The following is a 71,690-nucleotide window of genomic DNA, read 5'->3' on the forward strand; positions in this document are numbered from 1 at the left end:
TAGATTTTTAGGCGCAGGAGGAGCACCCTTAGGTGCGGCAGCCGCACCTTACTTACGATTGTTGTCTACAATTTTTGCTAGCTAATAATCAGTACACCCCCTCAGTGCATCCTCCCTGTCTAATTAGCACTATTTCCTAATGGTATCTGTGGACTGATTAGTAGCTTTGATGAGAACTTGGGTTATTAATTGAGACCTAAGGCACTTTGCAATGATGTTTCTATACATTCTTAATAGTATTATTTCCCATCTGTGAACTGTTGGTACTCGTTTCCTGCCATTTGCAACAGCTCATTAGCTCATTAATCCTAGTTGTTCTGGTCCCAGATACATATAGAGCTGTCCATTTTTGGGAGATATGATTTTTTTATGTCACTGTCAGGTTTTCACCGTGTGCTATATAGTTCTGCAATTTTTTGTATTTCTACCATGTTAATATCAAAACTAGCTCCTCTGATGCTCTTCTTTGATTGTATGCTTGCAGCCTTGCACTTGTTTGTTTAATCCTTGTATTTATATTATTCTTCTTACATTGTCATTTGTCAGTATTATGATGATCCTCAAGTTTTAATAAAAATTAAAAATACACTATTGTGGCTGGTGGCTACTAATCTTCTCTGTACTCCTCTTCTACTACTACTCTCCTCTACTCCACTCTACTCCTCTCCTCTCCTAAGCAGCTGTTGCTTTTTTTGCTACTTCTACTACTACTGTCTACTACTTCTGATTGTCCGATCTGCTTATCAGGTTCGGAAGATATTAAACATATGATGTTTTTACATTGTCATGTTGCTTTTTCTGGGAAGCAACACCCGCTTTTTTTTGCCAAATCTCACCTCTCCTCTATTTGTTGCCACCTTTCCTATCCTCTATGTTTTGGAAGCAGCACCTGCTTTTTTTGCCAAATCTCCCCTCTCCTCTCCTCTCCTTTGTTTTACCGATGATGAAATCGTCCAAGTCCATACATTATATGGAATATGAGCTGATGATCAAGAACTTGTGAGGAACTTGGCATCATTAGCAGCCGCCCCTACATTACCTTCTCCTCTCTTCTCTGTTATGATGCCTTGATGCTCCAAGTTCAAGATCAGATGATGATTGACATGTTTCTGAGGCCTCTACCACTGCTACTTCTCATTTTTTATATATTGTTGTTTTATAGGACTACTTTGGTTTATAGACCTTTTTGATTTCTTATACCTTCTCATGTACCTAAAGCACACTTTCTTGCATCTATTAGAACAAAGCGTGAAATAATGTCGCGGACACCAGACAGTGCAGCCCGATGCCCCAAGCATGATGAGCAGCCAACCCTTGAGGAGCAAGCACTATAGGACTAGCTTACTCAGGAACAGTTCAATAAGGAGGTAGAAAAGGATCTAGAAGTGATGCTTACTCAGGAGCAGTGTGATGAGGAGGAAGGCCCCGAAGGAGAGGCTATTGAAGGCGAAGAAGAAGAGGATGATGATGATGATGACTCAGAAGAGGGATATGTAAGTCCCGAGGATCCTTTCCCACATAAAGCCAGAAGGAGGCCAACGGAGGAAGATTTGGACAAGGACTTTGACCTGAACGAGGACGTAGGGAAAAAGCCTTAGCTTGTAAATTTTGCTAAAGCTTTGGTTGTGTTACCTCTGCTAACACTTTGACCTGTCGTATATACAGGTCCCTCCTAAAACTCGGAAAAGACAACATCGACATCCGTGTCATCTCGCTGGACAAGACATAGTAGAGGAAAGGAGAGCAGAGGCAATAGCCACAAAGACGGATCACGATGCCTCTGCTCCACAACCTGAAGACACAACCACGACTACTAGGCCTAAGAGGAAATGAGGGGATAGAAAAGGAAATCTATATTCAGATAAGGCATGCTATGTGATAACGGAGGTCAGGCCAGCAGGGGAGGTCCTTGAGCCAAAGGAATTAAGAGGACGATTCCGTAATGTGATCGGGGCCCTAGTAAGAGATAAATTGAACCCAGCAATCCCTAACTGGAAAGAGGTACCAGAAAACAAAAAGAATGAACTATGGGATAGGCACCTGAGGGTCAATTTTAGATTTTCGGAGGGTAAGCACGAATTGGTAAAAAAATGCTGTCAGGATGATGGGACAGGTATTCCGACGTTGGAGGTCGGAGCTCAACACGAAGTATATCCAAAAGGGGTTAACTCCCTTCAACGAGTTCGGTAAAATAAGTCCTAGTCAATGGGAGGAGCTCATGGCTCAGAAGACTTCACCGGAGGCATTGGAGCTCAGTGCCCGTAACACCGAGCTGGCGAAGAGGAACAAACACCACCATCATCTAGGCCCCGGTGGCTACTATGCCAAGGAAGAGCAGTATAGGAAGATGGACGAAGAGGCCGCAGCTGCTGGGAATATCGATGTGATGAATCTGAAGGTACGCTCAAGGAACTGGATATATGCGAGGAGTATAGAATCATCCGGTAGTAATCTTAAGTTTGATAAGCCGGAGACCCAAGAGGCGGTATCAAGGATACTGAAATATGCTAAAGACAAGGAGAAGGGCTCCTTCAATCCTTCCAGAGAGAGGGACGAGCTTGGCCTTGGCTTAGGAAACAAGGAGCACATAGGCCGCACCAGGGGGCTAGGGAAAAGGATAACCTGGAAGCAAGGATTCAAAGAGGACAGGCACATGTATAAGAAACATGGCCGAGACCGGGAGACTAGTCTTGAGCTCCAAGTGAAGGCTCTAGTTGCGAAGGCGCTGGAGGAGCAAGGATTGTCTACGAAACCACGGATATTAGTGACGCTGCCGGGAGAACTAGCATTAGTTGGCAGCCCTCCGAAAGTTCCTAGCAGCCAAGGTTCCACTGCAGCCACAACCCTCGTCGATCACATACGGGAACCAACTAGTTGCACCTTGGTGTTTCTAAGCGGCCGACAAAACACTGTGATGGAGGTGGCAACGGGTGTGGCACATCCTCCCGGTGGCTTACACCACAATAATAAGATACCGTCGGACTACACTAGGGTCGAGGTGCATACCGTGAAGCCCGAGTTCATGCAGTGGAGGATAGACTACGCAACTCCCGAGGGGCTGGTGTTACTCGAAGACGTTATTGGGCAGTTCATCCTCTGGCACAAACGGGATATTATATTGACTGCTTCTTCACCGCCTCCCCCTCTCCCAAATTTGGAGCGAGTTGTTGAGGTTGGGGAGATATTTTCACCATCTTGTGACCACCACGTACCGAGATGCCACATTCTTCCCCACCTCCTAGCGAGCATGTGCCTGATGAGATGCCACAACCTTCTCCAGCTCGTACCAAGCAAGTGCATGATGAGATGCCACATTCTTCTCAACAAGCACAGCCAATACATGAACAACGAGTGCCTCCTGAAGAAGGTGATGCACAAGAAGACGAGGATGTGCCTGAATGGGAACTTCGAAAGAAGATTCCAATCAACATATGGCCAGTTTATGTTCCGGTGAAAGACGTCTCGTCGGTGTCCAAGTGGTATTCACATGACCAGTTCAAGCCTAAGAACCAAGTTAAACAATTCCCATCACAGGGTTCTAAGGAGGCCGTAACTAGCAAACTCCACCAAATTGCAAAGCAGTATCCAAATGTTGATGACATCAAATGGTCAAAGGATTGCCCGAAAACATATGAAAGATGCAAGCCCTTCATACCAAACTGGGACATCCAGCGCCTACCACTTGGAATGAGAAGGTTCCATGATTGGTACTTGCGTGTTCTCCCAACGAGCATAGATCTCGTACAAGCATGCTTCCCCACCGGCACATTTGGAAGCCCAGCCGAGAAAATTGTCTTTGACTTCAATGACATGCACACATGCTTTCACCTAGGAGAAATGGAGATGAATCTAATTCGCACGTGGTGCTTGTAAGTCCTTATCCTCCCGATATGATAAGAATGTAATCTTTGAATTTTGTTGTAACTAACCAACGCCGTGATTTGTAGAATGCAAGTGCACATTGTCAAACAAATGCCAAGTCTGAAAGCCGGGTATGTAGACCCTCAAGCTATAGCCCAACCAAATTTTAATTACCCTAAACAGTGGACACTGGATGCCAAAGAGCTAGCTGCTGCAAAGACTCTTCGGGAGAAAGAGCGCATCCGTACGGCGAAACTAAAGGAAGAGTCCCTTAAGGTTGTGGCATACATTGCTCTGGCTTTCAAAAATCTACAACAACACTCTACTATATGGCTACCATACAACTTCGAGTAAGTTCAAGTATATACTTAAAGCTTTGTTCGATATATTTTATTCGATGCAAAAGAGCTTATCTAGTTCTATGATTAAATCCATGCAGCAACCACTGGATTTGTATAGCCGTCGATGTCGGGAGGAGCATGGCATGGGTCTTTGATTCAATAGATAAGGACCCGGCGACATACAAAGACTTCATATCGATTCTCAAGACGTATACATATCGACAATCGTCATTAGCTTATATGTTTGTATAGATACTTGTAACGTTCACTTATGGATACTAACAAGTTGTATTTACTAAAATAATTCGAACAACGCATTTAGGTTCTATGTCACTCATCATCACGGAAGGCATGATCCAGCGAGGAAGGAAAAGCTAGCTATAAAAACACTATGTACGGTAAGTGTAACTTACTTCTTCAGTACTCCGTTACATGGCTATCAAAAGCATTACCTAACATTTTCATATGCAAAACACACAGTGCCCCAAGCAGAAGCCTGAGAGTATACATTGTGGATACTATATATGTTCTATGATGAGTAACACCAGTGCCTATAGGAGACACCCCTCAAGGGTAAGTTTGAACATCTTCATCAGTAGTATAAAAACTTCGTACATGGTATGAAATACTAAACCAAAACTTGTTCTCTTGTAGTGGAGAGAAGAGAAAGGAATAAAAAAAGACCCATACAAGGATGACCAACTCTTAGAGCTCGTCGGTGACCTTTGCAACTTCATATTGGACCAGATTGTACACGTCAAAGGCGCCTACCATGACTGAGAGTCTGACTTAGGTAGAAATCCTCAGTACCAACACCTTTGTGAGACTGAAAGGCTAGCTCTAGGACGTTGATAACAATGTGTATGGAATTTATATATTAAATGATGGATTGTATATATCCTTACGAATTGGACTTGTAATTGTAGTTTATATAATACTATTGTGCTTGTAGTCGCGTTCGGAACTTTGGTCGCGGGGCATTCGGCAACGCGAACGCGGTTCGGAACGTTGGTCGCGGGGCGTTCGGCAACGCGAATGTGGTTCGGAACGTTGGTCGCGGGGCGTTCAGCAACGCGAACGTTGGATGGAATACGTGGAAATAAACAATTCTGGTCGAATTTGAATTGTAAATTTGATTTTTTTGCAGAAAAACGTACTGTAGGGGCGGTTCTAGATTGAACCGCCCCTACAAACAAGTATTATAGAGGCGGCTGGCACTACAGCCGCCCCTACAAATCGATTTGTAGGGGCGGTTGGTGATTGAGCCGCCCCTACAAATTGATTTGTAGGGGCGGTTCGTAATACCAGCCGCCCCTACAAATCAATTTGTTGGAGCGGCTCAATCACCAACCGCCCCTACAAATCGATTTGTAGGGGCGGCCTAGGAACCGCCCCTACAAATGCATGATTTGTAGAGACGGTTCGGTAGGGGCGGCTGGCCAAACCGCCCCTACAAAAGGGTTACCAGCCACCCCTAAAAATGCTTTTTGTAGTAGTGACCCCATCGGCTTCCTCACCCCCCGCTCCCACGCCTCTTCGCCAGCCTCAACCGTCCCACTGAGCTTCGCGCGTGCTGCCGCCGAGCTCCACGCCACCGGCATCTACACGGCGTCGCTGAGCTCTGTGGGCGCTGCCGCCGATGAGCCGCATGTTGCTAGCGAGCTTTGCGCCGTCGAGATTTGCGTCGCCGATGAGCTCCACACTAGCAACCTCTGTGGCATCAAGCTTCATGCCGGCATCGAGCTCTGCATCGACGAGCCACGATTCGCCCAAGCAGCAAAAAGATGTTGCGCTGAAAAGCGCATGTTGCAGGCGTATGCTTCAAGTGTTTCAGGTATTTTCATATGCATGTTGCAAGTGTTTTATGTGGATGTTGCAAAAGTAGATCGGGATGTTGCATATAATGCAATGGCTATATACATATGTTGCAAGCATTTGTTCCAAATGTTTCAGTTGCTTTTAGACGTATGTCGCACGTGTTTTATCTGGGTGTTGCGTATGTCTCACACTTATGTTGCAAGTTTTTCATTCGGATGTTGCATATATTTCACATATATGTTGTAAGTTTTTCATCTAGATGTTGCATATCTTTTGCAATGGCTACGCATGTATTTTCCTCGTGTTTCAGATGTAAGTTACAAGTGTCTCAACTGCTTCGGATATATATTGCGATTGTTTCATCTAGGTGTTGCAAAAGTAGATTAGGTGTTAAGAAAAAATAAAGAAAAGGAAAAGAAGAAACATAAAAGAAATAAAATTATAGAAAATAAAAGATTAAAAATCACATAAAAATAAAAAAACAAAAACAAATTGAAGCAGAAAAAATAAATAAGAAAAAAGGAAGGAAAAGAAAAGAAAAAATGAAAAAGATTCAACAGAGATGTGGAGAGAAGAGACACGTTTTTAACCTTCCCCAGCGATCTATTGTTATTGGGCCGGAATAAATAATAAAAGCTGACTAAAAAAATGGAACGGAGCCGTTCCGAGCGCTTTTCGGCGGACGATTTCCGTCCGGTTGTTTGGACCGAAAGAATTATGTCCTTTTCTCTCTCAACTTGTCAGTAGATGCAAATACAATCCACCTATATAAATTGAGTTAACATTTAGTTAAAATCACATAAGAGATTAAAAGTATATTGCACGTTACATTTAATATGGGTCGTAACATCTCTAAATACGATTGCTGCAACAAAAACGGGCTAACAAAAAGGCCACGTCGCCCGCAAACAGCTAGCCGTCGAACGATGAAGCAGGCAAGCAACATGAAACGTCCGATCTGGAGCGGTTCGGGTCTCTACCCGCTTCTACACCCACCCCACGCTCGCGAAGTTTCTCTGGCCGTTGGCCCGTCGTGCTCCCTCCGTCCCTCGAACGGAGAGCCGGCGGCAGCAAGGGCACGGCGAGTGGCGAGGCGACGCGAACGCAGCCAACCGCACGGGCGTCGAAGCGCGCTGCGCCTGGACTTCACCGCCCCAATCATGCCCTTCTATGGAGTTGTGCCGCGCGCCGCCGCGGCCGGCGCGAGCCGCATGCCTCTTCTGCCGATAGTGCCGGGGTCCATGTCCATCTCAGCTCCGTGGCCTCCGCGCCGTCGTGCCCCTCCACACCCACCGGCCGTACCTCTGCGCGGCGACCCTCCTCCGGCCTCCCAGCGCGCCTCCGCGTCATCCCTCTGCCTCCACCCCGCCGTCAGCCCATCTCTGCTACAAGCCCACAACTGTGGCTGCTCGTGATTTTCCGTTGAAGGGCTACTAGCCTACAAAAAATCCACACGGAGACAGGCCATACTCAGAGTCAGCCGTTGCATGGTCGCCTGTGAAGCATTTCGCCCCTGCTCTGATCATCAGGCAGTGTCGTTGCTGACCGCCAGGGAAGCAGCGCTGAAGCGGCGGCCATCCAAAGCCTCTCCGTGCTTCAAAGAGGTGAATAGTACAAGCTAGATAATTCAGTGTGTATGTACTTGTTCATACAAAAAATAAAATACATAGAAAAAAATAATGATGCATCCCTAAATTCTTAAACCGATTGTATAGATTTTCTATCTATTGGTATCTTGATTATGCTTAACACATTTGGTATTATGGCTTATTTCCTAGCAATTACTTACGGTTTTGAGATATATTAATTCCTCTTTACATAGCAGTCCTGCTCGCACACTAGCTAACATGTTTCAGATTACACTTACTAAATAGCTTACCCATAATTAGATCAATTCCTATGAATTCAGGGATTGCCAGCATGCTGCAAATGTATCTATAAATTTGTGTAAGAACTGAAATTAGAAATACATGATAGAATTGACAGGATCACTAGCCATAGATCTAGCACACAAACTGATATTTGATAAAGTGTAAACCCTAGAACATGAACCAATACGAAATTAATGTATGAGTGAGAGAGAGATAGGGGTTGAGGAGGTGCAAACCATCGGCCGCCTTCGTGGAAGACGAGCTGGCCATGGGGTTGCTTGACGGTGGTGCGGTGAAGACTGACGGTGAAGGCGCTGTCGCGGTGGCGGCGGTGCAGAGGCAGCGGTGTCCGGTGGCGGTCTTCTCGTCGCTGGCAGCACCCCCTCTTAGATCGGTTAGGGTTTAGGGACTGTAGGTGGGGCGTCTGGCAGCTCAGGTGAACCACGTGCCTTGTGCCCCGGCCCCCACCTCCCTTTTTATGGCGCTGTGCGACGGGGGCCCACCAACCATGGGACGGTTGGGCGCCCCCGATCAGGGCGCGGATCCAAGGGCCCAAGTCAATTAGAAGAAATCAATTTAACATTCTCTCCATTGATCTCACATTATGACTTAAACTTAACTTACTTACTTTATGTTGTTCCCATTTCATCACAAATCAGTGCATAGAGCGTTCCTCATTATCACGGTCAGTTGCCATTAGATTAAATAGCTGCAATGCACCTCTTTATTATGAAACAGATTCTCAACTAGGCCCTTATTATCCAGAATCATAGGCTTTTCCTTAAACCCATGCCGGCTAAGTGTTCTCTGAACACGCTAGGTGGTAAGCCTTTTGTAAGCGGATCCGCGAGCATCTTTTATGTTCTTATATGCTCAAGACTAATTATATGATCCAGAACTTTATGTTTCACAACATAATATTTTTTGTCAATGTGTTTGGCAGCTTTACTTGACTTATTGTTGTGAGCATAACATACTGCTGGATTATTATCGCAGTATAACTTGAGTGACTTATGTATGTCGTCTATCACTTTCAACCCAGACATGAATTTCTTCAGCCAATTCACCTGCCCTGTGGCCTCATAACATGCTACAAACTCAGCATACATTGTGGACGATGTAGTGACGATTTGCTTTGAGCTTTTTCATGATATAGCTCATCCTGCAAGAGTGAATATGTATCCTGACGTGGATTTTCTGTCATCTCCCGCATAATAAGAATCTGTATACCCCTCTATGTGCAGGGAATCGGATCTTCTGTACGTTAGCATGAGACCCTTCATACCTTGCAGGTAACGCAAAACTTTCTTTACCAATTTCTAGTGTTCTATTCCTGAATTACTATGATATCTGCCAAGTAACTCGGTAACAAATGCTAAGTCAGGGCGAGTACACACTTGAGCATACTATAAACTTTCGACAGCTGAACTATATGAAACCGCTTTCATTTGATTGATCTCATATTGGTTCCTGGGACATTGAAATTCCCCATATCTGTTGCCCTTGACTATGGGAGCAGGTGAAGACTTACAATTTTACATACTGTATTTCTTTAGAACTTTTTCTAAGTATGCCTTTTGTGATAATCCTAAAACTCTTTTTCCTCTATCTCGGTGAATCTCTATTCCTAGGACGAACAAAGCTTCACCGAGATCCTTCATATCAAACTTTGAGGACAAGAACTTCTTTGTCTCTAGTAGTAGATTAACATCACTGCTAGCGAGTAAGATGTCATCCATATACAAGACTAGGAAAATATATTTCCCATTCTTGAACTTTGCATAAACGTAATTGTCCTCTACATTTTCTTAAAACCCAAACTTTCTTATTGTACTATCAAACTTCAAATACCCCCATCTTGAAGCTTGTTTTAATCCGTAAATGGATTTCTTCAGGCGGCATCCCATACATTCTTTTCCTTCCACAACAAAATATTTCGGCTGTGCCCTGTAAACATTTTCCTCTAGATCCCCGTTTAGGAACGCCGTCTTTACATCCATCTGATGTAATTCTAAATCATAATGTGCTACAAGCACCATTATGATTCTAAAAGAATCCTTACATGAGACTGGAGAAAATGTCTCATTATAATCTATGCCTTCTCTTTGCGTGAAACCTTTTGCCACAAGTCGTGCTTTAAACCTTTCTATATTCCCTTTGGAGTCATGTTTAGTTTTATAGACCCATTTACATTCTACTGTCTTGGCTCCTTTAGGAATTGTTTCTAAGTTCCAAGCACTGTTGGTTTTCATTGATTTCATTTCATCTTTCATGGCTTCATGCCACTTGGATGAGTGAGCTCTTCTCATGGCTTCTTCAAATGAGATGGGATCACCCTCCATTTGAAATTCCTCAGATTCGTAAACTTTGTTGTCATCAGGAATGGTTGATCTCCTGACTCTTTGAGACTTTCTAGGGGCCTCGTTAGATGACGCTTGTTCTATATGAGGTTGTTGTTGCTCTCCCTCATGTGTGACAATGGATTCTAGGGGATCCTAAAGGACATGTTTCTCATGTTCATTCATTGTTGCCACAGGAGAACTAACAACAGGTGATGTTACTACAGTGTCTTGCACTGTTGGTACAACAACAATAAGTAGCGTGAAGAATGGCTGCTAAACCATAGGAGTGGGCACGTATACCCGCTTCTCTTCAAAACTAATTTCTCGCGCTACCATGCTCCCCCTGATCATATCATCCTCCAAGAAGACAACATGTCTTATTTCTACAAACTTCGTTTGTCTGTCAGGACAATAGAAGCGATAACCTTTTGACTTTTTTGGATAGCCAATGAAATGATAACTGACTGTCTTGGAGTCTAGCTTCCCTATATTTGGGTTAAAAACTTTTGCCTCAGCTGGACAACCCCACACATGGAAATAGTTAAGTGAGGGTCCCTTTCCTATCCACAACTCATACGGTGTTTTGGGCACCGACTTGCTTGGCACTCGATTAAGTATATGAATAACGGTTTTTAATGCCTCCATCCATAAACTTATCAGTAGGGTAGAGTAACTTATCATGCTTCTCACCATATCTATTAAGGTACGGTTGTGTCTTTTAGCTACTCTATTCTGCTGAGGCTCGCCCGGTGTAGAATATTGGGCTACTATGTCATTTTCCTGTAAGAACCTTGCAAAGGGTATAGAAACTTAGCCATATGGGGTGTGTCGACCGTAGTACTATCCCCCATGGTCGAACCTTACTACCTTAATCTTTAAGTTGTGCTGATTTTCTACTTCAGCCTTAAATATCTTAAATTTATCCAATGCTTCTGATCTTTCTTTAATTAGATAAATATAGCCAAAACGAGAATAGTCATATATGAATGTTATAAATGAATCATAATCATCCACACTCTTCAATCGAAAAGGATCATAGATGTCCGTGTGAACTATTTCTAAAATTCTTGCACTTCGTTTGGCATCTTTCTTTATTTTCTTAACGTACTTTCCTTTTATGCAATCAATGCATTGCTCTAAATCTAAAAATTCTAAAGGCGGAAGAATTGATTTCTTAATCAATCGCTCTATTCTCTCCCTCGAAATATGGCCTAAACGACAGTGCCATAATTTTGAAGATACATCATGCACTCTCCTCTGCTTATTTGTTGCATTCATAGACGAAGAGGCATTCTCATTCTCAGTCCTTACATCATTCACATTCTCAGAAAGTGATAATAAATAAAGCTTGTCTTGTTGGAAGGCAAAATCAACACATTTGTTATTGTAAACACAATCTGACATTTGCCGTTACCAAAATGACAATCATATCCATCGTCATCTAAATGTGAAACACTTATTAGGTTTCTTCACAAAGAGGGTACATATAGAACATCTGAAAGCTTAAGTACAAAACCATCAACTAATTCTAGAGAGAGATCTCCAATGGCTTCAACTTCAGCTTCACCTCCATTTGCTACTTTAATTCTTCTTTCTCCTCTTTGCAAGGTCCTCGTATGGAATCCCTGTAATGAATTTGCAACATAAATAGTTGCACCTGAATCAATCCACCAAGTAGATTTTGCATAACTTAAATACAATGATTCATCTATGAATGTAATGAAATCCTCACCTCTCTTCAGAAGGCTCTTTACGAAGTCTAGACAGTCCCTCTGGTAATGTCCATGCTTCTTGCACCATTTACACTGATTCTTTTCAACTTGAGCGTTGTTGTTCTTCTGATTGTGGTCATTCTGAGGGGCTTTCCCTTGAGGTTTGGCATTTTTATTGAAATTCTTCTTTTTGTTGTCTTTCACAAGGTTAGCAGAGTCACCCTGTGAGCTTTTCAGCCTCTCCTCTTCTTGAACACACATTGCAATGAGCTTCTCTATATCCTATTTACCGGGCTGCATGTTGTAGTTCACAACAAAAGTTTTATATTCTTTGGGCAAGGAAGCAAAAACCAAATGAATCAGGAACTCATCCTTGAGCCCTAAATCCATTGGCTTCAGCTTTGAAGCCATGTTGCTCATCTTCAGTATGTGCTCTCTGATACCACCACTAGTATACTTCTCATTGAACAATTTCTTGATCAAAGTACTGGCATAAGCCTTTGAAGAGCCAGTGAATTGACTCTCCAGCTTCTTAAGATACTCTGTGGCGGTATCACAATCTGGGATAGACCCTCTTATTGAATTTGAAATTGTGAACTTAGCCACCATCAAGCACTTGCAGTTTGAAATGTCCCATTTCTTGCGTTCGAGATCATACTTCATCCGCACTTCTGCATGATCTCGCTGCCGAGCAGTGAAATCAGCATCAGTCTCATTATCTTCCCTCTCCGGGTCTACTGGCTCAGTCGGACACGGGGAGGTAAACGCTAGGTCATTTTTAGACAGCACAAGTGCTAGTTCAAACTTCTCTCGCCATACCCTGTAGTTGCCCCCTTCAAGAGGCGGTATTTTTGAGATAAAAGCCATTGGATTGCGTCCTGAAAAATAGTGTCAGAGAAAGTGAGAAAATATGACATAAAGATTGCCTGCCTTAATTTAACGTTGGTCAAAATTAAACATACAATCTTCTTATACACTAATTCTACATCACCGTTGGGCAGAAATAGAATGAATGCATGAAAAACTTATGAATAATCATTATAATATTGTTATTATCAATGTTGGTCAGAAAATAACAATATTATAATTTACTGAATAAAATTCAACTGCTCTTCAAATTAAATTCTCCCATTGGTTCGAATTTAATTAGAAGATAATAAACTTTAACATTGCAGCAGAAACATGGAAAAATTCTTTATCTATTTTTCAGAAGCATTCATCTACTCTCTGAACAAATTATCCCATTGGTTCAAATTTTGACAGAGATTTAAACTAGTAAAAAATCATCAAAATTTGATTCTAAAAATTAAAAAACAAATGAAAAAGTTATTGTGCAACTTGGACCGAAACTGCTTGCGCACTGCGCACTATCACGGCCCAGTAGCGAATCCAGCCTGGCCTACTCTGCTCTCGCACGCACGCTATGCCTTCCCAGGCCACAACCTAGGCCTGGGCCAGCAAAGCCGCCCACTGCGCGCGCCTGCCTGGGCCAAATGCTGGCCCGGTAGCTCTCAGTAGTCGATGCAGATCGAACGACCATGCGTTGATTTCGGCAGATCAAAACCGCATGATGTGGCGCCCTCCCCGAACCCTAGGCTCATTCTGTCTCCCTCCCCTTCCTCTCTTAGTGCAGCGAGCAGCAGGCACCGAGCGAGAGCCGAGAGGTGATGGCGCCATTGCCATCCCCCTCGCCAGTGCGTGCGCACCCTAGCTGGTGAGCACACCACCGTCGAGTGGCCTAATCACGAGGCCCTTGGCCAGAGCTCGCGCAAGCCCGATGAGTAGCAGTGGCTCAGCCTTCTTGTCATGCGTTGATGAGACAGTAGCGCGGTGCAGCGACGAGGTAAGCCGTCTCCCAAGCCCTTCCCCTTTTCCCTTCTTCTCTTTGATTGATCTTGCTCTATTCTTCTCGGATCTTGTTCGATTGGGGTTAGGGTTAGGGTTAGGGTTTGAGTATTGTTCTTCTTCCCCGAGCTGTCTATGCGGGTTAGGGTTAGGGTTTGAGTTCCTTTTCAAAACTAAGACCCTTTCTTCCTCCTTTTCTTCACCCGATTTGGGTTTATGGTTCGCTGAACCCTCTGCTTAGACACGGATCAGATCTCTCACCTCCTTCTAATTACTGCTACTCGGTTTTCTACTCCGATAAGCTAGATCTACCCCTAGTTAGGCGACTGAATTGATAGTTTCACTAGCCATAGATCTAGCACACAAACTGACATTTGATGAAGTGTAAACCCTAGAACATGTACTAGTACGAGATTAATAGATATAGTGAGAGAGAGATAGGGGTTGAGGAGGTGCAAACCATTGGCCGCCTTCATGGAAGACGAGCTGGATATGGGGTTGCTTGATGGTGGCGTGGTGAAGACCGATGATGAAGGCACTATCGTGGTTGAAAGGATCAAGATGCCCAAGAGGGTGGGTGAATTGAGCAAATTCTAAATTTCTTTGCAATAATTAAGTCCTATGGTAAGCCCAATTAACCCCTTATGCCTAGAAAGTGTTTCTATTGATCTACCGCACAAAAGTTTAGCAACCTATGTTCCAATCCTACTCTACCATGGCAATTCTATGAATGTAAATGACAAGAATTGAATTGCTCAAAGTAAAGAGAGAAGGAGGAACGCGGAGATGTTTTGCTGAGGTATCGGAGAGTCACCACTCCCCATTAGTCCTCGTTGGAGCACCCATGCAAGGGTGTAGCTCCCCGTTGATCTGCGCAAGGATCAAGTGCTCTCTACAGGTTGATTCTTTGACACTCCGTTGCGGTGAATCACCCACAACCGCTCACAACTTGAGTTGGGTCATCCACAAGCTCTGCCGGATGATCACCAAACTCCCAATCACCACCAAGCCATCTAGGTGATGGCAATCACCAAGAGTAACAAGCACGAACTCTCACTTGACCACGACAAGCCTAATGAGAAGGGTGGATGCACACTTTGCTACTCTTGATCTCACTAATGAGGGCTCTCTTTGGGATTCCCAAATCTCAATCACCTCACTAGGACCTTGCTCTTCTTGGCACTCTCAAAGGTGTTTCTCAGCTGTTGAAATGAGCAAAAGTGCCCCCACACACGAATGGAGGAAGTATTTATAACCATGGCTGAAAACAAACCGTTATGTGCTTCTGTGGGGTGACCGGACGCTCCGGTCATGTTGACCAGACGCTCCGGTCAGTTCTCCCTGAACTCCAGTGTTTAAGATGTGACCGGACGTGTCCGGTCAAGATTTTCCCTCTCTGGAACCTTACTAGAGTCGACCGGACACTGGGACTCAGCGTCCGGTCACTTCACCTTTTAGCGTCCGATCGCACCAGACGATTTCACCTTGATCAAATGAACTGATCGGACTCTGCGCTAGCGTCCGGTCACCCCGGAGCCAGCGTCCGGTCAGTATTTGACCCTCCATTCACTCACAACTCTCGATCATATGTGAATGAAGTTTGCTCCAATGGATCTAAGGACTTCTTAAGAGCTACCTAGTGCTAGATTTAGCAAGTGTGCACCACACCTAACTCACTAGACTCACTTAGGTCAAACTACCTGTCCATACCCCCTTAATAGTACGGCCAAAGGAAAAACAAAGTCCTAAACTACTCTAAGTGTCTCTTCCACTCCAATCGACACTTAGAACTAGTCCATCCTTAACCTTGTCGTTCATCCTTTGAAAACCAAAATGATTTCCATCATAGGGGCATGACCATAATGATAGCCCAATTGATCTCCATTACCATGACCTAACTTAATTGCCTCTGCAAAACACACATTAGTCATGGTAATCACGTATTGTCATTAATCACCGAAACCCAATTAGGGGCCTAGATGCTTTCAATCTCCCCCTTTTTGGTGATTGATGACAATACCACCTCGAGTATGTGAAATAGTTGAGGTTTTTAAGATGCTTGGTTCATATAAGCTTTTAACAATAAGAACAAAAGAGTTAGACAAGCTTATATGACCCAAGCCAACATGATGTACTCAAAAGATATGAAATAAGCATGAGTACAAGTAATATAGCTCATTTGCATCAGAGTAAAATGTGGAAGCAAAGCAAATGAGCATAACACTAGTGATATGACATATAAAAGATTCAAAGTAGAGAGAACACATGTCACATATCACGATCACGTAGGTATCACTATCACATAAATATAGTTTGATGCATGAAAGTAAACACACATGAATACATAATAGTGTATCACACATAAAAACCAAACATAATAGAATACTAAGCTCCCCTTAGTCTAATATACTTGATCCCTCTCCCCCTTTAGCGTCAAACACCAAAACCTAAGGGTCGGTCGGTGGTGCTGCAGCGGATGAGTCGGGCGTTGAGGTACGAGGAGTGAGCTGGAACTGTGTGCCATCATCATCTGGCCCTAAGCTTTGAGCTGTCTGACCCTGTGTAGCTAGAAGCGATGCTAAAGCGGTCTGGGTCGAATCAGGGACTAGAGCGGCCATAGACTGTGTAGGTATCACTGAAGCAGGTGGCTTTGATGATGCAACCGAAGAAGGGAGCGTCTCTGTAGTCCTGGTAATAGGTGCAACTGTAGAAGGACATGGGACATGTAAATATGGTGGAGTGGGCTGCCCTGTCAACTCACTGAAAGTCGCACCAAGGCTCCTAGAGACTAAAGTATCTGGCACTAGAAGCGAAGAAGTCTGAGCCAGTGTGAAGCCCATCTGAAAAGGTGTGAACTATGGGGCTAGCACTAGCAAGACAAACCACTGGGACACCTACACTATAGGTGAAGCAAACTATGCTAGTGGTTGTCCCTGACTCTAAAGCCCACTAGGCTGTAATGCTGGAGTCATAGAAGTGGTGGCAGGCTGACCAAGCTAGGGTGAAGGCTGTGGCGGTGGAGCCCCAATAGCTGTCACAACATGCTACATAAACCCCAGTAGCTGCTGCTGCATGAGAAGCTGCTGCTGATGCATGGCCTGCTGCTGCTGCTAGATCGCCTGCTGTTGTCGCTGGAACTCATCCTGCCTAGTCTAAAACTGAGCAAAAGTGGCAGCTGTCTCCTGAGCCTGGTGAGCTTGATCCTACCTCATCCGCTCAAGTATGGCAAGTAGAGCAGGGTCTGTCTATGGTGCAGGTGGAGCTGAACTGGAACTACCGACCTCATGGTCATGTCGATGTGGAGGCATCTAAGGAATAAGCTGGTAGTCATCATCTGAGCTATCACTGGGGTCACTCACGACAATCCCCTCTTGCTAAGCATCGAGCTCCTCCTCCTCTATAGCTGCTATGCTCCTGATGGTCTCATCCTACTGAGCTGCTGTCTCTAGCACCTCTGGACGTCAGCTCGGCTGGCCAGGTGTCCTCACTGCACTATAAAGGATCATCTAAGTCATGTTGTATGCAGGAAACTCTATAGTAGCACCACTATACTCTACCAGCATCTCTGGTGGCCTCACAGTAACTGGCCTGTGGATCAGGAATGTAACCCAGTGAGCATATGATAGCTGCTTGTGACCCCTAAACCCCTCTGCAATAGTATCCTCCATCTCTGATAGAAGGAGATCCCAAATGTCAAACACTGTTAGCTGCATCAGAGAGTTTAGTAACCGTAACTGTATGCGAGTCAAGCCCTCGTGATACCCCATCCTCGAAAGTAGTGTCCTCCTCATAATAGCATCCATCACTCTAGCTGTAGGAGTGAGATCACTGGGTGTCCTGCTCGACCCCTCGTCGAATGGCTATGTAAATCAATGGCGTACTAGATCTATAGGGGGCACAACACCACCATGAGGGCGTCTGGGAGGCGCTGTCTGTCCATAGCAAACCTCATGTAGCCAGATGGGCTACTCCTGAAATCTGAGTATCTCTCTAACCCTAGTGCTCGTCAGCCTGTAATCTCTGCCTCTAAAAGCAAAGTGAATGAATCTGTGCTATGGGTCAATCCAAAGTGTAGCATAGAACTGACGGACCCAAGATGGAACATATAAGCCTATTCGTCCAAGTAAATCTGTCAACCCTGGTAGGTAAGATAGGTAAGGGTGAATATGCTCTCTAGCTGCTGCTACAATGGTCTTACTGTTGCACACCCTCTGAGATCTGAATACTACCCCACTGTTAAGATGTGCATTATAAAAATCTTCCTACAGAGGTGTGTAGAAACCCTCTGAAGCACACTCATCCTGCCTCGGTAGGAACCATTGTTCAAAGTCCATAAACCTAAGCTGCTGAACCTACTTGGCTATGGCGGCCCTCTAATCCAAGTGAGTCAATGGAGGCGGACCCTGTGGTCTAGGCGGTGGGCGAGAACCCCTCCGCTGTGTCTCTGACCTCGGTGTGACTAGAGCATGGGTACGACCAGAGTGGCGAAGCTATGGCTAAGGTGCCTGCTCTGTCTCTTCAACCTGCTCTCCCTCCTAAGTCTGCTCTGCTGGCTGTGGCTGCTGCTGAGGCTCCCCCTAAGACTAACTCTCATCAATAGTGACATGTCATCCTCCAACCATGAGAGTCCTAGCTGGACCACCATGACGGCGCTCAACCTGCTCAAGTGTAGCCCTCGTAGATGGAGAAAGCTGATCTGCAATAACAACACCACTCCAAGCACCTCCTCTCTCTACGCGCTCTACGACCTCTGTAACTGTGGCTGCTCTCGCTGTATCAACATCAGGATACTTGCGCTTCCTCGTTGCTAGCTTCTTTGTCGCCTTGTCTTTTGCATCTATAGGCTGGTGAGGCGGGGGCCTTGGATCCTCATCACTGGGACCACCTCCAACATTCTTGACATGAGCCATCTAATGAAGCTGAAAGGAACAACTGCCCTGACAAGAATCAACTACCAACTATCACTTCCGAGGCTTGGCCTCGATCCGTACTCGTGAGCTTGGCCCCGAGTTAACTGCCAACTATCAATGGGACCACAATGGCACCGACTCGCTGCACGATAGAATAGATAGGATATATGAATAATTATGATATATCTAGAGATACGAAACCCTAAGAGGCAAGCAATTAGATGCAAAATTGGAAACAAGGGCTTGCTACCTGATGAACCGGCGAATCGATGAGAAAAGGAACGAATCGGGGAACCACCGGGTCAACACTGCGAAGGTAGGGTTCCGATGAGGCAATGTGTCGTGAGTCGGCGGTGCACTGCAGTGAAGATGCTCGACGAGCAGTGACTAGGGAACCACAGAGGTTCTTGAGGCGGCGTTGGCGTTAGGGCACGGGAGGCGGCGGTGCTGATGCACTGGGGGCGGTGCTGGTGAGGCGGTGCTGCTGGCGGTGTGGGCTCAGCGCGAGCAGGGCACGGTGGTGCAGATAGGGCATGGCAGCGCGGGGTGTAGCATGGGCTCGTGATGGCATGATGTGATGCGGTGGCATGCGGGAGGCGGCGTAGGAGCACAGCGGCACAGGCAGGGGGCACAGCATGACGGTGCAGGAGGCGGCATAGCGGGTGGTGGCGCTAGCGTGGATCTAGGGCGCAGGCACATGGTGGCTCAGGAGGCAATGGCTAGGGCTCGATGCGGGCGGATATGGCGACAAGGGCGGTTATAAGGAGTCCCCCGATGGAAGAGATAAGGAAACAGAGAAGAATCCGGATGCCGCACAATTTCTACTGACCGGACGCTCCGGTGGCAGTGACCGGACGCTGCCACCCAGCGTCTGGTCGATTCCAGAGAGGTCCAAAACACTTGGAATCATGATGGAACGCATCCGGTGAACCCTGACTAGATGTAGCCAGAGTCTGGTGCAAATAGTCTCCTTTGTCTTCGATCGACCGGACGCTGGATCGCCATCTGACCGGACGCTGGGAAAGCACTGTTTCAGCGTCCGGTCACTCCTTCTCAGCAGCAGTTCACCTCCTATGAACTGACCGGACGTTGGACTTCAGAGTCCAGTGCAGCGTCCGGTCACCCTTTTTCCAGCAAATCTTCAAAGTCCTTCGTGCTGTCTGTTCCCAATCAAGTCCCAACTTCAGTAAGATCCAAATAAACACCAATTGGGACTGATGTGAGTGACCTCTCTCAAACCCTCAAAATTTTCAAAATATTTTGCCTTAGGCTATAATTCTTTTTAAGAAAATAGGCAATAAGAGGGCAATTTAAGATAAACGACAAAGCAACATTCATGCATATGCAATGCAATACTTGAAAGTAAATCTAGTTGCTTGTCAAGTTTGATCCAAGGTTAAGCTTCTTCACTCGCTTTTTGGCGGTTATCTTAACCATGTTAGACAAGCCCTATATGCATTACCATAAAAAGTAAACATGTTGTATATTACAATGCAATGCAAGGGACAACACAAGCTCATTTTTTAGTGAAGTTACTAAAATCAAGAACATTGAGCTCATTCCGCAATTGACAAAAAGTCGCCTCATCTAGCGGTTTAGTGAAGATATCTACCAATTGATCCTCGGTCCTTACACCTTCTAATGAAATATCATTCTTTGCAACTGATCTCTAAGAAAGTGATGGCGGATATCTATGTGCTTGGTGCAAGAGTGTTGAACCGGATTATTTGCAAGTTTTACCGCACTTTCATTGCCGCACAAAAGAGGTACTTTTTCTAGAACTACACCATAGTCTAGCAAAGTTTGTTTCATATAAAGAATTTGTGCACAACAAGCACTTGTTGCAATGTATTCCGCTTCAGCAGTGGACAAAGCCACGCTATTTTGTTTCTTGGAGGACCAAGACACAAGTGATCTACAAAGCAAATGGCACCCTCCAGATGTGCTTTTTCTATCCACTTTACAACCGGCATAGTCCGAATTGAAATAGCCAACTAATTCAAATATAGCCCCTTTGGGATACCAAAGGCCAATGCTTGGTGTGTGCTTAAGATACCTAAGGATTCTTTTAACGACAATCAAATGAGTTTCCTTAGGATTAGCTTGAAATCTAGCACACATACACACACACTAAACATGATGTCGGGCCTAGATGCGGTTAAACATAACAAGCTACCAATCATAGAGCGGTAGAGAGTTTGATGAACCGTGTTGCCTCCCTCATCTAGGTCGAGATGTCCATTAGTTGGCATTGGTGTCTTGATTGGCTTACATTCATCCATCTTGAATCTCTTGAGAAGATCATTTGTATATTTCTCTTGAGAGATGAAAATCCCTTTTCTCATTTGCTTGACTTGAAAACCAAGAAAGAATGTAAGCTCTCCAATCATTGACATCTCGAACTCCTTCGACATCAATTCACCAAACTCTTTGCAAGAATGTTCATTTGATGATCCAAAGATGATATCATCAACATACACTTTACAAATGAAGATATGCCCATCAAGCTTCTTGGTGAATAGTGTGGTGTCGACCTTCCCAATGGTGAAGCCATTCTTAATGAGGAAGTCCTAAAGACACTCATACCAAGCTCTTGGGGCTTGCTTAAGCCCATATAACGCCTTGGACAACCTATAAACATGATTAGGATATCTAGGGTCTTCAAACCTAGGAGGTTGATCAACATAGACTAGTTCATTAATAAAGCCATTTAAAAATGCACTTTTCACATCCATTTGATATAGTTTCATATCATGATGTGATGCATATGCAAGAGGATACGAATGGCTTCTAGTCTTGCAACCGGTGCAAAGGTCTCTCCAAAATCCAAACCTTCAACTTGAGACAACCCCTTTGCAACTAGTATTGCCTTATTCCTCACAACAATGCCTTGATCATCTTGCTTGTTGCGAAATACCCACTTTGTTCCAATGACTCTTGCACCTTTTGGTCGCTCTTCAAGAGTCCAAACTTTATTGTGGGTGAAGTTGTTCAACTCTTCATGCATGGCATTTATCCAATCCGGATCTTGAAGAGCTTCTTCTACCTTAGTAGGCTCAAAACAAGAGACAAAAGTGTGATGTGCAATAAATGAAGCAAGTTTTTGTGAGCGAGTCATTACACCCTTTGATGGACTCCCTATGATGAGATCTTGTGGATGATCTTGTAGTAGAGGTGTGTTTCTTCTATTGACCACTTGAGGAGGAGGTTGTGGAGCATCAACATCTTGTGCTTGTACCACCCTTTGATCATGGGAGACATGAGTGTCTTCATTTTCTACTCTCCCATCTTTATCACCATCTTGTGGCACATTTGATGAAGAAGGTGGATCAATCACTTGTACATCATCTTCATCATCTTTAGGCTTGATGTATCCAACCGGAATGTTCTTCATAGCCTCCCTCAATGGTTCATCACCTACATCATCAAGATTCTCATGTGCTCCTTGGGAGCCGTTAGATTCATCAAATTCCACATCATATGTTTCTTCAACCAAGCCGGTGGCATGATTAAATACTCTATATGCTTTGGACTTTGATGAGTAACCAACAAGAAAACCAATATCACAATGTCTTTGAAACTTCCCTAGGTGTTGCCGCTTCTTGTAGATGTAGCATTTGCAACCAAACACCCTAAAGAAGGAGATGTTCGGCTTCTTCCCATTGAGCAACTCATAAGATGTCTTGCCAAGGAACTTTTGAAGGAATAGGCGGTTGGATGCATAGCATGTGGTATTGATAACTTCCGCCCATAGAGCTTCAGAGGTGTTGTACTCATCTAGCATTGGTCTTGCAAGAGTGATCAATGTTTGGTTCTTTCTCTCAACTACACCATTTTGTTGAGGAGTATATGTTGCGGAGACCTCATGCTTGATCCCAACTTCATCACAATAGGCTTCTATGTTTGTGTTGTCAAATTCTTTACTGTTGTCACTTCTAATCTTCTTGAGCTTCACTTCAAATTCATTTTGTGCTCTCTTGGCAAACTTCTTGATGCAAGATGCAACTTCGGATTTGTCATGAAGGAAGAATACCCATGTGTATCTTGAATAGTCATCAACAATCACAAAACAATAAAGATTTCCTCCCAAACTCTTGTATGTTGTTGGTCCAAATAAATCCATGTGAAGGAGTTCTAGCACTCTTGTGGTTGACATGAAAGCTTTTGTTGGATGAGTATTTGCAGCTTGCTTGCCGGCTTGACATGCATTACAAAGCTTGTCCTTCTCAAACTTCACATCCTTCAACCCTCTCACCAAATCATTCTTCATTAGCTTCTTGAGTGAGCTCATCCCAACATGAGCAAGTCTTCTATGCCATAGCCACCCAAGTGTTATTTTGGTGAATAGGCATGTTTTCAAGTTAGCATCTTCGGAGGTGAAATCCACTAAGTATAGGTTGTTGTATCTAAATCCTTTGAATATCACTTGATCATCATCCTTCTTAGATACAACAACTTCCTTCTCGGTGAATAAGCATTGGAAGCCAAGATCACACAATTGTCCAACGGATAGCAAGTTGAAGCTCAATGAAGCAACATAGAGCACATTTGAGATAGAATGATTATTTGATATTACCACTTTGCCCAATCCTTTAACCTTGCCCTTAGAATTATCTCCAAATGTGATTCTTTCTTGTCCATCTACTTCTTCATCTAGTGAGGTGAACATACGAGGATCACCGGTCATATGTTGTATGCAACCACTATCAATAACCCAATGACTTCCACCGGTCTTGTAGTTCACCTACACACAAGAGATCAAGCTTTAGGAACCCAAACTTATTGAGGGCCCTTCACCTTCTCAACAAGTGACTTTGCAACCCAAATTTTTTTAGGCCTATTCTTGTTTGGAGGTCCTAAGAACATGACTTTCATCTTTCCACTAGAATCCTTTCTAAGCATGTAATGAGCATTGAAGGCAAAAGGTCTAGCATGCTTGGGCAAGGGTTGTGGTGGTGGAGTTTGGCACTCATGGGCAAAAGTGGCCTACTTATCCACACTCAAAACGCTTCTTTGGCTTTGGCTTTTGTTGTTGTTGAGCTTGAGCCTTCTTCTCTTTGTTTGCCATGTACCCAATGCCACTTCTATCCATCTTCATGATGGTGTTCATTAGTAGCTCACTTTGAAGATGCTTGCCTCTTGTGAACTTGCTCAATCCAATCTTGAGATGCTATTTCTCCAACTTGAGCTTCTTTTTCTCTTCCTTGAGAGCATCATTATTTTTATCTTGCTTGAGCTTCTTGTTCTCTTCTTTGAGCTTCTCATTCTCAAGAATCAAGTCACCATCATGATCACTAGTTTCAAGCACTATGGTGTTGGTGGTCTTGAGCTCTTCAAGATCTTTCTTGAGCTTTTCATTGTCATTCTTGAGCTTGACAAACTCATCATAATCATCGGCCTCAACCACTTGCTTGCCCTTTCTACTAGAACTTTGCTCAATGCTCTCAATGATCAAATCATCACATGATGTAGCTATATCAATCTTAACAATATTGTTAGTAGCATCATGTGTCTCATTGGATAGAAATTCTTGAGCAATGATAAGATTATCATGATTAATTTTAAGAGTAGTATATTTTTCTTTTAGCTTGTTGTGGCTAGTGATGAGCTCTTTGTGCATCCCCTCAAGTTTATATCATGTTTATCTTTAAGCTCTTTCTTAGAGGATTTGAGCTCCTTGAGTTTAGATGATATAGCATCATTTGCTTCTCTAAGCTCAACACTAGCCTTTTTGACTATATCACATTTTGATAAAAAGTGAATCATTCTTAGCCTCTAGTTTTTCATTCTTAGCTCTACTCTTTATAATGATCTTAGTGTATTGATTTAGCAATTTAACAAGATCATCATAAGAAGGTGATTCATATTCATCGTCATCACTATCGCTATCATCATTGCTAGCATGTTCATCACCACTACTATCATCATTTGATACCTTGCGATCACCCTTGGCCATAAGGCATAGGTGTGTAGGGGATGATGGTGGTGGTGGCGGTGAAGATGATGAAGAGTCAATAACAATGGTGACCACCTTCTCATTGTCACTATCATCATCGGATGAGCCACTAGATGAATCAATGTCCATGAGCCAATCACCGATGATGTATGCCTTTCCACTTTTCTTCTTCTTGTGGAAGTCCTTCTTGCCATCTCTCTTCTTGTATGGCTTGTTTTTCTTCTTCTCATCTTCTTCTTCATTGCTTGAGTCATCTTTCTTGCCCTTGTACTTATTCTTGTACTTGTCTTTCTTGGGCTTTGTGCATTGATGTGCTAGATGACCAAGTTCTCCACAATTGTAGCAATCCATCTCGGAGATTGGCTTCCTTCTAGAGCTTGTGAAGAACTTCTTCTTCTTGCCATAGGACTTGATGCTACTCTTGTTGAGCTTCTTTAGTATCTTGGTGGTTCTTTTCACCATGAGGGCAAGGCTTGCATCATCAACTTCATCATCACTTGAGCTCTCATACTCAAGCCTTTCTTTGCCCTTCTCTTGGCTAGCTTTGAATGCTAAGTCTTTTTCTTTCTTCTTAGTAGAGGATGAGCCATCTTGTGGTGTGATGTGCATGTACATCTCATGAGCATTGATCTTTCCCAAGATTTGTGTTGGTGTAGCGGTGGAAAGATCACCTTGATGAAGCACGGTCACAATAAGCCCATATTTGTCAATGGGGAGGACACTCAAGATCTTTCTTACAACATCAGATGGTTGCATTTGAGTGAGTCCAAGCCCATTGACTTCCTCTACAAGAACATTCAAGCGTGAATACATTTCATTAGCACATTCTTTGGGAAGCATCTCAAAAGAGTTAAGCTTTTTCATGACAAGATGATAGCATTCCTCACGCTCACTCTTAGTTCCCTCATGGAGCGCACAAACGTCCGACCATAGTGCATGGGCGTCTTTGTGGTTCCTCACCCGGTTGAACACATCTTTGCAAAGGCCTCTAAAGATGGTGTTTCGAGCCTTTGCATTCCATTTTTCGTAAATCACCTCATCACCTTGTAGGTGTGTAGCATCCTGAGGTTTTGGCAAGCTTTGTGAGGTGGCTCTAAGTATTCCAACATCTAGAGCATCTAAATACGCTTCCATGTGGATTTTCCAATACGAAAAATCATCTCCCTCAAAGATAGGAGGAGGTCTATCCCCATGAGACATCTTTCTCTAGGCGGTTAAGCCTAAAAACATGAGCACGAGGCTCCTATACCAATCGAAAGGATCAAGATGCCCAAGAGGGGGGGTGAATTGGGCTAATTCTAAATTTCTTTGTAATAATTAAGTCCTATGGTTAGCCCAATTAACCCCTTGTGCCTAGAAAGTGTTTCTATTAATCTACCGCACAAAAGTTTAGCAACCTATGTTTCAATCCAACTCTAGCATGGCAATTCTATGAATGTAAATGACAAGAATTGAATTGCTCAAAGTAAATAGAGAAGGAGGAACACGGCAATGTTTTGCTGAGGTATCAGAGAGTCGCCACTCCCCACTAGTCCTCGTTGGAGCACCCGTGCAAGGGTGTAGCTCCCCCTTGATCCGCGCAAGGATCAAGTGCTCTCTACGGGTTGATTCTTTGACACTCCGTCGTAGTGAATCACCCACAACCGCTCACAACTTGAGTTGAGTCATCCACAAGCTCCGCTGAATGATCACCAAACTCCCAATCACCACCAAGCCATCTAGGTGATGGCGATCACCAAGAGTAACAAGCACGAACTCTCACTTGACCACGACAAGCCTAATGAGAAGGGTGGATGCACACTTTGCTACTCTTGATCTCACTAATGAGGGCTCTCTTTGGGATTCTCAAATCTCAATCACCTCACTAGGACCTTGCTCTTCTTGGCACTCTCAAAGGTGTTTCTCAGCTGTTGGAATGAGCAAAAGTGTCCCCACACACGAATGGAGGAAGTATTTATAACCATGGCTAAAAAACGAACCGTTATGTGCTTCTGCGGGGTGACTGGATGCTCCGGTCATGTTGACCGGACGCTCCGGTCAGTTTGCCCCAAACTCCAGTGTTTATGATGTGACCAGACGCTGGACAGCGTCCGGTCAACACTGACCGAACGCGTCCGGTCGTGATTTTCCTTCTCTAGAACCTTACTGGAGTCGATCAGACGCTGGGACTCAGCATCCGGTCACTTCACCTCTTAGTGTTCGGTCGCACCAGATGATTTCACCTTGATCAAATGAACTGATCGAACTCTGCGCCAGCGTCCGGTCACCCCGGAGCCAGCGTCCGGTCAGTATTTGACCCTCCATTCACTCCCAACTCTCGATCATATGTGAATGAAGTTTGCTCCAATGGATCTAAGGGCTTCTTAGGAGCTACCTAGTGCTAGATTTAGCAAGTGTGCACCACACCTAACTCACTAGACTCACTTAGGTCAAGCTACCTGTCCATACCCCCTTAATAGTATGGCCAAAGGGAAAACAAAGTCCTAAACTACTCTAAGTGTCTCTTCCACTCCAATCGACACTTAGAACTAGTCCATCCTTAACCTTGTCGTTCATCCTTTGAAAACCAAAATGATTTCCATCATAGGGGCATGACCATAATGATAGCCCAATCGATCTCCATTACCATGACCTAACTTAATTGCCTCTGCAAAACACACATTAGTCATAGTAATCATGTATTGTCATTAATCACTGAAACCCCATTAGGGGCCTAGATGCTTTCAGCGGTGGTGGCGGTGCAGAGGCGGCGGTGTCTGGTGGCGGTCTTCCCATCGCTGGCAGCACCCCCTCTTAGACCGGTTAGGGTTTAGGGACTATAGGTGGGGCGTCTGGTGGCTCAGGTGAAGCTAGTGCCTTGTGCCCTGGCCCCCACCTCCCTTTTTATGGCACTGTGTGACGAGGGCCCACCAACCATGGAGCGGTTGGGCGCCTCCAATCATGGGGTGCTAATTGGAAGAGATCAATCTAACAATACATAGTTGTATTCATTTATGTCAAACAAAAAACTAAAGCTACAAATTGAACTGTAGTTAGTTGAATATTGTTGTGATCAATTGAATGCATGATATTCACCATCCTAGGTATTGATTATATAAGTCGAATGCACTTTTTAAAATATCTTATCCTCACATGGATGCCTCACTAAGCCGTCATTACTTGGAAGTTGTCGGTGTTTTGAATAAACACCGGCTAGTAAATTTGTAATTGTGCGCGTTAGGCCCGAATGGTGCGCTAAAGGACACAAGATTTATACTGGCTTAGGCTGAATGTCCCTACGTCCAGTTTGTTGCTGCTCGTGTTATTAGCACCGAAAATAGTTCGTAGTAGGGGGTACAAACGGTCAAGAGAGGGACTAGTCCCAGGTCTCTGGTGGAAGGGTCAAAAGGATGCCAAGAGCTTGATAGCAGCTTGACTATGTGTGATGTGTGTTGTGTTGCCCATCAAAAGTCGGTCCCTCTAGTGGGGAGCCCAGCCCTCCCTTTTATAGACCAAGGGGGGAGAAGGGGCTACAGATGGGAGAAAGAAGAAAATAGCAAGGGTATAGGAGGTCCTTCGAAGGTGCTGGGTCTTCCTTTTTTCCAGCACCTGCCCTGTATAACATGGCAGACCGTGTCAGAAGCAGTGTGCTTGTTGATCTTCATAGGCCATGCCATGGCCTCTTTTAGCAAGTGGGTACATCCCATCCCGCCCTTGCGGGCGGCGTGTTAGATGGGGTTCTTGATCTCCGACCCCATAGGGAGCAGATGGCGCGGTGACTGCTTGTTTGTCACTGTAGAAGATGGGAGTCCCTGCTTTGGAATGTAATGGTTGTTGTATGTCTGCATCGGGTTCTTCACCCGGAGGCTGAAGGCGGCGCCCACAACACTATAGGGCGAAGAGCACGCGCCCGCAGCACTGTTCAGGCTCTGCCACGCCTGGAAGGGTCTAAGCGCCCGTCCCGTCATGTCCTGATGGTACTTTCCTGCAGGGGTTCAGGGTATCGTCCTTGATGCCGCAGTTGACCCGAACATCTTGTCTTGCCCTATACCTATCATCATGAGGGAGCGAGGAGTGGTTATCAGGCGAGGCGGAGTTAGTCTTTGGACATCAAGCGAGGCAAGGTCCATCCTCGGACGTTGGGCGAGGTGGGGCCTAGCTTTTTATCCATCGGGCAAGGCCGAGCCCAGCCCTCGGGGGTCGGGCGAGGCGGAGTCTAGCCCTTAGCCCTCGGGCGAGGCAGAGCCGACCCACCAGCATCGGGCGAGGTGGAGTCCAGCCCCTAGCCCTCGGGTGAGGCGGAGTTGGCTCACGGGCGTCGGGTGAGGCGGAGTCTAGCCCCTAGCCCTCGGGTGAGGTGGAGCTGGCCCACGGGCGTCGGGCGAGGCGGAACCAAACTCTCGTCATTCGAGCAAGAAACGCAGTGGTGTCCTTGTCTGTTTGGGAGTTTTTAATGTTCGATGGTTATTAATTTCACCTCCTTGGATACCCTAGTATTAGGTCCCCGACAGTAGCCCCCGAGCCCCCAGGTGATTCGGACAGAATCGCCTAAGGGGTGTTTTTGATTTCATCGGAGTTTAATTCGCCAGAGGGTGCGCGCGAGCGCACCCGATGGGTGTAGCCCCTGAGCCCCTGGGTGATTTGAGTAGAATTGCCCGAGGGGTGTATTCGACTTCGTCGGAGTTTAATTCACCAGAGGGTGCGCGCGAGCGCACCCGATGGGTGTAGCGCCCGAGCCCCAGGTGATTTGAGTAGAGTCGCCCGGGGGGTAGTATTGGACCCTCCGCGAGTAAGGCCGAAAGACTTGGTTTTTTGTCAACTGGATATTTTTAAGGGAATCATGGTATTCTGTTCGTGGGAATTTCATTCAGGGCCGACCTGGCTAGAACCCAACTGTGGATTGAGGCTCTGGTGATGCTTGTGTCCCTGGGTTCTAGTTGCTTACGGGCCCATCCCCTGTTGGGATGGTCGTCGAGAACGTTGAGCCAATCCCCGGACGTTCTAGACCCAGGTAGGCCAGAGACGAAGTATTCTGACCCATATTCCCTCTGTGGGTATAGAGTCCATTCCACTTGGGAAAGCAAACCATCTAGTGCAGTTTTGGTGGAAAAGATAGAGATTGTGGGTGTGTATTGCGCGAGGTGACGCGGCGGGGCACATGGCAGGCTCAGAGCTCGAGGCAGATGGTTGCCCTTCTTGCATCCGCCGCCCCTATAAAACCATAGGGTTTGCCCCCAGGGTTCCGTATTTCACCTTCTCGCCATCGCGTCTAAATCTTCCGCCGTTAATCGCTTTAGCTTCCGGCTCCCATGTTGCCGCCGTTGTTAGGTTTGCACCCGCATCGTAGCCGCCGTCAAGCTCACACCTGCATCGCAGCCACCGTCGAGCTCGCACCCACCTTCTTCCCGACACCTCAATGGAGCTATGGGGCAGATCTGAAATTACCCCTCGACGTGTGGAGGGCCTCGTCCACCGTGGCCTTCTCTGCCCGTCGACCATTGCTGAGGGGTGGCTGCTGCCTGGTGATGAGGACCAGCTATCGCCGCTCGAAGTGTATGTCGTGTCTTTTGCTATCTTTCATGAGCGGGGATTCGCCGTACCTACGCATAGATTTCTTCGGGGGCTATTGGATTACTATTAGGTGGAGTTGCAGCATCTTACTCCCAATGGGGTTCAACATATGGCAGTGTTTGTTGCCCTGTGCGAGGGTTTCCTGGGGATCGATCCTCACTTTGATCTATGGTGGCACTTCTTTACCGTCAGTCTGTCGAAGAGGCGGATTGGGGGGAAGGAGGTGAGTGTGCCGATGGGATGTGCCAGCATTCATCTATGCCACACTTGGGCGAGCGGCTACCCATTGATGCGTTTGCCGTCCTCCAACAAGGGGTGGCATTCGCAGTGGTTTTACGTCAGGGACGACATGAATGCCCCCCTGCCGAAGTATTCAGGGCATCTCATTGAAGAGGCCCCGGAGTCGTGGAAGTGGGGTGTCCTGACCCGGGAGAAGAAGCATCTAACCGATCTTCTCACCACCCTCCATACTCTGAAGGAGCGGGGCGTGAAGGGATCAGGGATCATTGGTGCCTACCAGGTGAGGAGGGCGCCGCTTGAAGGGACGGTGCTTGTTGATGAAGCACTTCCTCCCTCCGAGGTGGCGCAGCGCATCAAGGAGGCGATGGAGCCTATGAAGGACTCCGCTGGCGATGTCCTCGATCATGTGTATCCTATGCCGGGGCATCCCCCAATGCGGCTGGAACTAGGGTTTTTCAACTTCGTAAGTTTTCTTTCCCCGTGCTCCTCTTTTCGCTTGAATTTCTGACTCCTTGACGCTAACTTTGGGATGGCGTGATTAGCCGGGGAGACTCTCTTTCAAGGAGAGTCCGGTCCTAGAGCTAAAGGACCAGGTCCTGGCGGCGGCGAATCGCACCGTGGCTGAGTGGGATAGGAGGACAAGGGAGCTCAAGAAGTAGGATTTGATACAGAAGCAGTAGGCTCAGGACCGTGGAACAGAGGTAAGCAGTGATGATGACGACGATGATGACGATGATGCAGTAGCCGGCGTGGATTGGGGTGACCTGGAGAATGAGGACTCGCTGTCCATGCAGGGACCCCTTCCGTTCCATGCGAAGGGAAGCAAGTCCATGAGGACGGTGGAGCCGGGCCTGCCTCTGGGTCCGGTGGGTGCCGGTGGATCCGCTGTCACCCTCGGGGTGCCACCGAAGGATCAGTGGATGGGAGGGGATGGATCCGTGGCCATCCCTGAGGTGCTGATGGAGGGGGCGGCTCTGATGCCATGCCCCATGAGCTGATGGAGGGGGACGGCTTCATTGTCGTGCCCTACGAGCCGATGGAGGGGAGCGGCCCTGTCGCCGTGCCCTTGGAGACAAGGGAGACGAGCCCCCCTACCATGGAGCAGGGAGCAGGCCTGAAGTGGCCCTGGCCACATGAGTTGGAGCAGGGGTCTGGGGGTTCGTCCTCCAAACATACCCGTCGCCCAAAAGCGTCAGAGTATGTCATCGATTCCCCTTGTTTTTCCCTTTTTTACTGTTTTGTTCCGACTTTATGTCTTTTTCCCTTTTTGCAGATTCTTGCGATGGGGCCACCCTCTAGGACCGGCGCCCAAGAAGAGCCTTGCCATTTAGGCGGGGCGGATGGTGCTGTCCAGCATTGCCCCTGTTTTGGGCAGGAGCGGTGCTAACATAGCGGCCTCGTTGGCCGATCCGGCAGCACCCGCGGTGGTTGCCGAGCGGGCGGCCGCGACCATGCCAACCAAGAGCAGCTGGATGTAGCCACGGTGGCGCTCGAGGGGGTGGCGCATTTCGTGCCCCCGGTGGCCCAAGTGATAGCGCCGGACGTGGATCGGGCGGAGGCGGATGTAGCCGTGGTGGCGTCCGATGAAGCAGCGCAGTTCACGCCGCCGGAGACCCAGACGGAGGTGGCCATGACCATGACGAGCCCGGCGGGGTCGAACACTACCATGGTGGCAGCCGAGGGGGTGGCACAATCCGCGCCACCGGCGGTCTAGGCCGTGGCGCCCGAGGCAGGCCGGATGGAGGAGGACGTGGCCGGAGGGTCTTTGGGCGTCATGACGGTGGTGGGGAGGACCAGAAGGGAGCTACCTTTGGCCCTGTTGTCGGGAGTCCGCCGCTCCCCCGCATAGGGCAAGCCGCCGGTCCAGTGGATGGCTGCTCATGACCCAGCGTCAGTTATTTTTTCGCTTGACGATGCTGCCGAGAGCTTGGAGTGGGAGAGTCTTGAAGTCGGGCTCTCAGCGGTGATGGGTGCCCTAAGGGAGGCCAGTGGTGCCTTGCGTGAAATCCTCGTTCCTTCTAGCCAGGTATCTGCTTGATCCTCTCGCTTGTTTTCTTCTTTCTTCACACATTTCTGTGTTTTCGTGTCTTCTGATTCTGGTCCTCTTTTCAGAATATTGTTGCTCGTAGCCGGGACAAGTCTCGGTTCCTTCGTGAGCAAAAACGGAATGGGACCGCCTTACTGAGGAGGCCAGGCTACGAGGAGATGTGGGCGCGCAACTCGCTGCCACCCAGCAGCGGGAGGCCGAGGCGCGCCGGGACGTGGAGGAGGCTCATGGGATGTTTGAGGACCTGTCGGCGAGGGTGAAGCTAGATGAGGAGGATGCCGCCAGGCTTCAAAAGGAGTGGGACAAGCTGCTATAGAAGGACACCATGGCCAGTGAGCGGGCCAGCGAGCTCCTGGCAGAGCTAGAGATAGAGTGAGACCTCAAGCTGAAGGCTGAGGAGAGGTCCATGGCATTGCAGCAGAGGGTGGACCGGGATGCCGAGACGATCACCCGGTTGCGCGAGGAGCGGGATGAGCTATGCCAGACTGAGGAAAGACTTTGCTTGGAGCATAGTGCAGCCCATGAGGATCGCGACTGGGCCATCCAAGAGCACGACAAGGCACATGGGGTGGCCGACTCTCTCTGGGCTGATCTTGGAGTCGCGGTGAACCGAAGGTTGGACATTGAGAGCGTTGATGCCAGGCTGGAGAAAGAGCTTGCCGAAGTGCGAGGGATCCTCCGAACCAAGAGCGACGAGCACGACCTTCTGCAAGCCACTGTTGGGGTGGTCATCGATGCCCTAGGGGTGGCGCAGCCAGTGGAAACCAGCTTGCTCGCGGCTCGTGCCGTAGGTATCACGGCGCGGGTGGGCCAACTTGAGGAGGACGCCTTTCACACCGGGATCACCCAAGCCTTTGCTATCGCCCGTTCCCATTATGATCGGGAGATTAACCTGGAGGTGATGAGCCATGGCTTCACGCTTGTCTATGATGACGATGAGTTGGACGAGATGGAAAAGGCAGTGGCTCCCCTCGCGCGGAACCTGGCAAACAGTTTGAAAGAAGAGGTTCTCCCTTCATGGAAGTAGTTAGTTTGATAAACACTTATCTGTAATATGTGAACAAGTGTCAGTACTTTTGTGTCCTAGAAATGGTTTCATAATTTTTGTTTTGTTTGTTTGATACCTTCTTCTCTTTTTGCGATGAAAAAGATTTAGACAATCGACCCTTCCGTTTGTTAAGACCGTAGGGCCTGAGGTTTTTTAGGGGAATTTTGATTGTGCTGGTGAGCAAAATTACTGTAGCTGTCTGGGCGTGGGCTTTTTGCGGTCTTACCAGTCTATTTCCCTAAACCTTGCCACTAGTCTTGATGCGAAGAGGAGGTCTAATGTAATGTTTTCTCAAAAAAAGAAAGGGGTACCCATACCTTTATCAGTCCCAGAGTGAGATCTGACCCCTTGCGGTTGTTGGGGTCGAATGTTACTGGAGATCGGAGCGAGGGAGGCGAACTTATGTTTGTATTTACTCGTACCCCTTACCAAGGACTTTGATGATCGCTGCGTGACCGTGCATTATGAGCTCGCTAATGGGGATGTTCAGACGGAATCCGATCCCGTTTGCTTCACGGTAGGGTCGGCAAAGCCCTCGGCTGGTGTTCCGTTACACCTTGGCCCGCCTTCCAATAGATTCCCCCTCAATGGGGTTTCTATGGGCTCAGCTAGAGGCAGAATTGAACAAGAAGGTTGAGATGACCCTATTCGCCTTAATGTGGGTTGGGCAAAGGCTGTTGAGGCTCATCTGTGCTTTCTCCCCTGGCTCTTGTTTGATGCGAGGCGGCCACGGACCCTTCGCTGGTCAGCCTTCGAACCTCGGTCTCTCAATCTTGGATCGAGCGGCTCAAGCCCCCAAGCCCTTTAGGGTCGGTTAGGGGTCGGCCGTGTTTTCGCGCACTACCCCGTCCTCAGTTTCGGCGACCGGAGGGGCTGAGTTGACAACATTTGCCTCGATGGCTCGGGTGTCGCGCTCAATGAGCTCACTAACGGGTATGTTGATGTGGAATCTGGATCCATCATTTGCTGACGGGGTTGGTAGGGCCCTCATGTGGCATTCCACTACTTCTTAACCCACTTCCCGGTAGATGCCCGAGCCGTTCGCTGGGCTCAGGCGGCCCGTTGGCCTGTCCTCAACGGAGATTTTGTGGGTCTGGCTCGAGGTTAGAATCAAATAAGAAAGGTCAAGATGTCCCAGTCCGTTTCTGAATGGGGTCGGGCGAGGCCGCTGGGGCTCATCTCGGTTTTTCTCCCCTGGCTCTGTTTGACATGAGGCGGCCTCAAGCCCTTTGCGGGCTGGCCTTTGAACCCTGGTTAGGCGTCGCTCATATTGAATGAGGCGACTACCGCTTCATGACGCGACACAAAGCGTTGAGATGCAAGGATTTGCATATGCAACGTTTGGATGTATGGAATCAGCATATAGTTTAATCGAAATGAAAGCGGGGGTCGGTAACGTTACCTTGGTGGTATGAGCTGTGGGAAGCTCATACCAGACATGTCCATGTCAGGTTCGGGTCCAACGTTTGCGATGAGGCCGATGTAACCTGCATAATAAGTATCGCTATTTTTGTTTTTGTCTTTTGGCGGCGATCCGAGCCGCCCGATTGATCTTTAAGTGATCTGTCAGCTTCCCCCCTAAAAGGGGGGTCTACAGGTGGACCCCTCCAAACTCCTTTCGGGAAGGTGGGAGCTAAGGCGTGCTATGAGGAACTATGAATGCGATTATACTGGTGAACAAAAAACACCATAGCCGTCGGGGCATAGGGTCTGGTGGTTCGTCCAGTTGTATTTGTCATTTTATTCCCACACGCCATGCTTCTGGTTTTGCAAATGTAAGGAGGGGTCGGGCTAAGAGGGTGTTTTAACAAACATGCGCCCTTGCCAGCCCCCGAGCGATGTCCGTACCCCTGTCATTGCTAGGGTCGGAGGCTCGGTAAAGAATTTAACACTCAAAGTAAGTAAATAGGGGTGCTTATCTTTCAATTGATCGTTCATTCGTTGTTTTGCCTGGGCCGCCCAATCGACCAAGGAGGCCCGTTGGGCTCCCCCTGGAGGGAGGTTCCATCATCGGATTGTTCCATGGTCCTGCCTGGGGAAGCGGAGAGTTGCCTGTAGGTGAGCGTGCCCCGGTTCCTACGCCCGGGGCGCATTAGTGGCGGGCCATTCCTGGGTGACATTCTAACTTACCAGGCGACGTCCCGTCAACCAGGGCGCATCCCCTTAGATTTCTGTCAGCATTGATTTCGCATTTGTATTGAATAGGGGAAGGCAGAGAGTTTTTCGTCCCAACCTTTCGCCTTTCCTTAGCTGCTGAGCCCCTTCTTTAAATAGGGGGGGAGTTCTCGTCCCACCTCCTCGCTAGTCTCTGAGCTGCCACCTCTTCTCCTTCCTTTCCATCGAATGCAGCGGTTCCTAAGTAGGAGAGGGTAATGCCAAGGAGAGAAAAACTCATAGATCCGCTCATGAATCTAGAGCGTGATGTCGAGCTAGAGGTCATTCAACATAGATGAGATGGCATGGGTCACCTGTACTGAGGAGGGGTCGCTACTACCGAAGGAGGAGCGCTGGAGGGTGCCGAACGTCGTTGGTTTTACCGTCGTGTGTTGCGGCCTTCCTTCGATGGGAGGCGCCCCTTGCCTGAACACCGTTGTGGGGTCATGGCTGATGACGCTGGCATAGTCCCTAGATGCCCCGGTGGAGGGGCCCATAGTCGCCGGCGCGGTGCTCGATGTTGCAGATGACGGCGCCTTCGAGGGTCCCGTGGAGCGGTGGGACGTCGTCGATGGAGAGCATGGTGCGGCAGCCGTAGTAGATGAACTGGTCCATGTACATGCCTAGACGTTGCCGATGGAGAGCGTGGTGCGGTGGCCATAGTAGTACTCGTATCAAAGCTAGGCAGAGACTGCAATTGAATAAGTTTGTGGGGGAGCCCCCGAGTAGACAATCTTTGGAATTTACGAGTACATTAGCCCTCTTTGTGATGAAATTACTTTGTAAGTGGTGAATTTGTGCGAAAATGACTAAACAAATTTTCATCTTTTGTTACGACAAACAACTTTTTAGCTTCTCCTTTTTGCAGAAGAGGTTTCGGTGCCCTCCGACCCTTCCCATGGTTCAAGTTGTAAGAAACTAGGAGTCCGGGCGAATTAATTATGATCATGCTGGTGAGCAAAGAGGTCATAGCCGCTAGGGCATGGGTCTCCCGCAGTCCTACCAGCTGTACTCAGAATTTGTTTGTGGAATCTTAGTCCTTAGGACTTTGCTTATGAGAAGAATGGAAAACTTAGAGAGTGTTTGCAAATATAACACGGGAAGTTTTTGCAAGATAAATGTACTTGTATCATTTGTATCAGCCCCCGAGTGAGGTCTGACCCCTCACAATTTGCAGGGGTTGGATGTCACTAAAGATTGGGGTTTTGTAAAGACAACAACTGATAAGGAAGAGTATGTGTTTATTTAAGGGTAAAAATGACGTAGCTGTTTGATGTTCCAGGCATTGGTGAAGACCTTGCCTTCGATGGTTTTCAACTTGTAGGCACCTGGACGGAGTACTTCCGTGATGACGTACGGCCCTTCCTAGGGTGGGGAGAGCTTGTGGCGGTCCTTGTTGCTCTGTACAAGGCGGAGAACAAGGTCCCTGATGTTGAAAGCTTGGTCCCGCACCCGTTGGCTATGGTACCGCTGTAGCGCCTGCTAGTACTTGGCCAAACGGAGGAGGGCCATGTCACGGTCTTCGTCTAGTTGATCCATGGCATCTTGGTGGGATGCCTCGGCTCCCTGCTTGTTGTAGGCTCTGACTCTTGGCGCACCATAGTCGAGGTCCGTTGGGAGGACAGCCTCAGCACCATAGACCGTGAAGAAAGGCGTGTAGTCGGTGGCCCGGCTAGGAGTTGTTCTTAGGCTCCAGAGTACTATGGGGAGCTCAGCGACCCAGCGTGCGCTGAACTTGTTCAACCGATTGAAGATCCTGGGCTTGAGGCCCTGTAAGAGCATGCCGTTTGCGCGCTCGACCTGCTCGTTCATCCAGGGGTGCGCGACGGCCGCCCAATCGATCCAGATGTGTTGTTCATCACAGAATCAAATGAATTTCCTACCGGTGAACTACGTGCCGTTGTCTATGATGATGGAGTTTGGTACTCCAAAATGATGGATGATGTCGAGGAAGAATAGTACGGCTTGCTCAGATTTGATCGTGGAGATCGGCCGAGCTTTGATCCATTTTGTAAACTTGTCTATGGTGACAAGTAGGTGGGTGAAGCCCCCAGGCGCCTTTTTGAATGGCCCAGCCAGGTCGAGCCCCCAGATCGCGAAGGGCCACGTGATGGGAATCATCTAGAGTGCCTAGGCCGGGAGGTGAGTTTGCCAAGCGTAGTACTGACACCCTTCGCAGGTGCGTACGATTTGCTCAGCATCGACTACTACAGTGGGCCAGTAGAAGCCCTACCAGAATGCATTTCCAACCAAGGTCCTCGGCGCAGCATGGTGACCGCAGACCCCACCGTGGATATCGCTTAGCAGAAGTTTTCCTTGTTTGCTAGGGATATAGAGCTGTAGGATCCCGGTGTGGCTCCATTTGTAGAGTTCGCCTTTTACAAGAATGAAGGACTTGGCGTGGTGTGCGAGCCATCGAGCTTTTGTATTGTCCACCGGTAGTGTGTCATGGAGGAGGTAGTCGAGGTAAAGCGTCCTCCAGTCGTTCAGAGGGTCGGGCTCTACTACTGGATCCTCTTCAAGCTCATTGACCTCAGGGTTGGACGAAGCAGTCGGCGAGTTGGCCTTCGAGGCCGGATCAGATGGGCCATCATCAGCCTATTCCGACTCCTCGTAGCGCATCGAGGGTTTGTGTTGGTCGCTGGCGAAGACGCCCGTTGGCACCGGTTCTTGATCAGACGTCGCCTTCGCGAGTGCGTCGGCTGCCTCGTTGAGACGCCTCAAGACGTGATTAAGTTTGAGTCCATCGAACTTGTCCTCCTGTTGTCGGACTTCTTGACAGTACGTCGCCATCTTGGCAACATGGCAGCTAGACTCCTTCATGACTTGATCAACGACCAGTTGAGAGTCGCCTTGAATGTCAAGGCGTCGGATGCCCAGCTCGATGGCGATGTGCAGGTCGTTGATGAGCACCTCATACTTGGCCACATTATTTGATGAAGGGAAATGGAGGCGAACCATATACCTCATGCGGACCCCGAGGGGTGATACAAAGACCAGTCCTACATCGGCACCCTTCTTTATCAGTGACCTATCGAAGTACATCGTCCAGTACTCTTGATCGATGGTTGTCGGTGGCGTCTGGATCTTGGTCCATTCTCCAATGAAGTCAGCCAACACCTGGGACTTGATTGCCGCTCGAAAGGCGTATGTGATGCCCTAATCCATCAGCTCGAGCGCCCATTTCACGGTCCCTCCTATGGCGTCCTGGCTCTGGATGACCTCACCGAGGAGGAATGATGTCACGACCATCACAGGATGTGACTTGAAGTAGTGACGTAGCTTCCTTTTGGTGATGAGGATGGCGTATAGGAGCTTTTGGATCTTGGAGTAGCAGGTTTTGGAGTCAGATAGTACCTCGCTAATGAAGTACACGGGGTGCTGTACCTTGAGTGCGTGCCCCTCTTCCTCCCGGTCTATGACCAGGGCGGTGCTGACCACCTGCATGGTGGCCGCTATGTACAGCAGGAGGGACTCTCCGTTGCTTGGAGGAACTAGGATCAGGGGCCTCGTTAGGAGTCGTTTGACCATGTCAAGTGCCTCCTGGGCCTCAGATGTCCACTCGAAATGGTCGGCTTTCTTTAGGAGTCGATAAAGGGGGAGTCCTCGTTCACCGAGGCGTGAGATAAATCAACTAAGGGCGGCGAGGCACCCTGTGATTCGTTGAACCCCCTTTATGTTTTGAATTGGGCCCATTTTTGTAATGGCCGAGATTTTCTCCGGGTTAGCCTCGATGCCACGCTCGGAGACGATGAAGCCGAGCAGCATACCCTTTGGAACCCAAAAAACACATTTCTCGGGATTGAGTTTGATACCATTTGCCTGGAGTTTCACAAAGGTTTGCCCAAGGTCGGCAACGAGGCGGTCAGCCCGTTTGGACTTAACCATGATGTCGTCAACATAGGCCTCAACGGTCCGCCCGATGAGGTCCCTGTAACACCTCGGGTGTTTTAAAACCCTAAAACAGGGCATGTCATCATAGGCATTGCAAAGCATTTGGTTTTAGTGAAAACTTGGATATGCATTCACTAAAACAAGTTTACTTTTATGTTATATGTGTTGACTTGTATGGTTGAATCAATTTCAAAACAATTGTGTGTTTTGGATTTCCGAAAACCCTGATTTCCAGCAATTAGTTTTGCCCCGAAAAACCTAATTCTAAAACAAAGTACATTTTGGGGTTGAGCCTTAAAGCAAAAATGTAGAGCTTGTCGAGTTGTACAAAGTTGGTTTTTGGAGTTTTCAAAGTTGTTTTACGAAATTTGAAGTAATTTGAAAAGGCGTGATTCTTTAAATATTCCCTTTTTTGAATTCAAATTTGCATTTCAAAATGTAGACCGAATTAGGGGGTGGTTATAAAAGAAAAGTTGTAGAACTTTAAATTTTGAGCAACTTTTGTTTTTGGAGATTTTGGAGTTGTTACATAAATTTGGTAGTAATTTAGATTTTAAACCGAGTGGCAATATTGTAAATACGATGAACAGTGCCCACTGAAGACATCTCATCGCCGGTGAGCTTCTAACGCGTTCTGGTCGTCACCATGGCCCTCTTAGGCTTCGCGCTAGCACAGGGAAGGCTCCCGCGTGGCTTCCTTGTGCTTCTGAGCCGCGCTATAAGGCCTTTACCGCCGTCGTTCTTTGCCATTTCTTCTCTGTTTTCCAGTCGCCACCGTCATAGCTCCGTTGAGCTTCACCGTCGCTGTAGCGCCTTCCCGTCCTCGGCAAAGCTTGCCATAGCTTTGCCTGCTCCTTGCGCACCTAGCCAACCTGCTTTGGTCGCTTGATTTCGCCGGGATACGCTGCTCATCGTCTTTCTTCTTCACGGCCGGCAGCGCCACCGTCGTGCTTGCGCCGTCGTGGCCAGCGCTCCACGGTGCGCCTCTGTCCTTATGTAGGGTTGTTTCAGCTTTGCCTCGATGCCGTGGTGCTTAATACCTTGTTGCTTGATCGTTTTGTCCACCATAGCCACTGGCACACCGCCGTCACCATTGATCGCACCGCTGTGATCGCTGTGAACGTCGACCCGCTTCACCGTTGCTTCTCTGGTCTTATTTCCTGCTCGAGTGTGTTCGGGGTGAGATGCCAAACCTTCCTATGCCGTTTGTTTAACCGCTACCAGTCTCCTATCGCTGGCGGAGTGCCGCCGCGCCACCATGTCCGCCATGGCCGTCGTCAAGCTCATGCACCGCTGTAATTAGTCTCGATAGTACACTCAATCGATGCGGGGCGCTGAGGGGAGTGTGTTGGTATTCTCGCTGTCGCCATTGATCCCACCGGCGGCGAGTTATCGCCGGTCAGCGCCGTCATCGCCGTGGTCAGCGCGGAGGTCAGGGATGACAAGTGGGGTCGGGCTGTCAGTGAGCGGGTGATTTGAAAATGAATTTTCCTTTTTCAAAAATGATTGAATAGTGATGTAATTTGTTATTTTTGTGTAGATTTATTTAGAGCTCCAAAAAATTATAAAAGTTTTTGTGTGACCTCTCTATGATGTATATTATTTAAGAAAAATATGAAATGTTGTTTTTTAGTATTTTTTGAATGTGATAAAAATTGCTCAATTAATTAATAAATGAGTTTCCATAATTTTTCTAGGCTTAATTAATTATCCAAAAATTATGAAAATTGTTTTGCCACTTAGATATCATGTGATGAACCTTTACAAAAATTTTGAGCTCAATTAGAACAAGTTGATTTATTTCATAATTTTGAATTAAATAATTAATTCATAAAAGCAAATAGTAACCTTTAATGATTTAGGTTTTGATTGAATTTTGGATTGAGTGATGACCTTGGGTCATTATTTGGTAATGATCCTTGGCAATTGAAGTAAGTGTTATGAAAAAGGTTTAGTTAGTTTGACTTGTAACTATACCATGAAGGAACGTTGTATTCAAGTTGTTATTTTTGCATCCATCATCGAGCATCATATTTTGTATCTCGCATCATGTTAAACATGGCATTGTTACTACGTGTAGTGAACGAAGGTGAGCACGTGGTAGTTAATCAAGTTGTGGAGGAAGTTAATCCACCTGTTGAGGTCGGATTTGATATTTGTGGATCGACTCCGGAACCTGACTTTTCCGTGAATCAAGGCAAGCCCCGGATGCATCTAAACCTACCTTGTGTTTTATAAATTGATTTCGCTTTTGCTTTTATTTACTGCATTAAGTGATTAGGAGTTAAGTGAAAACCTAATTGGTGCATTACCAACCTTGTTTTTCCATATCTACCTTGTTACCAGTTTTACTTCGTAAATGCCTAGTTATGCTTAGCCATGCCTAGACCGATAAAAGTCGGGTGATTACCGGTCACCTGCGAGATTTAAATGGATCTTTGGTTATGCTTGGTTACTTATGTGATCATGAAATATGAGCATGTGGAGTAATAAATCTAGACCGGGTGGACTCAGTGTGTGAGAGCCACAGGACATGGATGTCTTGTGAGCGGGTCCTTTCTGCCTATGTCGGTTAAGGCCCGTTCGTTGTTGAACTGTGTGAGATGAGACTTTGTAGTACTAACCACATACTCTGGTAAGCCTTAACTTGGCAATTCTATTATGAGAATGGCTACTCATGCACTAGGAGTGGAGAGATGGCAGGAATAGCATGTACCCACGTGGCAATGGGCTGGATTGGTGGAGTACTGTATTCTCGGGTGGCGTGGACCCGTTCTTGTTTTAGAGAACCTGAGGGTAGGTTGGTATATGTAGGTCGGGGACCTGCATATGTTGTGTGGTCTGGAATTCCCAGCTGGGTTATAATCGGTTTGAATCATCGTTGCTCCTCGGTTATGGAGACTCAACTCTCTGTTCATCATCGTAATTTAATAACTAGAACTCGAGTAAAGTTTGAGAAAGAGTTTGGTATGAAGTTCATGATCTCATTATGGATCATGGCAGATTCATATATGGTTCTTATAAAGTTTTATATGTTGAAGTAAAGAATTTTGTTAAAGAGCTTTTACGCAAAAAGAACTTTGATTATTACTAAAGCCATACCTTGAATCCCTGAGCCTGCATTCCTGAGTTCTAGAAGTTTCTATTTCGGTTAAGTCTTGTTGAGTACTTTTGTACTCAGGGTTCGTTGACCCTTGTTGCAGGTGAGCCTCATGAGCAGGTCTGTTTTGGGCCATGTTGCTTGACGGTTGTTCGATTCGATGTTGAGAAGTAAATGTGTGGCCCTTGGGCAGGGTAGTTTAATTGCGTGTTTTGTATTATGTTATAATGCCACTCCACTACTACATTTTGTAATAATTATCGAACTTAGTTGTAAGGTTTGAAACTACTATTTTGTAAAATAAGTTATTGTAAGACTTTCGCTGATTTACTCTGGTGTAGATATTTGAATACATGTTGTAATACTGCAATGACTCTGTAATGTGATCCTGCTCGGAAATCGTGGATGATTCGGGGTTCCCTGGGGACACCCGACAGTCTTCTTAAGTTACCGGAAACATATGCATAGTCGTTAGAGGTCATTGGATAGTGACAGGTGCATATGGGTCCTATAATTTAGGAGGTTCTGTCACAGAATGGTATCAGAGCGATCGTTATAAAGTCTTTGTTGTATTGTTTTACAAAAACTTCAAAATGATTTGGGACAAATCTATTTAACTTGTTAATTTGGTCCAAATTGCTTTCGACTTATCTTATTTTATTCTCACCATTCCTTATTTGATTAAAAAGGCTTTGTGTGGTGGAGTAGTAATCTTATTATGCCCTATATAATAACAATTGTTGTTTATGTACCTTATGAGCTTTGATGTTTTTGTTTGTAAGAACGATTCATGCATCATGATTAATTCACTTGTTACTTCCTTCACCTCTGAGTCTGGGTTGGGTAGTGAGTCTAGGTTGAGTTGTGTAATCCACCCTTGCTACTCTTGAGACTATTATCAGTTTGTCTTACTTGGATTAATCTTGTTTCCTACAGTATGGCTCGTACCAAGCTAACGCCCCATAAGTCCGTCGGACCCAAGGGAGTTCCTCATCACCAGCTTGCCCCTAGGAATGATGGTGCTAGCAGTAGCAGCTCTAGGCCTACTCCCCAGGCAGAGATACAGAGGATTTCTGTAGAGTTAGCATAAGCTACAAGAGATAGGGCCTTGGATGCCATCCAGGTAGGAGAATTATAGGATCAATTGAGGCGTCTCACCACCGCTCACAGGAACTGCGAACGTATGTTAGTTCATATGGTGGACGGAAGAAATGAAGCTTGGCATAGAGAAAATGTAGCTAGAGCTAGAACCCATGAGCTAGAATTCTATGTAGAAGATTTAGAAGAACATAATACTACTTTGCATGAAGAAGTCCATAGGCTTAGCAATCTCCTAGATCCAAATCATGAACCTGAAGCTGATGCCATGGACCCAGGTGTCATCATTGCCGATGATAATGAATCAGAAGAGGAAGAAGAAGAAGATCTAGAAGAATTAGTGATGGTCGATGAAAGTGATAATGAAGGCAGAAATGTTTCTAGAATGGATACCGATCACGAGGTTTGATGTGATCGAGGAGAAGAGTAGAGTTGTAAAATAGTGAGATCTAGTTAAGTTAAGTAGTCTTGTGTAGGTGCGGGCTTGAGTTTAACTAAGTGAAACCAATGTAATGCGTTGTAGTAAGCTCTTTTATCATTTAATAAAGGCTTGTGAGTTAAGTTTGGTTTATTATGACCAGATGCGTCATACGTATGGTTCGCATATTCCTGGTACTTCATAAGATGAGGACGGTATTCCCGATCCGCCACCAGTTCCACCAAATCTAGCTGATGCTATCGCCGCCCTTGTCAATGTGACTGTTGAAAATGCTCGATTGCTTCGAGAGATAGCTCAGAGTAATCAGAATATGGTGCAAGGAAACCGTGGTCGCAATCATAATAGGTAGGAGGCTACGTATGTTGATTTTATAGATACAAGACCACCGGTGTTCACCAAGGTAGATGAACCACTGGAGGCTAATGATTGGCTTCACACTATGGAGTAGAAATTTGACCTTATTCCCTGCACAGAGATTCAGAAACCTATGTTTGCCGCCCAGCAACATAGAGGTGCAGCAGGTGCTTGGTGGGCAAACCTAGTGGCTATGCAACCAGCTGGCATTCCAATAACTTAGGCTGAGTTCTGTACTGCCTTCCAAGCCCATTATATTCCAAAAGGAGTGATGGCCATGAAGCTGGATGAGTTCCTTGCTTTGAAGCAAGGGGATCAAACGGTTATGTAGTATGTGGGAATGTTTAATCATCTTTCACAGTATGCATCTGAACATGTCAATACAGATGACTAGAAAAAGAAATGGTTCATGCGAGGTCTGAATACCAAACTGCAGACAATGATGACTACCTGTACCAATGTCACTTATCATGAGGCAGTGAATATTGCAATTGCTTCAGAGGAAAAGTATCGGCAACATAAGGAGATCAAGAAGAAAAAGAGTGTGCCATCTGGATCTTTTGGTAGAAATCAAAAGAGGCAGAGAGTGATTTATCATCCAGTAAACCATTATCGTCCTCCTTATCATCCGCCGTAGTTCCAAGCTGGGCAACAATCAAATGTCCATCCTGCCACAACCAACCAGAACCCACAACCGACAAATGCTACTGGTGTCCGTGCTCCAACACCCTAGGGTCACAGTTATCTATGTTTCAATTGTGGAAGGTCTGGTCATTTCTCTAGGGTATGTCTGTATCCCAAACAGTATAATCCAAATTTTCAGAAGAACCCTGGCAATCAACAATAGGGTCAGGCATAGAACAAGAATAACAATCAGAATGCTCAGAAGGGCAAAGATGAAAGGAAGACCGGACGGGTTTTCTATATTCAAGCTGGGGAATTTCCAGAAGGGGAGCCAGTGATGATGGGTATGTTTCCTATCGCCAATCATCCTGCAATTATGCTTTTTGATTCTGGTGCATCTCATTCATTCATCAATAGAACATTTGTCGTAAAGCATGAAATTCCAATTGGGGAAACAAAGGAAAATTTCTTTATACAGTCGCCCGGGGGACGTATGTGTACTAAAGAAATGGTATACCAGGTACCCATAAACCTAGGTGGGCATATTTTTCCCACTACCATGATTATTCTCAAGGATCGGGATATAGATGTGATCTTGGGAATGAATTGGATGTATCAGCATAAGGCTGTTATAGATGCTTTGAATTGAACAATAAGGGTGAGTTTGCCAGATAGTAATTCTCAGCTTCTTATCCAACTTCCAACCTTAAGAAGATCAGTGGGCAAAGTTTGTGTGACTGCCGTCAAAGAGATTAGAGATATCCCGGTAGTGTGTAAATTTCCTGATGTTTTTCCAGAAGATTTACCCGGTCTACGACCTGATAGGGATGTTCAGTTTAACATAGAGTTAAAACCTAGAACAGCTCTGATTTCTTAGAGAGCTTATAGGATGTCTCCCAAGGAATTAGCCGAGTTGAAGACTCGGTTGCAAGAATTGATTGATAAAGGGTTTATCCAACCTAGTTCATCACCTTGGGGATGTCCTGTTATTTTTGTAAAAAAGAAAGATGAGACCCTTAGGTTATGTGTTGACTATCGTCCATTGAATGAAGTGACTATTAAGAATAAGTATCCCTTACCTTGGATAGACTTGCTTTTTGATCAACTGGCCAGAGCCAAAGTTTTCTTCAAGATTGATTTGAGGTTAGGTTTTCACCAAATCAAGATTAAGCCTAAAGATATTCCCAAAATGACATTTACCACAAGATATGGATTATATGAATACTTGGTAATGTCTTTTGGTTTAACAAATGCTTCAGCTCATTTCATGTATCTGATGAATTCAGTATTCATGCCTGAGCTAGACAAGTTTGTAGTGGTGTTTATTGATGACATCCTAGTATATTCCAAGAACAAGAAGGAACATGCGGAACATCTCAGAATTGTCCTGACCCGCTTGAGAGAACATCAACTATATGCCAAGTTCAGTAAGTGTGACTTCTGGCTTAAGGAAGTATAGTTTCTTGGACATTTCTTGTCAGCTGAAGGAGTTGCAGTTGATCCAAGCAAAGTTAAGGATGTGCTTGATTGGAAACCGCTAACCACTATTCATCAGGTTCGGAGTTTTCTGGGAATGGCAGGGTATTACCGTTGTTTTATTCCAGATTTCTCTAGAGTATCCAAGTCCATCACTGGGTTGTTGAAGAACCAAGCCAAGTTTGTCTGGTCATCTAATTGTGAAGAAGCCTTCCAGACTTTGAAGAGATTGTTAACCACTGCACCAGTATTAGCCCAACCTAATATCAAGAAGTCATTTGACGTTTATTGTGATGCTTCGGGTATTGATATTGGATGTGTATTGATGCAAGAACGCCGAGTCATTGCCTATGCTTCCAGACAACTTAAGCAACAAGAAGAACACTATCCGACTCATGATTTGGAGTTAGCAGCAATTGTCCATGCTCTAAAGATTTGGCGGCATTACCTGCTTAGTAATACGTGCCATATTTATACAGACCACAAGAGTTTAAGTATATCTTTACTCAATCAGAATTGAACATGCGACAAAGAAGATGGTTAGAATTGATTAAAGATTATGACTTGGAGGTGCATTATCACCCTGGTAAAGCAAATGTGGTTGCAGATGCACTCAGTCGTAAAAGTTATTGTAATTGCCTGACAGTAAGAACAATGGGTCTGACTTTATGTCAAGAGATGAAGAAGTTGAATGTAGAGGTAATTCAACAAGGTAGTTTGACCAACATAATTGTTGAAGCCACTATTCAAGACCAGATTATTGATGCTCAGAAAGAAAACAAGGGTATAGCCCATATCAAAGAAAGAGTCAGGAATGGTAAAGCGGAATGCTTCAGCATAGATGATGAAGGTGTGCTATGGTTCAAGAATCGTCTTATGGTACCAAAAGTTCCTGAGTTACGGCAGCCAATTCTTGAAGAGGCACATGCTACTAGGTTATCTATCCATCCGAGAAGTAACAATATGTACCATGACTTGAAACAAAGATTTTGGTGGACCAAAATAAAGATAGAGATTGTTCGGTATATAGCCAAGTGCGATACTTGTCAAAAGGTGAAAGCTATACATTTAAAGTCCGCTGGGGAGTTGCAACCATTGCCTATTCCAGCTTGGAAGTGGGAGGATATTAGTATGGACTTTATCGTTGGTCTACCCAAGACATCAAAAGGTTTTAACTCAATATGGGTTATTGTAGATCGACTAACCAAGGCAGCACATTTTCTTCCAGTCCAGAGTACATATCCCACTATCTGATATGCCAAGATATATTTAGCAAGAATCATGAGTCTCCATGGAGTACCAAAGACCATTGTGTCTGATAGGGGTACACAATTTGTCTCTAGCTTTTGGAAACAATTGCATTCTTCATTGGGTACCAAACTACTGTATAGTATAGCTTATCATCCCCAGACTGATGGTCAGACTGAAAGAGTCAATCAAATACTTGAAGATATGTTAAGGTGTTGTGTCCTTAACTATTCCAATAAGTGGGACGAATGCTTACCTTTGGCCGAATTCTCATACAATAATAGTTATCAAGAGAGTATTAGGATGGCTCCATTTGAAGCACTCTATGGTCGTAGATGCAGAACATCGCTGAGTTGGTCTGAGCCCGAGGAAAGAAGGTTCTTTGGCGTTGACCTTATGAAAGAATTAGAAGACAAGGTTAGGCAAATACAAAGTAATTTGAAGATAGCTCAGTCCCAACAAAAGAGTTATGCAGATAAACGACGTAGACCATTGGTGTTTAACAAGGGAGATTTTGTATATCTGAAGGTATCACCAATGAAGGGAGTTAACCATTTTGGTGTTAAAGGCAAGTTGGCACCTCGATATATTGGACCATTTTAAATTGTAGAGAGGTATGGAAAAGTGGCATATCGCTTGAAATTACCAGAACATCTCTTAGCTGTACATGATGTGTTCCATGTTTCCTAATTAAAGAAGTGTCTCCGAGTGCCTGAGCAGAATGTTGAGGTTGAAGGAGTGGAACTTGAACCTGATTTGACCTATTTTGAATATCCTATCCGAGTTCTAGATCAGAAAGATCGTATCACTCGAAGAAGGACAATCAAGTTCTACAAGATACAATGGAATCAACATTCCGAAGAAGAAGCTACTTGGGAATCCGAAGATTACTTGTTAGAAAAATTTCCGGAGTTTCTTGCGTCAATATAGAATAATGTAGTTGTGTTATGTCATTACAAATCATGGTTGTAATGAGATCTTCATTGTTTTATGAACAGATTTTGGATATTTTTGGACTGACACATTTCCTTTTCCATTACTTACCCTTGGACTTTGAATCTCGGGACGCGATTTCTTTTAGGGGGAAGGATTGTAACACCTCGGGTGTTTTAAAACCCTAAAACAGGGCATGTGATCATAGGCATTGCAAAGCATTTGGTTTTAGTGAAAACTTGGATATGCATTCACTAAAACAAGTTTACTTTTATGTTGTATGTGTTGACTTGTATGGTTGAATCAATTTCAAAACAATTGTGTGTAATGGATTTCCGAAAACCCTGATTTCCAGCAATTAGTTTTGCCCCGAAAAACCTAATTCTAAATCAAAGTACATTTTGGGGTTGAGCCTTAAAGCAAAAATGTAGAGCTTGTCGAGTTGTACAACATTGGTTTCTGGAGTTTTCAAAGTTGTTTTATGAAATTTGAAGTAATTTGAAAAGGCGTGATTCTTTAAATATTCCCTTTTTTTAATTCAAATTCACATTTCAAGATGTAGACCGAATTAGGGGGTGGTTATAAAAGCAAAGTTGTAGAACTTTGAATTTTGAGCAACTTTTGTTTTTGGAGATTTTTGAGTTGTTACATAAATTTGGGAGTAATTTAGATTTTAAACCGAGTGGCAATATTGTAAATACGATGAATAGTGCCCGTGGAAGACATCTCATCGCCGGCGAGCTTCTAACGCGTTCTGGTTGTCGCCGTGGCCCTCATAGGCTTCGCGCTAGCATAGGGAAGGCTCCCGCGTGGCTTCCTTGTGCTTCTGAGCCGTGCTATAAGGCCTTTACCGCCGTCGTTCTTCGTCGTTTCTTCTCCTCTGTTTTCCAGTCGCCACCGTCATAGGTCCGTTGAGCTTCACCGTCGCTGTAGCGCCTTCCCATCCTTGACAAAAGCTTGCCACAGCTTTGCCTGCTCCTTGCGCACCCAGCCAACCTGCTTTGGTTGCTTGATTTCGCCGGGATACGCCGCTCGTCGTCTTTCTTCTTCATGGCCGGCAGCGCCACCGTCGTGCTTGCGCCGTCGTGGCCAGCGCTCCACGGTGCGCCTCTGTCCTTGTGTAGGGTTGTTTCAGCTTCGCCTCGATGCCATGGTGCTTAATACCTTGTTGCTTGATCGTTTTGTCCACCACAGCCACTGGCACACCGTTGTGATCGCTGTGAACGTTGACCCGCTTCACCGTTGCTTCTCCGGTCTTATTTCCTGCTCGAGTGTGTTCATGGTGAGATGCTGAACCTTCCTGTGCTGTTTGTTTAACCGCTACTAGTCTCCTGTTGCTGGCGTAGCGCCGCCGCGCCACCGTGTCCGCCATGGCTGTTGTCAAGCTCGTGCACCGCTGTAATTAGTCTCAATAGTACACTCAATCGATGCGGGGTGCTGAGGGGAGTGTGTTGGTATTCTCGCTGTCGCCATTGATCCCACCGGCGGCGAGTTATCGCCGGTCAGCGTCGTCGTCGCCGTGGTCAGTGCAGAGGTCGGGGATGACAAGTGGGGTCAGGCTGTCAGTGAGCGGGTGATTTGAAAATGAATTTTCCTTTTTCAGAAATGATTGAATAGTGCTATAATTTGTTATTTTTGTGTAGATTTATTTAGAGCTCCAAAAAATTATAAAAAATTTTATGTGACCTCTCTGTGATGTATATTATTTAATAAAATATGAAATGTTGTTTTTAGTACTTTTTAATGTGATAAAAATTGCTCAATTAATTAATAAATGAGTTTCCATAATTTTTCTAGGCTTAATTAATTATCCAAAAATTATGAAAATTGTTTTGCCACTTATTTATCATGTGATGAACCTTTACAAAAATTTTGAGCTCAATTGAAACAAGTTGATTTATTTCATAATTTTGAATTAAATAATTGATTCATAAAAGCAAATAGTAACATTTAATGATTTAGGTTTTTATTGAATTTTGGATTGAGTGATGACCTTGGGTCATTAGTTGGTAATGATCCTTGGCAATTGAAGTAAGTGTTACGAAAAAGGTTTTGTTAGTTTGACTTGTAACTATACCGCGAAGGAAAGTTGTATTCAAGTTGTTATTTTTGCATCCATCATCGAGCATCATATTTTGTATCTCGCATCATGTTAAACATGGCATTGTTACTATGTGTAGTGAACGAAGGTGAGCACATGGTAGTTAATCAAGTTGTGGAGGAAGTTAATCCGCCTGTTGAGGTCGGATTTGATATTTGTGGATCGACTCCGGAACTTGACTTTTGCGTGAATCAAGGCAAGCCCCGGATGCATCTAAACCTACCTTGTGTTTTACAAATTGATTTCGCTTTTGCTTTTCTTTACTGCATTAAGTGATTAGGAGTTAAGTGAAAACCTAATTGGTGCATTACCAACCTTATTTTTCCATATCTACCTTGTTACCAGTTTTACTTTGTAAATACCTAGTTATGCTTAGCCATGCTTAGACCGATAAAAGTCGGGTGATTACCGGTCACCTGCGAGATTTAAATGGATCTTTGGTTACGCTTGGTTACTTATGTGATCATGAAATATGAGCATGTGGAGTAATAAATCTAGACCGGGCGGACTCGGTGTGTGAGAGCCACAGGACATGGATGTCTTGTGAGCGGGCCCTTTCTGCTTGTGTCGGTTAAGGCCCATTCGTTGTTGAACTGTGTGAGATGAGACTTTGTAGTACTAACCACATACTCCGGTAAGCCTTAACTTGGCAATTCTATTATGAGAATGGCTACTCACGCAGTGGGAGTGGAGAGATGGCAGGAATAGCGTGTACCCACGTGGCATTGGGCTGGATTGGTGGAGTACTGTATTCTCGGGTGGCGCGGACTCGTTCTTGTTTTAGAGAACCTGAGGGTAGGTTGGTATATGTAGGTCGGGGACCTGCATATGTCGTGTGGTCTGGAATTCCCAGCTGGGTTATAATCGGTTTGAATCGTCGTTGCTCCTCGGTTATGGAGACTCAACTCTCTGTTCATCATCGTAGTTTAATAACTGGAACTCGAGTAAAGTTTGAGAAAGAGTTTGGTATGAAGTTCATGATCTCATTACGGATCATGGTAGATTCATATATGGTTCTTATAAAGTTTTATATGTTGAAGTAAAGAATTTGGTTAAAGAGCTTTTACGCAAAAAGAACTTTGATTATTGCTAAAGCCATACCTTGAATCCCTGAGCCTGTATTCCTGAGTTCTAGAAGTTTCTATTTTGGTTAAGTCTTGTTGAGTACTTTTGTACTCAGGGTACGTTGACCCTTGTTGCAGGTGAGCCTCATGAGCAGGTTTGTTTTAGGCCGTGTTGCATGACGGTTGTTCGATCCGATGACGAGAAGTAAATGTGTGGCCCTTGGGCTGGGCAGTTTAATTGCGTGTTTTGTATTATGTTATAATGCCACTCCACTACTATGTTTTGTAATAATTATCGAACTTAGTTGTAAGGTTTGAAACTACTGTTTTGTAAAATAAGTTATTGTAAGACTTCCACTGATTTACTCTGGTGTAGATATTTGAATAAATGTTGTAATACTGCAATGACTCTGTAATGTGATCTTGCTCGGAAATCGTGGATGATTCGGGGTTCCCTAGGGACACCCGATAGTCTTCTTAAGTTACTGGAAACAGATGCATAGTCGTCAGAGGTTATTGGACAGTGACAGATGCATGTGGGCCCTATAATTTAGAAGGTTCTGCCACAGTTCCCATAGCATCTTAGCATACACCGCTGGTATGTCGCCCTGGCATTTTTTAGACTGAACGGCATTGAAACGTAGTAGAACGATCCAAAGGGGGTGATGAAAGATGTCGTGAGTTGGTTGAACTCCTTCATCGCGATTTGATGGTAGCCGGAGTGTGCATCAAGGAAGCATAGGGTTTCGCACCCCGAGGTTGAGTCGACTATTTGGTCAATGTGTGGCAAAGGAAACGAATCCTTCAGACATGCCTTGTTAAGACCGGTATAGTCGACGCACATCCTCCATTTCCCGTTCTTCTTTCGCACAAGAACGGGGTTAGCTAACCACTCTGGGTGGTGTACCTCCCTGATGAACCTAGCAGCCAACAGTTTTGCTATCTCCTCGCCGACAGCCCTGTGCTTCTCCTTGTTGAAGCAACACAGGCGTTGCTTCACCGGCTTGGAGCCTAGGTGGATTTTCAAGGTATGCTCGGTGACCTCCCTCGGGATGCCCGGCATATCCGAGGGTTCCATGTGAAAACATCTCTGTTGTCACGAAGGAAGTCGATGAGCGCGCTTTCCTATTCAGAGGAGAGTGTGGTACCGATGTGCACCTTTTTGCCCTCGGAGCTGCTTGGGTCTACGAGGACCTCCTTGGAGCCCTCCGCCGGTTCGAACGACCCGGTTGATTTCTTGGCATCGGGTGTTTTTGGTGACCTCCTCCCTAAGGGCGGCGAGTTCCTTGGAGGCGATGACTGTGGCGGCGTTGTCGCAGCATTCGACATCACACTCGTAAGCGCGCTAGAAGGAGGTGCCGACGGTGATGATCCCATGGGGACCCGGCATCTTTAGCTTGAGGTATGTATAGTTGGGGCCGGCAATGAACTTCGCATAACACGGTCATCCTAGGATGGCATGGAAGGTTCTCGGGAATCCCACCACGTCGAAGGTGAGGGTCTCAGTCCTATAGTTGGACTAATCCCCAAAAGTGACGGGCAGATCGATCTGCCCTAGTGGTATGGCCTATTTTGCCAGGCACGACGCCATGGAATGGTACTTGGATTAGGCGGAGGTTCGTCCGATCGATGCCATCTCGTTGAGCGTCTTGGCGTACATGATGTTGAGGCCACTGCCTCCATCCATCAGTACTTTCATGAGTCGCTTTGGGCCGACGATTGGGTCGACCACAAGTGGGTACCTTCCCGAGTGTGGGATGGCATCCGGATGGTTAGCCCGATCGAAGGTTATGGTAGATTCAGACCACCAGAGGAAGGCAGGTGTGGCCGGTCCGGCCGTATAGACCTCGCGGCGCATGACCTTCTAGCGGCGTTTGGAATCGTAGGCCGTTGATCCTCCGAAAATCATGAGGGCACCATTCGGCGTTGGAAAGGCGTCATCCTTCTCCTCGGCATCGTCCATGGTGGGGGCGGGTTCCTTCCCCTGCTCCCCTTTGTTGAGGCATCCAGACAAGTATTTGCGCATGAGGCCACAATCCTTGTATAGATGCTTGGCCGGGAAAGCATGGTTTGGGCATGGCCCCTCGAGCATTTTCTCGAAGTGGTTTAGAGTGCCCTCCGTGGGCTTCTGGCCACCCTTGCGGTCAGTAGCGACCACGTGCGAGTCGTCGCGCCATTGCTTCTTATTCTTTCTTTTGGTGGGACGGTTGGAGGCGCCTTTGCCGGTGCCCTCGTCCCACCTCGCCTTGCCGTCGGAACGGTCAAAGATGGCTCCGACCGCCTCTTCTCCTGAGGCATGGCTAGTGGCGATGTCCAGGAGTTCCTTGGTGGTCCATGGGCCCCTGCGCCCTAGCTTGTGAACCAGAGACTCATAGGTGGTCCTAGATAGGAAGGCCCCTATCACGTCAGCGTCGGCAACGTTAGGGAGCTCGTTGCACTGCCGGGAGAAGCACCGGATGTACCCACAGAGGGTTTCATCGGCCTTCTAGCAGCAGTTCTTGAGGTCCCATGGGTTTCCAGGGCATTTGTACGTGCCCTAAAAGTTCCCCACAAAGATCTCCATCAGATCCGCCCAACTTTGAATGGCGTTGGACGGTAGGTGCTCCAACCATGCTCGTGCCGAATCGGCCAAGAATAGCGGGAGATTGCGAATAATGAAATTGTCATCACTCGCACCACCAGCTTGACAGGCAAGCCAATAGTCTTCGAGCCAAAGCTAGGGTTTGTTTCCCTAGAATATTTAGGGATATTCGTGGGCGGTCGGTACATTGGTGGGAAAGCAGCGTTGAGGATGTGTCGGCCGAAGGCCTGAGGGCCTGGCAGGCCAGGGCACGGGCTTCGATCCTCGCCACTGTCATAGCGTCCACCGTGTCGAGGATGATAGCTGCGGCGGGCTCCTTCCCTTGTGTCATCATGGGTGCGCCTACGGGCGTTGATGGTGCTACGCACGTCGCAGTTGTGGCCGAGACGTTGATGTACCAGGACAGCGGTGTGTTGCCTGTCGCCTAGTGGTGTCTGGTGAACAGACACGTCCTTAGTAGGGCACACCGAGGGCGTTCGCTGGTTGGCATCGGGCTTGCGTCGCTAAGACAACGAGCTTTCTGCCTATTGCGCTGCCGCACGCTCGAGCAACGTACGAATCTCTCGGTGGGCTCGGTGATCCTTGGACATTGTAGCCTCTGGAAGGCCGTGCAGCAAGGCCGTCGTAGCGGCGATGTTCTGGCTTGCCCGAGTGAAGTGAGGGAGGATCCCGTCGTCGGTGAGGATCCTCTGGTGTACGGTGTGGGCCGTGGTGCGCGCGCGCCCACCGTTTTCACGGTGTTCGATCTCGCGATTGATGTCCACGTACTCCCGGACGAGCCCTTTTTCAGCCTCATCGATCTCCAGCTTCTGGGCTCTCAGCTGCTCCATCCTCAAGGGAGATGGGGCTACTGTCTCCCCCCTGGACCTACCGTCAGGGTTGCTTGTTGGGGTAGCCTCCTCCCCAGAGATGCTTTTGACGTGCCCCTCGGGGGTTTGCGCCATGAAGCATTCTCGGGAAGGGTGATGGCTACCCCTGCTAGAGTCAGAGCCTGAGGACAATTATGGCTCCTCCATGAGGAGCCTGTGGAGAGTCCCCATGTCATGTTCAATTACCCCCACGAACTCGCTGTCCATGGGTGGTTGAACCATGCGTAGTGCCAGAAGGTGGCCAGCGGTTGCCGCAGTGTTGCGGAGGCCGAATGGAAACACTGTCGGGGCGCTCCGTACGTGGCGCTCCGGAGGGAGGGTGATGTGGCGCGGGGCCTCCCTGGACGACCGGGGTCCAAGGGAGACGCCGGGCTGGCCCTCAAGCCTCCAGTGGCTAAAGTTAATGGGAGGGAGAGACTGGACGGCCGTGTGGGCCAGTGCCAGCTCTCCTCCTAGCGTGACGATGAAATCCAGGTCACCAAAACGCACGTGTGCGCCCTGGACCCAGTTGATTGTGTGGTTGGCCATCCGAGGCTTGATTTGGAACTCGCAAAGTTCCCCTGCCTGACGTGTCAACTGTCGGTGTTTCGAATAAACACCGGCTAGTAAATTTGTAATTGTGCGCGTTAGGCCCGGATGGTGCGCTAAATGACACAAGATTTATACTGGTTCGGGCTGAATGTCCCTACGTCCAGTTTGTTGCTGCTCGTGTTATTAGCACCGAAAATAGTTCATAGTAGGGGGTACAAACGGTCGAGAGAGGGACTGGTCCCAGGTCTCTGGTGGAAGGGTCGAAAGGATGCCAAGAGCTTGATAGCAGCTTGACTGTGTGTGATGTGTGTTGTGTTGCCCGTCAAAAGTCGGTCCCTCTAGTGGGGAGCCCTGCCCTCCCTTTTATACATCAAGGGGGGAACAGGGGCTATAGATGGGAGAAAGAAGAAAATAGCAAGGGTATAGGAGGTCCTTCGAAGGAGCCGGGTCTTCCTTTTTTCCAACACCTGCCCTATATAACATGGCAGACCGTGTCAGAAGCGGTGTGCTTGTTGATCTTCGTAGGCCATGCCCTGGCCTCTTTTAGCAAGTGGGTACGTCCCATCCCGCCCTTGCGGGCGGCGTGTCAGATGGGGTTGTTGATCTCCGACCCCGTAGGGAGCGGATGACGCGGTGACTGCTCGTTTGTCACTGTAGAAGATGGGAGTCCCTACTTTGGAACGTAATGGTTGTCATATGTCCGCATCGGGTTCTTCGCTCGGAGGCTGAAGGTGGCGCCCACAACACTGTAGGGCGAAGAGCACGCGCCCGCAACACTGTTCAGGCTCTGCCACGCCTAGAAGGGTCTAAGCGCCCGTCCTGTCATGTCCTGATGGTACTTTCCTACAGGGGTTCAGGGTATGGTCCTTGATGCCGCAGTTGACCCAAACATCTTGTTTTGCCCTATACCTATCGTCATGAGGGAGCAAGGAGTGGTTGTCAGGCGAGGCGGAGTCAGTCTTTGGACATTGAGCGAGGCGAGGTCCGTCCTCGGACGTCGGGCGAGGTGGGGCCTAGCTTTTTATCCATCGGGCGAGGCCGAGCCCAGCCCTCGGGGGTCGGGCGAGGCGGAGTCTAGCCCTTAGCCCTCGGGCGAGGCGGAGCTGACCCACCAGCATCGGGCGAGGCGGAGTCCAGCCCCTAGCCCTCGGGTGAGGTGGAGTTGGATCACGGGCGTCGGGCGAGGCGGAGTCTAGCCCCTAGCCCTCGGGTGAGGCAGAGCTGGCCCACGGGCGTCGGGCGAGGCGGAACCAAACTCCTGTCATTCGGGCAAGAAACGCAATGGCGTCCTTGTCCGTCTGAGAGTTTTTAATGTTCGATGGTTATTAATTCCACCTCATTGGATACCCCGGTATTAGGTCCCCGATAGAAGTATACTCGGTGGTTTTCATAGTAGTGTACAAAGTGGATTCTGAAACTTTGAAAGGCTGGCAGCCTGCATTGATTTCTTCATAAGATTCTCATGATGACCACGAAGCAACATTATCATTTGAAATGTGCAATTTATGGCAGGATAATCAAGGATGACAGATTAAAACTATATCTAAGAAAAAGTGATCTATTTTATATATCTACATGTAATATGTTAACAAATATATCTGTATCTGACAGTCATACGTAATACATTCCAAGTTTCAAGCTTTGCATTGACCACTCTTAACACGCATTGATAACTGCATATACATCACAACGTTCAACCTAAATAACCAGTGCACAATACGCTTGCACGTTCCATCAGAAGGTGGCCAAAACACTGGCCCAAATTCTATATAAGGCGCGGCAAAGCCGCGCTATTTTCTAGTTTATTTGATTTAATTAAATTAAAATAGGTCAAGCCTATAATTAAGTTCAATAAATAATGCATATCTATCAATATCTATACTTACTAATAAAGAGGCAAAATTCCGGCCATTTTTTTGTCCATCCATTTTTTCGTCCACCTCCCCCTAAGTACCGGTAGTTGAGAGTTTCTTCCATCTTGACTTATATATATAACCCGTGCTCATACGAATTTGAATAGCTCTTGCCTAGCGCAATACGAAGTCCGATTCTAAAACGTATTGCGTTGTGTATGGTCTATGTTTAACCAAAGGGTCCATACTCATGCGAAAAAGTCCATACCTAATAGGACTACTATATATAGTAAATTTGTTTTTTTTTCTTTTCCTATTTCGTCATCTGTTCGGTATTTTTCCGTTTTTTAGACTATCTCCTATCAATTACTGTATCCGATCCGTTTTTCATTTTCGTATTCGTTCCACTTCTTTTCTTCATTTCCTCTTTTTGTTTTTCTTCTCCTTTTTCTCTTTTGTCTTTTGTGAACTGTCTGGTCCGTTTCATGCACTTTCCCTTATTATTTTGCATGTCATTTTTGTTTTCCATTTCTCTCATGACTTTTCTTATAAACATAAAAATAAATAATAAACACAATATTATGGATCTTTGGATCCTTCATCCTTCCTGTGGGAGTATTAACCCCTATACCCTTACGGCTAAGCTTGGGCCGGCCCGGATCGATGGGTCTGGTCCACCCGAAAGACGACGTGCGGCCCAGCCAACCTGATCGGAGTCCCGCACAAGGAGTCAAGGCGGATTTGGCGATCAAGCAGGATCCTGGTCGGTTAGAATAGGAATCCTTATCCGGCCACATATGGCAATTGTAACTGACTAGGATTGGTTTCCAGATCTGTAACCCTGCCCCCCGGACTATATAAGGCGAGCAGGGGACCCCTCTAAAAAAACATCTCTCATTGACATACAACAATACAAATCAGACGCAGGACGTAGGTATTACGCCTTCTTGGCGGCCGAACCTGGATAAAACCTCGTGTCTGTCTTGCGTCACCGTCTTGTTTGTGGCTTGCGTATCTGTCTGCCGACAATCTACTACCTTGGGCATACCCCTAGGTAGATTGCCGACCATATTTCGTCGACACTTCCCTAATCCTTAATAATCAAATATTCCTACTACTAAATTATTGATGTAAATTGATTAAGAATAAAAATTATTCTTATTATAACCTAGATCAGTCAATGTTCTAATTAATTAAATCATAAACAGAAATCTTGTGTAGTTTATTGTCCAATCTAACTGGGAAGCGACAACGGGGGTTGTGCCGCATGTGGCGCCGTGGGAGGCGGTGGCAGCCGGGTGGCGAGGCGGCCACGATGACCTGTTGGGGGTGGGGAGGCGAGCGGAGACGGAGAAGGGGTGGGAGGAGGTGGCGGATGCCGGCGAGGTAGCTGCTACCGGCGGCAGCGACGACGTAGCGGACGTAGCCGCTTGGGCGGAGCCCTAGCGAGCGAGGCGGGCTTCCTGCAGGGATTCCACTTTTCCACTAAACTTTCCTGTTCTTTCATGGATAATTAAATATGTTTATATATTTGATTTAAAAAATATATGTTTATATATTTCTACTTATTTTGCATGACATAAGGAATTTGCTAATTTGGCTGGCATTATTCCAAATTGTGCTTTTATATATGGTCAATGTTCTAATGTAATTATTGCTTCATTGCCGATGGATTAAATGCCAAATAAACATATCTTTAGTAACTAAGTAGAGATATAAGTTTTGATTTCCTCCCGTTGCAACGCACGGGCATGTTTGCTAGTAAAAAATAACAAAGGGAAGATGTGTCCTAAATCGAACAGATATATCTTTGGCAGATAGACGATGGTTACGATCACGGTCTAAATCAACAATGTTTCAAACTTACAAAACTTATTAAGAATGACGACGTGCCCTCGTCGCGTCTCTCTCATCCTCTATTCAACCATGGTGAACCGCGCCAAACATATGGGTCGAGGGACACGTAGCGTGTAGATCCACGTTGGGGCTAGCTTGTGGGACACCCTTTCCTAGCATGTGGCGTAGGTGATGTTTATCTTCAACTCCCCCCTCCTCCTCGCCGAGGGGGCAGACTCAATCAAAAATTGGGCGACGGAACCTTTCTTACTGAAAGATCCACGTTGGGGCTAGCTTGTGGGACACCCTTTCCTAGCATGTGGCGTAGGTGATGTTTATCTTCAACTTCCCCTTCCTCTTCCTCCTCGCCGAGGGGGCAGACTCAATCAAAAATTGAGCGACGGAACCTTTCTTACTGAATCTCTACGGCTACGGGACAAAAAACCTAGGGTCTGATTGGTTCCCGGCCAAGATTTGCCATGCCAAGGATTTAACAAGCCATGTTTTTGGCTATTATTTAGTTTGCTACCAAAACTTGCCAATATCTCACATTTGACCTGCCAAATTAATGGTAATTTTTTTACCTAACTTTGGCTTGACAAATCCATGTCATAGCTAATTTTGGTCACAAACCAATCAGGCCCCTAATTCCCTTAAAAATTACTCCATCCGTTCTAAGTTATAAGTCACTTTTACTTTTTTGGTTCATCCATTTTGCTATATATCTAGACAAAAAAAATGGATGTACCAAAAAGTCAAAACGACTTATAATTTAGAACGGAGGGAGCAAGAACTTGAGTGGCGACCTATGCATTCACTCCTAGTACACTGGGTTCGCCCCTGTCCTTGCCACCACACTCCACGCGACCGTCAACCAAAGATACCAATCCCGGCAAGCGGCACCCCATCGTGAACCGCTAAGGCTAGCATCCACACCGGCTACTTCACCCTGCCCTTCCTAAACCGCATCGGAGGATTTGCCCTCACTGCTGCCACCGCCGCTACCCTATTCCGCCAGGCCCGGCCAATGGCATCCTACCACCGGCCACCTTGTCCATTACCCACTCCTGCCTCTTGGTCTCCCGCCCACCCCTGATATCCCAAGAGATGGACCTCATGCTACCGCAACTGTTGCAACTCCACCCATTCGAAAGTCCCCTGTCACTAGGTGGTGTCCTTACTGCTTCGCTCGCCAGTCATCAAACTATGACCACAGCTGAGCCGGCCGCTAGTGCTAGGCTCCTTGTTGTAAGGCAGCAAATACTCCATTCCATAACCTAAGTCGGAGCGGACGAGACAAGCCACGTATAGAGGCAGCGGCGGATTCAACGGTGGGCCCCCCTACCGATACCGGAGCCTTGGAGCCCCCCTTGAATTTTTAGGCAAAAGTTCTATCGTGTAGGTGGGGCTGAGACTTAAGATCGAGCAGCAGTCGGAGGTATGTTGCTGTCGCACTTTTGTTCACCCCCTCCCTAAATTTTTTTCTGGATCCGCCGCTGTATAGAGGAGATGAGGCACATGTTGTGTCAGAGCTGAGGAAGATATATATATGATCCACATGTCTAACCCCTCTCGCAAGTACAACCTCCCACTGGGGCCTCGACCATGGTCGGTGATCGGCAACCTGAACCTGATCAGTCCACTCCTGCACCGGTCCGCCCAACTTAGTTGATATCATAAATGTTATTATTTTATTATATAAATTTGATCAAATTTGAGATATTTTGACTCTTCAAGAAAGTTAGAACGACTTATAATCTGGGATGGAGGTAGTACATAATAAAAGCTAAGAAAGTTAGAACGGCTTATAATCTGGGATTATACTTGGCCAAATGGGCCAGGCCAGATGGGCCAGCACTAGCACGGCACTATAAAGCACGGCCCGAGCACGGCCCGGCCCGAGGCCTATCGTGCCCGCGCCTGGCACAGCCCGGTGGTAGTGCCGTGCCTAGGCCTCAACTTCGGCCCGCAGTGCCGGCCCGAGCACGGCACGGCTAATGAACTGGCACGACGCCGCCCCGATTATTTCCACCGTCAGATGATCTGAGGATAGATGCTAACCATTGGATGCATTGAGCCACATATATAAACGTCACACCCTTCCAAACCCTAGCTCCTCAGCCTCCGTCTCTCTCGATCACTCACTGCGTCGCTCCCTGTCTCTCCCTCTACCGATCTCCCACTCTCCCAGCGCCTTCAAGCCCCGATGGTCGCGTGCCCTCAGGCCCCAGTGCCTGTGCGGCGACGCGCGCATACTCTCCCCACGGCGCATCCCCATGGCGGCGGTCGTGCGGCTGGCAGCGCATCCCCACGGTGGGCGGGCATGGCTGGCGGTGCATCCACATGCCGGTGGCGCGTGGCGCATCCGCGACGACAGCGACAAGGCACGGCGGCGACGGCGTGGCTGCAGCGACCTCGCGCGACGGTGGCGGCTGCAGGCCGGCACGGGCACGCACAGGCTGCCGTGCCTAGCAGCACGGCATGACACAGCTAATAGCCTATAGTGCCGTGCCTGCGCCGGGATGCCGACACGGCGGCACTACGCGGCACGGTACGGCAGCGCCGCCGTGCGCCATCGTGTTGTGCCCCGCCGTGCCAGTGCCGTGCTGTACCTGGGCGGCCGGTTTGGCCATGTATATCTCGAATGGAGGGAGTACATAATAAAAGATATATATCTAGAAAATCAAACGACTTAATTTGAAGCAGAGGGAGTAATATTTTTTCTCCTAACAATAAACTTGTTCAATAATTTTTGGCTAACTTTACGGCTATATATAAGTGGCTCAAGCGTGTCTACATTCAAGTTTCAAGTGCAATCATATACTCACTTCGCTTCAAACACGTTCATCACTTCATCATTAAGTTCCCAATGGATCTACCACCTTGGGCCTCCTTCCTCGGCGTGGTGCTGGCCATCGCGCTCTTCCTAGTATCCACACTCCACCACCACCTCCAGAACCCCTCTCGCAAGTACAACCTCCCACCGGGCCCTCGCCCATGGCCGGTGATCGGCAACCTAAACCTGATCGGCCCACTCCCGCACCAGTCCGTCCACGAGCTCTCCAAGCGCTACGGGCCGCTCATGTCCCTGCGCTTCGGCTCCCTCCCCGTCGTCGTCGGCTCCTCCGTCGACATGGCCAGGTTCTTCCTCAAGACGCACGACCTGGTGTTCATCGACCGCCCCAGGACCGCGTCCGGCAGGTACACCGGCTACAACTACTCCGACATGCTGTGGTCGCCCTACGGCGCGTACTGGCGGCAGGCGCGCAAGTTCTGCAAGGCCGAGGTGTTCAGCGCGGCGCGGCTGAGGTCGCAGGAGCACGCCCGGGAGGGGGAGGTGCGCGCCATGCTGCGCGACCTGTACGCCGCCGCTGCTGGGCCGGCGGCGGCGCCGGTGCGGCTCATGGACCACTTGTTCCAGCTGACCATCAATGTGATCTCGCTTATGGTGCTGGGCAAGAAGCACGCCGTCGGCGTCGACGTCGACGGCAGGTCGGCGGCAGCCGGTGGCTTGCTGGCGACGACCGAGGCGTTCAAGTGGATGATCGAAGAGTTCTTCTTCCTCAGCGGCGGGCTGGACATCGGGGACATGATCCCGTGGCTCAGCTGGCTGGACCCGCACGGGCATGTCAGGAGGATGAAGAGGCTCAGAGAGATGTTCGACCGTTTCCTGGACGATGTTGTGGACGAGCACAGCGAGCGGCGGCGGCGAGCGGGGGACAAGTTCGTCGCCACGGACGCGGTGGACCTGCTGCTGGAGCTCGCCGACGATCCCAACCTCGAGGTCCCGATCGAGCGAGATGGCGTCAAGGCATTCACGCTGGTATGTAAGGCGTACTGGAGTAACAAATTAAACTCCATTGTTAGTCTGATGCTTGACGACGACGACATGTGCATGCATGCTTGCACTTGGATTGCAGAACCTCCTCGTTGGATTGCCGGACACCACGTCGGTGACCATCGAGTGGGCCATGTCGGAGCTCCTGAGGAATCCCGACGCCCTCGCCACGGCCACCGAGGAGCTGGACCGTGTAATCGGCCGCGAACGCCTTGTCACGGAGGGGGACATCGCGAGCCTCCCGTACATGGAGGCCGTCGTGAAGGAGACGATGCGGCTGCACCCGGTGTCGCCCATGCTGGCGCCCCGGCTGTCGCGCGAGGACGTGTCCGTGAGCGGGCACGACATCCCGGCGGGCACGCTGGTGTTCGTCAACGTCTGGGCCATCGCACGCGACCCCGCCGTGTGGGGGCAGGCCGCCGGCGAGTTCCGGCCGGAGCGGTTCGTCGGGAGCGGCGTGGACGTGAAGGGGCACGACCTGGAGCTGCTGCCCTTCGGGTCCGGCCGCCGGATGTGCCCCGGCGTCTCGCTCGGGCTGAGGATGGTGCAGGTGATCCTGGCCAACCTTGTGCAGGGCTACGCGTGGAAGCTGCCGGATGGCGTCTCCAGGGAGGAGCTGAGCATGGAGGAGACGTTCGGGCTGTCCACGCCGCGCATGGTCCGGCTCGACGCTGTCGCCGAGCCCAGGCTCCCGGCGCATCTGTACGCCGGGCCGTGATGCATGTACGCGCGCGTGCAAACGCGAACTTTGCTGCCTCCTTTTTGACTTTTTGTGTCTGTCTCTGTCTTATTTGTGGAATTTGCGTCATGTGCCGTCTCTTTCGTCGTTTGTCTTTGTCATTGAACGTGTCTTGTGCTTAGAGGGGCTGACGAGCAAGCCCAGAACCCTCTGCCCTCGGAGCCTAGGGAGTTCCGTGTCTTATGCGTCTCGCCAGTTGCGTGACCCTGTAGAGGGAGTGGCCGACATTGCCTCGTGGCTATAGAACGGGCACATGGTGTAGCGTCTCTATGTCTGCCAGGCTCTGGGCGCCGGACAAGTTCCTGAGCCGGCTTCTGGTCATGGCTCAGGACCTCGGTTGTTGCCCGAGCGAAAGCCCATGCCGTTGCCACGGTGGAGGCTAGGTCTGGGCTCCGGAGTCCACGGCTGTGGCCAAGCCCCAGCAACGGCTACGGCGGTATGCTCGGGCTCATCCTGACTAGCCCCCGAGAAATTCGTAGATTTTCGGTTAGGGATCTATCGATTTGTTACCTCCTTATCGAGTTAACATACTCCTGTGTTAAACTCTCGTCACTAGGCTTGTGCAAAAGGCTATGCTCAAATTCAGGGTTGGACTATGATGAAATCTTTGCTCCTGTAGCAAGGTTGGAGACTGTGAGACTACTACTAGCTCTATTTGCTCAAGGGAGGGAGACGAGCTTCGGCTCGACTGGCCAGGAGGTGAGGCTTAAGGCCTCTGCTTGCCGACCGGAGTTCAAGGCCTGCTGTGGGCAGAATTTTCGGTACCCATCAAAAAAATCCCCTCGTCTGTCTCGACTTTCCCAAAGCACAGGCAACGGACCAGCCCACTCACAGGGTAACGGGCCCCTGTGTAAGGGCGGGACACGGTGTTCGGGGGTTTTCTCGGCCTGCGTGAGAAGGTCTTCTTCCTTAAGCACAAAGTTGCGGGGGCTGTCTGCCCACCATAGGCCGAGTTTTTTTTTATTTGCTCAAGGGAAGTGGGAAGTAAGTCACATCTTCTCTTCCATCTATCTATCTATCTACTATACAAGGGATCAATCTAAACTATTTTAGGTACACTAAATAATACATCCCCCGCCGAGGGAGTCAACCATTGTACACCAATAAAATTACACCCAAGATTTCAATATCATTAAAATTTATAGCTCCTAATCCTTCACGGACTTCAACTTAATCCGATGGCCAACGTTATTTGCATCTCCCCATGCCCCAGGCTTCAACGCCGCACGCACACACACCCCCGCATGCCCTTCGCCCCCGCACGCCCCACCCAGGGATCGAATCCCACAAGCAACGGAAAAAATGAAAAAAAAAACGAAGATAGCACCTCAACATCCACAAGAGGCAGCGACCGGCAGCCCTTCCTGCGATGGGTGGCATGCGAGCGCAGCGCAATATGCGTGGAGACGCGCCGCTGACGCCGCTCGCGCGGAAGACTGATCCACGGACAGCGCTCGCGGATCAGGACGCGGACGGTCGTGACGGACGACGAATCACCGTGCGCGGACTCCGTCGGGCGGCACACGTACGATGACGCGACTCCCGCGGCGGGGCCGTGATGTGGGCAGAAGTCGGCGATGGGCGGAGGCGGACCAGCAGGCAGGCATCGGCATCACGGTACACACCCGATCCCTTGTCCCCGGCCATACTCGAATCCTATGCGGTTAAATTTGATGGGAGGACCCTGGTTCAATTGGGTTTATGGGTTGTTTGATGGGGATTTGGCCACTAGATGGATTGAATTGGGGATCAGGTGCCTTTATGATTGGTGATCCTCTGACGCGATCTCTTGTTTTGGGCATGTACAACCCACAGACAGCATGTTGTCTCTACGATAATGTCACAATACATACAGATAGCTAAACAGACGGCGCGTACAACGGGTTATCTGTTTGGCTGTCTATTAATTCTTTTAATGTCTTCATGTAGCCATGATCAAGTGTAAATATGATTCATGTATACCGTTGTGTTGCTCGTTGATAAAAAAAATCAGACATGAATAAGGTGAATATAGTTAGGCCAATCTCAATGAGGAGTTTCATTTCGTAGTTTCCAAGACTGCCACGTCAACTCTGCAGACTTGATTTGAGAAGTGAAACTGATCCTCTCAGTGGAGAGTTTCATATCACTGTTTCCAACACAAGCTACAACATTTAATGTATGCAAGATGTTGTGATCCTCCGTTCGTGTGCCCTTAAACCCGGCTTGGTCCGCTTCTTTTTTCATCTGGAACAGTATTTTCCTCTCACAAATTCCTCCAGATTCATCCAGAATTTCTCCAATATGCCATGTAAACTTTGTGGCTGTTTAAAATTATATATAAACTAAATTGTATCAGATGAAAACATAGGAAGCATTAGCCCATGCTTTTTTAGTCATCCCAAACAAAACAACAAACGGTTGGTGATCATGGGCAAACTACCGCAGCAAACTAGATGAACCGACCCTTAAAAAATCTAGATGAACCGCATCACAGATTCAGTTAACAACAAAGATGACAAAAAAAATTATAGGGATTGAAGCATTCCTTTCCTTGGCTGTGGCACTACCGAAACCGGCTCTTTGCCGAGTGTTTTTATGTTTGCCGAGTGTATTTTCTCGGGCACTCGGCAAACAAGGCAAACGATGCAAAAAAAAAAACACTCGGCAAAACTATACACTCGGCAAAGAAATATGTTTGCCAAGTGTAATTGTCTGACACTCGGCAAATAAATATGTTTGCCGAGCGGAACTATTTGGCACTCGGCAAATAATTTTATTTTTTTTCTCTTCTGACCTTGAAACTTTTTCTACTCTCAACATACAAGATGTGGTATTCCATGTTAAAATTTGGTATATTTGTGGATCTGTTTGCTATATTTAATTAATTTATTGTATTTCTAGAAAATTTTTGGTATAAGTCAAATTTGAATTATAAGTGATTCAAATAATAGAATAAAATGAGTAGAAAAATGATATTCAGGTTATTGAGTCTAATGTGAGGCCTTACCCGGGAAATGAAAAGAAATTTCAAACATCTTGTTCATGAAACACGACCACGAACGTGTGGGCGAATGGTTTTTAAATTCTAAAAAAAGCAAACAAAATCTAAAAATCATAAGATTTGTCATGATGTGATGATATCATACGTGGAGGCTGTGGTAAAAAATTAAGAAGGTTTCGCATAATTTATCACGTACGATGTTTACAAACCGAAGCATCTCAAAAGAAGAATTATAACGTTGAGAAGGAATCGACAAGATTTGGAGTCAAAGTGACCATCGAATTGGGTTTGACTTCAAAATTTTTTGTATAGGCAATAGAGAACATAGATTGTTTCATGTGAAATTTTGGTAATTTTTTAGATCTGTTTGATAATTTTAATTTATTAAGTGCAATTATAGAATTTTAATTGATATAAATTAAATTTGAGTTGTAACTGCATAAAATAATGTAATCATATTCGTAGAAAATCATATATATATTGTTGAGTCAATTTGATAAGGTATTTTCAAAGTACATCGAACAAAAAAGGAAAAACACATTATGGAAAACAAGGAAATGAAAAAATAACTAATATATTTGTCGAGTGCCCCAAACCCTAGACACTCGGCAAAGATAAGTTTGTGTTGAGTGCCGTGATCTGACACTCGGCAAAGCTATCTTTGCCAAGTGTCGTCAATCCGACACTCGGCAAACTCGGCACGTTATAAAAAGTTCCCGGCCGCCGTCCCCTCCCTCTCCCGGTGCCGCCGCCGCCCCCTCCCCTCCCTCACTTCTCTCGACGGCGAGCAGTGCGGCTCTCTCCAGCGGGCGGTGCAGCTCTCTCTCTCGTGCGCGCCGGAGGCCAGATCCTAGCGGGAGAGGGCGGATCCCGATGGCCGGATACCGGATCCGGTGGGAGAGGGCGGACGTGGTGGTGGCGGGCGTGGTGGCGGCGGGGGGCGTGGTGGTGGTGGCGGACGTGGTGGTGGCGGGCGTGGTGGTGGCTGGCATGCTGGTGGCGGCGTGGTGAAGTCTTGGTGGCAGCGGGCGGCGTGGCGGCGGTGGCGCGGCCGAGCCGCGTGCGGGGTGGGCGGCTTTTTTATATTTTTTGAATTTTTTTTTCCGAGTGTCGATTTTAGCACTCGGCAAAGTCTTTGCCGAGTGCACGATAGAAATCACTCGGCAAAGAATCCTTTGTCGGCACTGTGTACGACGAGTGTCGTTTGCCGAGTGTTTTTTAGGCTTCGCTGTGTGCTGTGGACACACAGAAAAGTTGGGCATTCCGGTGGGGAGCAATTCGTGTCATTGCCTGCATGTCCAGCCGGTGTTGTGGAGGCAAAGTTGGCTGTGGAGGTGTCGGCGCTGGCGGCGCCGGTGAAGATGGTGAAGTCGATGCCTGCTGTTCGATGTGGTGCCGTCACCAAGTCGCGCGCTCGCGTAGACCCGCTGCGAGCCGCCCTCATTTCTCCGTGCGGCCGCGTTGCTGCACCACGAGCCGCCGTCGTCAAGCCGCACGCCCGCGTAGATGCGCCGCGGGCCGCCGTCGCCTCTCCGTGCGGCCGCGTTGCCACACCGCGAGCCCCGGTGGCTTCTCCGAGCGGCCGCCGCGAGCCCTGTCGATCGGAAGTTTTTCGCGCCGGCACATGGGATCGCAGGGTGCGGGCAAGAATGAAACGATTCGGTCTCAGGTGAGTTTCATCGGGTTTCATTCGGTGTTCTAAATCTCTGGCCAAGACATTTTAGCGGATGACCTTAAAAACAGCTATAGCGAAGCTAAATGAGGATATAGCGGCCTATAGCGGCTAAGTTGTATATAGACACAAATAGCTATCTTTCTCAAACAGCTATAGCCGGCAGTTATAGCCGAAGATTTAAAATCTTGGTTTCATTTGTGTTGGTAACTGTGACGGATGAGTTTCATCTATTTACTTCTCTCTTCATAAATATCCTGCCAACTCATCAAAAAAGTTTATGTGGCATAGCAATAAATGAGAATAAAACTCTGTTGAAACCTCCATTAAGACTGACCTTAGTGAACTTGATAAAGCGTTTGTTGATCAAATACAAACAAGATTATTTATTTTCATTTGAGTCCACAAGCATTTTAATTTGATGATGATTTGATTGATGGGATGGCACTACAACCAGCAGGCGTGCAACCAAACATTATCAGCTTGCCATGGGTGAATTTTAGCTTGCCACGGTCAGAACACCCGTCACTGGTCATAGGGTGTGCACACTGGATTTGCACAACGAGAACACGAGCAATGATATCATGTCTGGAGCACGAGCCACAGCCGGCGCCTCACCAGACGACGACTACGTTCTCTTTCTTCATTTAATCAGGCAAATTTGCATCGTTTAGTGCGTACAGACGGCATCAAAACATGCGTTGTACGTGCCCTTATGCGCCAGTTTGGCGATCTAAAATATTTGTATGATTGGCATGAGGCTTTATATAGTCTATCTTGATGAATTAGGAGTGTTCGCTGCTTAGGAGTTGCTTCAGTAATGGGTTTTACAAAGTTCGGACCTTTTGGGGAACTGGACGCATACAGATGCTAATCAGTATATTCAAACTAAATGTCATCATTCCTTTTGTTTTTCAATTTGTTTATTAATACAATTGTTGTGGCCATGCTTTGCAGTAAAGCCGTGAACACTGCAATGGATTTGTTAAATTATTTTGGCAGCAAAGGAAGCATTCATCCGGGTACTGTCTGACAACTCACTTTATTTTTGAATTATTATCTCGGGGACTTACCGTACCTGCCTGCTCCTAAGAAATTTTAACCTCAACAATTGGCACAACAAATGGAGTCTAACTCAAAACGGCTTTATGCACTATGCAATTTACTTTAACTTCTGCATGGCTTATAAGCATTATATTTGCTTCTGACTTTACTGTATTTGTGCCAATCTAGATTGCCCAATTTATTGGATGAATAAATCAACCATTACTGTATTTCTGCCACCCCAGGGCGCGCTGGGGCCATCCCATCACACGGCGGGCCCTGCACGTCCCGCCGGCCCGAATTCAACCAAACTTTTAATTTTTTTGGAAACACTTTCATTTTCAAGGCACCTTTGTCGTCGTGTTTACTTAGTCAACATAATAATGAAGAGGTTTTTGTTGCAAAAGAAATTGAAGTAATGATTTTGAAACGGGCGAGAAGGGGGCGCGGTGCACGGGCGGTAACATCAATTATTTTAAAAAAAAATATGAGAATAATAACTTTAGTGATTTTTGTCATTTTATATGAATTTTGTCAAACAAGATTGAATTCTAACTTTTGCAACAAAAAAGTACATCTATGCTTTTTGAACAAGCATCGCTTCAATTTTTTTGGAGCTACATAAATATGTTTTTGGTTGAATCTTAATGAAGTACTTCAAATCTGATAGAATTAACTTTCGACTTAATATGGCCGGTAGCGTTAGCACGGGCAAATATACTAGTGGATGTAAATGGAGATCTTCGAGAGGAAGTCTATATATGTGCGCCAACCACATGGCTTCACTAATCCTAATTCTATAGGCAAGGTACTCATGCTGAAAAAGGCCTTATATGGGCTCAAGCAGACACCAAGAGCCTGGAATGTCAGGCTTAAACAGGAACTAGTAAAGCTGGGCTTGAACAGAAGTGTGGAGGAACATGCTGGGTACCGGAGAGGGACATGCCAGCGTACATGCATACGTGTTCGTGACGACCACGACCTCACCTCGACGTACTATACGTATACTCCTCGACGGCTACATGAGCACGGCCGCGACCACAGCGCCTGCTACGACGGCCGCCCGGGCAACGGCCTCGTCGACCCCTTGTAGTAGTGCTTCAGAGCGGCAGCCGATGAGTTATCCGACGGCGGCGGTGTTATGACGGAGCGGGCGCCTGGCCGCCGGTAGTGGTAGTATTAGGTGAAGGCGATTCTGGCGGCTTCGTTACCGGCGCCGGGGCTGGAGTCGAGGGCGGCTGTGCCGGCGGGGCGCTGCCGACGACGTCGACGAATAGCTTGAGGCCCATGTCGCAGTGGTCGTCGAGGCTGGAGAAGAACCAGCGCCTCCCGGGCCTATCCAGGTTGACGGTGTCGTTGCCGGAGGTCCACTCGTTGATCGTGTTGCCCTGCCGGTAGCACTCCCTGAACGTCTGACTGTCCACCTCCGTCACTGACTCACCGTGTACTGAACTACTGATCGCCTTTCGGGTACGTGAACACTGCACAAAACGCCGTCGATCGGTCGTCAAGCGGTGAGTTAGTCGTTGAAATATAAAGCGAATTCCTCATATTTTCTGTCTGTTTAATTTTTTACGATGAACTGGTCGATGCATGCACCTTAATAAGTATCATGTAAACTAAAACGAAGATGCATGCTGGCTTTATTTTATGCCACTCCGTACCTAGACTGTCGTTAACTTTGAAGGCTTTCCCTTCCGGCCAGCCGATGGTATAGT

At 47.3% G+C, this 71,690-nt stretch overlaps 2 protein-coding genes and 1 long non-coding RNA gene across 4 annotated transcripts in view; 2 read left to right on the top strand and 1 right to left on the bottom strand.

Annotated features, from left to right (window-relative positions):
* The first annotated feature begins 6,998 nt into the window (after positions 1-6,998).
* Positions 6,999-43,005, top strand: LOC136544795 (uncharacterized). Its single transcript, XR_010780835.1, has 3 exons — positions 6,999-7,624; positions 9,136-9,183; positions 42,793-43,005. It is a non-coding gene; the product is annotated as an uncharacterized lncRNA (long non-coding RNA).
* A 19,462-nt stretch (positions 43,006-62,467) lies between these two features.
* On the top strand, positions 62,468-64,406 carry LOC136544796 (trimethyltridecatetraene synthase-like). Of its 2 annotated transcripts, XM_066536864.1 has the most exons (3): positions 62,560-62,897; positions 62,959-63,519; positions 63,617-64,406. In XM_066536864.1, the coding sequence occupies exons 1-3, from the start codon at positions 62,694-62,696 to the stop codon at positions 64,250-64,252; spliced, it is 1,401 nt and encodes a 466-aa protein (XP_066392961.1). In that variant the 5' UTR covers positions 62,560-62,693; the 3' UTR covers positions 64,253-64,406. The 2 variants fall into 2 exon arrangements, with proteins under 2 accessions (XP_066392960.1, XP_066392961.1); XM_066536863.1 differs by having other exon boundaries at positions 62,468-63,519.
* A 6,705-nt stretch (positions 64,407-71,111) lies between these two features.
* Positions 71,112-71,690, bottom strand: part of LOC136542990 (uclacyanin-3-like) — a 664-nt gene continuing 85 nt past the window's right edge. The window contains exons 1-2 of the mRNA XM_066535586.1: positions 71,637-71,690; positions 71,112-71,404 (exon numbers count right to left, since the gene is read on the bottom strand). The exon at positions 71,637-71,690 is cut by the window's right edge and continues 85 nt beyond it. Of these exons, the coding sequence (XP_066391683.1) occupies positions 71,112-71,404; positions 71,637-71,690 (347 nt within the window). The remainder of the gene's footprint in view (positions 71,405-71,636) is intronic.

The sequence above is a fragment of the Miscanthus floridulus genome, chromosome 3, assembly GCF_019320115.1.
Source record: "Miscanthus floridulus cultivar M001 chromosome 3, ASM1932011v1, whole genome shotgun sequence".
NCBI classification, from domain to species: domain Eukaryota; kingdom Viridiplantae; phylum Streptophyta; class Magnoliopsida; order Poales; family Poaceae; genus Miscanthus; species Miscanthus floridulus.

What these genes read in the sequence shown, in the direction of transcription:
- LOC136544796 (XM_066536863.1), top strand. Translation starts at nt 62,566, where the DNA reads ATGGATCTACCACCTTGGGCCTCCTTCCTCGGCGTGGTGCTGGCCATC. An exon ending in GCGTCAAGGCATTCACGCTG is followed by an intron (nt 63,520 to 63,616) that starts GTATGTAAGGCG and finishes CTTGGATTGCAG; the next exon opens with AACCTCCTCGTTGGATTGCC.